General features: G+C 43.5%; 2 long non-coding RNA genes across 4 annotated transcripts; one reads left to right on the forward strand and one right to left on the reverse strand.

Annotated features, from left to right (window-relative positions):
* Nucleotides 1–19174: 19174 nt before the first annotated feature.
* LOC107201377 lies at nt 19175–58050 on the reverse strand. Of its 3 annotated transcripts, none has more exons than XR_004496589.1 (9): nt 57419–58050; nt 54314–54460; nt 41184–41301; nt 40090–40303; nt 34898–35091; nt 33370–33457; nt 32376–32718; nt 23689–23799; nt 19175–20033 (listed from the first exon to the last, which is right to left on the reverse strand). It is a non-coding gene; the product is annotated as an uncharacterized LOC107201377 (long non-coding RNA). The 3 variants fall into 3 exon arrangements; XR_004496590.1 differs by lacking the exon at nt 19175–20033 and adding an exon at nt 20885–21168; XR_004496591.1 differs by lacking the exon at nt 32376–32718.
* LOC117244114 lies at nt 26308–40096 on the forward strand. Its single transcript, XR_004496592.1, has 3 exons — nt 26308–27136; nt 38987–39090; nt 39202–40096. It is a non-coding gene; the product is annotated as an uncharacterized LOC117244114 (long non-coding RNA).
* Nucleotides 58051–72089: the final 14039 nt, after the last annotated feature.

Here is a 72089-nt window from a genome sequence, read left to right on the forward strand (position 1 = left end):
GCACTGCAATGGGAAGTGATGCCAGGAGGTGCTTTGGGAGAGCCTGAGGAGAGTCTTCCATGGCATTTCCAAACCAGAGCAGTTCCTGAGCTTATTAGCACTGAGCCCTCTTAATTCCAAGAGGCTGCTCGATGGCCACTCAGGAGATAAGGGAAGATTAAACAGAAGAGCATAAGTGCTTGAAGATGAATCCTTAATACCTGTGATGAAAAGCAGGCCGGATTAAGTGAGAGTTGCACCTCTGTGAGCCTCATTTCAGAGCAGGGATAGCTGATCTCTCCTCCAGCTACCACTGGAAATCAGCTGGTCCAGGCCAGAGAGAAGTTCAAGCCGTTCTGGCATTAAGCTAAAATCTTTTCTGGATGTTTACACTTTGAAAAAGTAGTTGTGTGAGGGGCTGAGTGGAATATTGATTGAGACTCTCAGGATCTGGTGGCAAAAGGATTATTTGAAGGGTGGTGTGAGTTCTGTAAACACACAAGGGATGAAAACGATGAATCAGAGGAATGCTCTTTTAAAGAATTGCCTTTGTTAAAAGCAGATATTTCTTCCTCTAGAAAGCCTCTTACAGAGAGCTAAAGAGAAGTGGCAAAGTGAGCAATAGTCCTGATTCTTCTGCTGCACTTCAAAAAATAAGGCCAGACCTTGCTGAAATGCACAGGCTCCTACAGTTGGCAGGAAGGGCAACCCTGGACAGGAGGACTGTCTCTCTCTCTGGGCTTCAGGCTTGTCTGTTGGGATTTCACCTCCAGAAGGCCTTGGCAGCATGGCCAATGGCTACTGCAGTGCTGGGAGGGTTTATCAGAAACTCAAGAGGATAGCTGGGGTTTTGTCCTCTCAGGATGTCCTCACAGGAACAAGAAAGTAAGTGCACAAGCAGCTCTTGACTCATGCTGCAGGGTGTATAAACTGATGCTGGGTGCCTTGGCTGTCCTGGAAGGCAGCAGATAATCCTGAGGGAATGAGAGAAGGGCAGAAATGGCTCTTTCAAGAGTTCCCATAAGTAAAACTGAGCACTGAATAAAGAGGTAGCTTTTTCTCTTCCCCCTTTCCAAGAATATTTGCTGTTTACTAAACGGGATCTGACCTTGCCTGTTTTGCACTGCTGCAGCTGATGAACGCTGCAGTCTTTGACCCAAAGCTTTTCTGGCACATCTGCCACTAGAGAGAGTCTGGTGCAGCTTTGCCCATGCCTTGACTGCCATACTTGAGCCTGTCTCAAAGTTAACCCAAGGAAAGATTTACAAGAATGTTTAGGTGTGGCCCTTTCCAGCAAAGACCAAGCACATCCCGCCTGAGGGACATTCAGTCGACTGCAGCACTCTGTGCAGGCTTCCAGACCATGAAGTGCATTAAGATGACATCAGAGGTCTAAACCCACAAGAGCCAGGGGTTTTGGACTTGGGATGAAGCTCGGGTTTCTAAAACTCACATCTGTGCCTCAGTAGCCCTGAGTCCTCCTCACGGAGCTCCTGGGGAAGTTGGTTGGAAGTTGGCACAGCCTGGTGCTGGGGATGGACCCTGTGCTGCACCAAGAGCTGTCTTTGATGCCTCTCACTGGTTGCTATCGTGACTGCTGCTGCTGTCAGGGAGAAATGTGGTGCAGTGAGCTGAAGCCACTGATCTGGTTATGGTGACAGACTGTGAAAAGAAACTTTTCTCTAAAAGCAGAGTTTGGATGGTTGACTTTGTTTTTTTTCCAAGTGCATTCACAAAGCTTGGGATATTATACTTCATTTTCTTACTGTTCAAAGTGAAATGTTGCATGCACTAGAAAGGGATATGTAAAATTAAATGCATTATGGAAACAATAAATAATTTTGATCCAAATGCATACCTTTTAAAAACTTGTTGAGTTTCTGGCTGTTTTGGGTCTGTCTGAGATGGAGGTAATTTTCCCCCCAGTGCTGAGCTTTCTCTTGGTAGCCAAAAGGTGTTGGTCAGAGCCCAGTGCTCTGAGCAGTGCTGGCACAGCATGTGGGCTGTCTCCCCAGCACTGCCCCTCACCAGCAGCCTGGAGGTGGGACAGAGCCAGGAGAACCAACTCCAGCCTAGCTAAGGGATCTCCCATTCCTTATCACATCAGCAGCAAAAGCTGTGAGAGAGTAGGAGAAGGAGAGGCGTTAGTTATGAAATTGTTTGTCTTCTGGAACAATCCCTGTGCCTCCTGAAGTCCCACAGCCTGGAAGGTGCCTGGGAAAGCAGAGAATAAATATTTTGTTTTCCTTTGCTTCTGTAAACTGCCTTTCTCTTGATTCGAGACTTTTCCTATCCAATTTTCTCCCTACCCTGTCCTGCTGGTGGGAGTGATGGGGCAGCCCATGGGGACCCAGCCTCCATCCAGGGTCACCCCACCACATAAAGGGGCTTCTCCCCTGACCCTAGGGTTGGCTTTGCAAAGGCAGCTGAATGACCCAAGCCTGGTTGCTCATGGATTTATACCTCATAACTGATTGGGCTTTGGCAAAGCCTTTCCTACAGGACAGAAATTAGTAGGGCAAGAGCTTTTGAAGAAAGTCAGTTTGCAGTCACTAAAGAAAGGAAAAATTACTAATTATATATGCAGTCAGTTCTGCTGGTAAGACAGTGATGAGCTTCCTACAGAATTGTCTATGGAAATCTCTTTGTCTTTTTTGGAAACAAAAAAAATCTTGGAGAATACATTGGGGAAAAAAAGGTCATGACATTTGAGAGGCAAAAAGGAAAAGCACAGTACAGTGATTTCTTTTTTTTCCCCCCACAAGCCTCAAATCTTCCGTGCCTGGGCTCTGTACTTCTGTCAGCAATTTTCTTTCCCCTCCTATTTTTGCAAGAGAATTTTAATATGAATTTTGTTGCGACTTGTGAGGCACAGGAATTGCCTTGATTTCTCCCAGCCTGTACTGTGCCTATCCTCTGCTCCCTCTCTGTGTTGTCCCTTGAATAACATCCTGAATAATGAACTTTTGTCGGGGATGGAGCATTGGCTGGTGGGAATGGGTTGGGTTTGGTTGGCTCCTGCCAGCAAACACAGCAAAATCCATCAGCTGGGACAGCCATGGAATTCTCTAGTGAGGTGTCAGGTGTAGTAAACTGCCCCCTGATCTAGGAAGATCATCTGTAGAGAGGCTGTCACCCAACAGAAAATAATATTTATTTGTATTCCTATTTAATAATGAACCATCAACTGCATCAAATCAAACTGTTGAACAGTCAGCAGGTCCCAGGGCAGTGTATGCAAGGGGAATCTCTGTACCTGGCTGTTATTATCTGCTTGCTCAAGTTTTTCCCAAGGAAGTGATCTCTGAAATAAAACCCAGCTGTCTGCTGGGATCTGTGCCTGTGAAGGGCAGCAGAGAGGGATGCTGCTTATCCCTGACCTGCTGGATTGTATCACTCCTGTTTCTCAGCAGAAATGTTCTCCCTTTGCAAGTGAAAAGAGGATGTCTCAAAGAAATCTCTGCAGAGCTCTGACCTGCGCTCCCAGTGGAGCTGGGGTTAGCAGCACTGCTGTCTCCAGCTGTGAGGAGTGCAAATGGGCTCTGCCAAACCTTCCATCTCTCTGCCAATTCTGTCTCACAGTTCAGTCAGTTGTTTTTTTTAAGATTTGTTACAGAGCTTTTCTTTTTCAAAGCAAACCAATGCCACGAGTCTTGCATTTAAATAAATGTGTGTGCTCAGGTAAATGCAACCAATACAATAGAAAAATAAGCTTAGAGGTGATTTGGATAATTGTCCAGAGCCAAATGCCTCCACACACAGTCTGGGAGAGTGTCTGAACTGGTCAGTGCTTTGGGGCACTACATAATAGGGGAAAAAAAAGTACATTTTGTACCAGGATTGTATCCCAGTCAGGGTGGTGGGTTTGGGCAAGTGGTGCTGGTTTTTTTAGCTCCTCCTTCTGCTTGAATGCAATACATTTGTAACACCTCTTGCTCTGACAGGTAAAATCTCTGGCACCCTGCTGCTTTTATTTAAAACTTTTTTCCTTGGAGAAATATTGGAAATGTGCTGTATCAATAGTATCCAACTCTGTTACTTTGGGGAACCACCTTGTTAACAACTGAACAGTTAAATCTTTCCCTTCCGTGGTTGAGAGAAAGCTCTTCATTCCTCACTATTCCTAATTACTCCTCAGTGCCTGCCGTGGGGAAACATGTAAATTTGATGGGATAAGGAATCAGCTTGGCTTATATATAGGAAAGCTGCAAATTGTGTGTCTGTATGAAGCTGGATTTAGTGGGAGCATCCTGGGGAGCTGATGCACTGAACTGCACTCTTGCAAGGGTCCCTAATCCTCCCTGGCCGTGTCTAATGCCACGTTTGAGGGACTTGCTGCAGTTCAGGTGCAACCACCTCACTGAGGTCAATTACTCTGCTTGACCAGGAGTGCTTGGAACTGTCCCTGGTAAGGCAAAACCTGAGGGATTGGATTTGCAGTCAGTAAGGGAAATATTAGAGCTTATATTAAGCAGTAGAGAGTTGAGGAATGATATACTTTATCATACTTTAAGCTTGTAACATAAACAGTGATGGGTTGTTCTTATCTGAGCGCTTCCAAACAAGGTTTTGATCCCACCTAGCCCATTGCTGTTCCATCTGAGGGCGTAGGAAATCAAAGATAAAATGTCAAGATGAAATGACCTTCCCCTCCTTTCTCCCTATAGATGATTTACATTTAAGCCCAGATGCAAACTTAGATTTCACGGCTGCTTTTCTTAGTGTAGACTAAACCAAAATCTTGGATCCAAAGCTTGTTAGTGTTCAAAGTAAATGATATCATAGTTTATTCTCCTTTCTGGCAGAGGTGGAGTGAAATTCTCAGGCAGACATCTGTGTATAGTGAAGAAAGCTCCATGGAAATGCTGCTGTTCATTGGAATGTATATTTATTTATTCAGGTCCTGGAACTCTAGATGAAAGACAGGGAAGGCAGAAGAATTGTCCTAATGAAATTTGCAACAGTAATTGTAACTAAACCAAACCTGTTTAGGTTTGAAACAGAATCATTTAGACCTGACCAAAGTTTGGCATTGTTGGTTCTCTTCCTTTCTTACACTGCAGATACATTTCTGCTTAACCATTACGTGTTTAGCATTGACTTCCATTGAAAACACCTTGCAACTGTGGGAAGAGTTCTGTCCCAGCAGTGATTCCCTAAGAAGAGCTATGTGTGACATATCAGGACAAAAGGATTATTTCAGTGTCTGAGTAGTGCCAGCAAGAGTCACACAACCCCTTTGGAAATGGGAAAAACTGGGGATACACGGCTCCTTCATGGCCCTTCCTTACCCACTCTGCTGCTGAGCAAAGGGCTGTGCTGCCGTGAAGATTTTGCTGGGGCTGGGAATGGAGTTTCTTCCTGACCTGGCACGGAATGGCTGATGGCCATTGCATGAGTGGAATGCCAAAATTAGCTCCCACAGCTATGGGAGTGCTGGTGTGGAATATGTCCCTAAACCAGAAATGTGCCTTCTCTGGTGTTAGGAAAAGTGCTGGTTTTGTTGTTTCCCTTCCTTAGAACTTAGGGGAAGTCACAACAGCTGTCCAGACAAAGGCAGAAATAGGGATATTTAGAGTGGAAAAACTTTGGCTTCAAATTTTATTTCCTCCACTGTTGTTGAGGGTACACCATAAATCTTCCCTGGTTATTTTCACTCGAGGTAATGATGCACCAGAGGGATGTGTTAAAGCTTACTCCAGTGCAAAAAAATATCCTCAATTTACTTTTTTACAAGCCTGCTAATTTTCACGGGTTTCTGGAACTCTTTAGGAACTGAGGAACAGCTGTGGGATGGAAAGGGGTAGAAACCCCCCAAAAGCACAGAACCTTCAAAATATCTCCAGTGAATAAGCAGACAGACCAATGCATTTATATCAGAGAACGGAGACCCGTCACAGCTGATCCTTCATCAGCTGCCACTGGTACAGAATCGCTGTCTTGGGCCACATCCAAAAGTTTTGTAGGTGACCAGGGGTGGCACTTTGCGTCCTCTAGTCCAGATTGGAGATTTTTGCTCCAAGCCCTTTGAGCAAAAAGGAGATGAAATATGGTTTCTTTTTGCTCAAAAGGGCTCAAAGGTCTTGGAGGAAAATCAATTTGCTTGACAGACTTGGCAAGGAGAGCTCTCAGCTGGTGGCTGGCCTTTCTCCAAGCTCTCCCTGTCCAGGGACAGGCAGGATAATTTAGCAGATCTTGTTGCAGCAGAGTGGGATAACGTATTCGTGGATGTCCAAGTGACTGAAGAGCTCGGTGCGGAAGCACTCGGGAGAACAAATCTGTTTGGTGCTGGCTCTTCCCTCCTGTGGAGACAAGGAATGTTTGACCTGTCCTGTGGCAGGCACCTGTTCAAAGTCACTTTGAAAGGGGGCAATGGAACGCACTGGGATGGTCCATAAATGTCTAAACATTGATTCCTCTCAAAAGTGCCCAAGATTTCCCTTCAGCCTGTGGATATACCATGACTGATTTATCAACAGCTAGCTGATTTTTCCATTTTTCCTCAGTTTGTTTTCTTACTGCTTAACTTTTTAACCTTCTTATCACCTCTATCTTCGTGTGTTTTGGGTGCTTTTAAATGAAATTTCAACACTACTCTTTTTCAAGAGAAAGCATTGCTGTTACATGCAGCTATTATCGGTGTACCACAACAACGGAATGACTCTCCTTGAACCCTTCTCTCTGTTTGTTTTTACTGTCACTGTGTGTCTTGGGATTTAAGGATTGCTGAAAACCTTCCCTGTGTGCAGTTCCTGGGAGGAGCCAGCGTGTGCTGGCACAGGTTGCCCTGGTCTGGTGGATAGATGAGTTTTTCAGTTCTCTCCAATCCCAGTTAGTAGCTGTAATAGGAAAACCAAAAAAGGGAGGAAAGGGTCTCTTCTCCCTCTCCAACTGCACCATGTCAGCTCTGCCTTCAGCTCCTGAATGTCCAGCCTCATTTCTAACCTGCATTTAGAGGAATCTTCTTGCTGTCCTGCTTGGGAGAGTCAAACTCCTGAAAATTCCTGCTGTGAGGCTCCTGGCTGTGTGGCTCAGCGGCCCCTGGGCTGCGCAGGGCGGGTGGGACAGTTCTTGGGAGAGGTAGTGCAGAGCAGACTCTGGCATTGCACATTTAAAGGCTGTTGTTGGGTTCTTCAGACGACTTCAGACAAAGTCAGGAGTGATTTAGCAGAGCTGATTCTGCCCTGAGGAAGATACAGGAGTAACTGACCTGGGAGGATCTTTTCCCACCCTTTTCTGTGATTCTGTTCCTGTTTTGATCCTCTGGGGCCCAAAACTGTGCAGCATTTTGCATCTCAGAGTCAGCCTCAGAGAAGGTTATTGAATGGAAAACAAGTTTGCCCAAGAATATGGGAGATGAGTTTGCAGAAGGTGCTGGAGTATTACTTGACATCATTAACTTGTGCTTTTAATCATAAGAAATGTACCCGAGAAACCTGAGGCATCCTTCTCTTCCCTGCTAAAAAATGGCATAAGAGCATGTAAGAAAAATGACTTCAGCCCCTTATGCCCCATGTCTGTCACAGGTGCAATGGGGTAACAGATGAACAACTCAATATTTTCTTTAGAGCCTCCCTTCTCTTCCCACGGGCAGCCACGTGTCCCCCTGTCCCTGAATTACACAGAGAGGACAGCCCTTAGCTGCCACCTCTCCGCTTCTGCCAGAGCTGTGCCAATTAAAGAGACTTTTCTGTATTTATTATGGAAGGGTTACTTACACCCAGTGACATTTCTGCTGGCTGCTGTTAAAATCCTCTCTGCTCTAAAGTCAGCAGCTTCATCTCAGAGTGACAAACAAAACTGCTGAAGAAAATGTCTCCTGAAGTGTTGAATGTAGAATTGTTTAATGGTAAATAATACAGCCTGCAAAGTTATGCAGGGAAAATGGACTAAAACAAGAAATCGCATTTAAAGTTCTTTGGGTTTTTGCTCTTTGCAGTTACAGGAATTGATCATGGACAGTTTTTGAGAAGGGAAAGAAAACTCAAGGGAGACAAACACCAACACATCTCAGGAACAAAAAAGACAGAGGTTTGAGAAAAGTGTTCTTTCCTTTACTTTCTAGTTCTGCTTATTATTTGTTGTTGTTTCGGTGTTTGGTTTTTTTATGAAACAATGCATTTCTTTTATCTTCCCCTCTTCCTTTTCATCTTCTTTCTTAAATGTCTCATTAGTTTCTGCTGTGGAGTTGTGCAAGATGAAACGTTGTCAGCCTGTGCTGATGAATACCTCTCTGCAAACCTTACATAATCCATCCCAGCCCCAAATCAGGTTAGTGCAGAAATAGCTTTGCACCTTTGAACTGCCAATTCTGCAGCAAAAAGCAGCCACTGGCATCGAGTGCCAGCCCAGGCTGTGCCAGCACAGTCAGGAAGACTTCGCATTAAGTTTTGGGACACAGAAATGAGGAGTTGCAGCCACTTATCCCATATCCTTTGGAAGTCCTCTACCAATTCATTAACTCGGAATCAGGTGCAGTTTTTCATGGTGACAAAGGTGGAAAATGGCAGTATTTCCAAGACCATACTCAATAACGACACAAATTTTTCTAGTTCTCCGCTTTACTCATTGTTTTTCCTGGCTAGCCCTGGGGCATAGCAGGGAGACTTCTGTGTAATTCCATTATTGCCAAGGGCCACATTGTCAGCTGCATGTTTGAGTCAGGGACAGAACCAGAAGGGACCCACAAGGATGATGGAAATCCAGCTCCTAGGTTGTGTTTGTGGCAGTATAGGCACAGCTTAGGCTGACCCTATTGGAATTATCATCCTTTGTGCTCTGTCCAGGAGCAGCTATGCGAGTCTGTGCATCCAAAGCTGCCCAGGGAATGGACTTCTACAAGAAAGGCTGACAGGGCTGCACTTGGATTTTTCTTGGTTAGTCAAAAAAATGTTTGCTAGCTCCACAGCATCCCTAGGGAATCCCTCAAAAGCAGACAGGGTGCTCATTATTTTTCACTGGCCATAACCACTGTTCTGTGTTAAGGCAATTTATTATTTCCATGTTTGCTGTCAGAGAAGGGTTTGTTTTGTCTTATTTTAAACCTCCTTGAAGTCTGTGCATAAACATTCACCTGTTGCTCTGTGGCAGGTAAATAAGAATTGAGTCTTTTTTATGCTGTGGGAATAAGATGGAAATACTGCACTGAGGATGCAAGCAAACAAAATAGGATTATTGATTGATCTCTTGAAAAATGTATGTGCATTTCTCCTGGACCTACTGTGAAATGAAGAAATCTGAGTAAATGCACATCCCTGAATCTCTCCCCTCTGCTCCTTACCTTATATATTTGGCTCCTCGTATGTTAGGGCAGCAACAGCAAAATGTATTAGAAAACAGAAGTACAAGTAAGGGATGTAAGGAATGAAAATCTCTTGGAGGTGATGTAATCTGCAAAGAAAAACGTGTTGGAGTAAATGGTCCTCTCCCAAAATGGGAGCAAACAAGGAATCAGAGAGGAAATAGGAAAAGTGCTTTTCACAGAAGTAATCCAGGAAAATCATATGTTCCAACTTTCTTGCAGGCCAAGCACAAATTTAATCACAGGAGATAAAATGTGTCCTATTTCTCTACAGGACATGGGAAGATTACTGGGTTTCTTTCAGGTTCAGTGCATGTGCACAGGTCATACTTTATTTTCCAGATGCTTCCTGCAGGCAGAATGCTTGGGCTGGCTGCACGGTAGAGGCCTGAGGATGGTTCAGGAAAATGTCCATGTCCATGGTGGAGCCACAGGAGGCCTTGGGGGCTGCAGTGGTGAAGGCCTAAATTTCCAAATATTTCAGTTTTCCTTGCTCTGTCCCGAGTGCCAGAGCAAAGGGACCTGCTTTTCTCTTCCCCATATCTGTGTTTGCTGCCTCCCACTAGAGAATTATTAAGTAACAAACACACAGACACACACACACAGATTCTCATTAAATGAAGGACTAAGTATTAGTTTATTAGCACATTATTGACTTGAGTGGTTCCCAAATGTACATCCCATAGTGCTTTTGGATCTGGGGGAATCCCAGCTGTGGGTGGGAGCTTTGCCTGCAGCTCTTCTCCAACATGAAGGAGCCTTTCAATCAGAGCTGCCTTCAGTGTGGGGTTATAATGTGATGCTTCTGGCCTGCTCAGGGTGCTTCTACTGGAATAAAAACCACAAGTCCTGTTTTATGATGTACCCATCAGCTCTCTAGTGCAGGAGGTGGAAGGGGGCTGATGGACACCACCGGGAAACTCAGAAGTTAAAGACCAACGATCTGTATTTATGGCTCAGGAGTGAGGGAGGGAGACAGGACCAAAGGGAGAGTCAGTGTGGCAGATTCCTTAGTGCTAACATTCCTCAGAGAGTGTAAATGGGCTAAAGGGAAATTCAGCCACTTGAAAAGGAAGTTTTGAATAGAAGAATTACTGAAGGCTGAGGAAAGAAAGGCAGAGCAAGGCCCTGGTCCTGCTCCAGTGAGGGGATGCTAATCAAAGCTCTCAGCTATTCAAAGCCAAAAAAGCAAGAGATGAGGAGGCTGTGCCCCCTCGGGAGGGATGCTCATGAAGAAGGGAAACATTAAACCAATTTGCAATTGAGTTGAGCAAAAGGCATAAAGGAAGGAAAGTGGAAATGAGAATGCAGTCATAAAGAGCAACAACCAGGTCAATGCTATTTTTAGTTTCCGTAAAGTTATTGTTCTATTCAGGGAAGGAAAATGGGGTAAATTCCTCTTTGCCATCAGGCAAGGATGAAGGAAAACTTGAACCCTTCTCTCTTACTTCTCCCTTGCTGACTAAAATCTGCCAAAAGGGGTTTTTTTCCCATTTCTGTTTGTTCTGTCCAGGTCTAAGAAAAAACTACCTGCTATTTTTGATATGCCAGTGATATTGTTTCTACTGTTCATGTGAAGATGGAGATGGCCCTCCTTGCAGGCAATTCCACCCATCTGGAATTACTGGGGAGCTCATTCTCTCTTTTCCTACTCATTATTGAGAGCATGGGCTGGTTTATTGTAGGTGATGGGAAATGCTGCATTTAAGGTGGGGCAAGTCACAGACTGCCACAAAAACTGTGGTGAGGAGGGCATATAGCAGGAAATGGGAATGTGAGCCTGACACATGCACATGGCATTTAGCAGAGGGGGTGGGAGAAGGAAACTGCAGCACAGCACTGCTGCTGCACTGGGCACACAGCCCTTGGAGCCAGGGGAGCCTTCCCAGGCCTGGAAACAGCTGGGGTGGCTCCAGGGCTCCGTGCCTCTTGCTTGTGTGGATTCCTCTCTTTTAGCACTACACTGATGCATTTGACTTTTCAACACAATAACTCACATTTGGGTGAATTTGGAGACAAGAACATCTCTCCCCAGTACTCAAATGTCCATCTCACAGAGATTGTCAAACTCTAATTATGCATAATTACCCTATCAGATGTCTCATCATTCATTCCTCTAATTGGGTTTGCAGGGCTCAAAGATTTCTGCTGAAAGATGTGTAAAATGATTCAGGTTTTTGATATTTGCCTTTGGAATGTTTGTGGTGATGTTTTGGGTCCAGAACCTCTGCAGTCAATGGCTGTGAGGGACACTGAGCACTTGGAGTGCTGCCAGAATTCCGGAGCCATTTGTGTGCCCTGGGCATTGGCAGCTCACCCAGGGCAAAACTCCTCCAGGTTTGGGCACTGAAGCCACGACAATGTGGGAGCCTTCCTTTGCTCCTTATTCCCATTTTTGCTTGAATTCCTGCTGAGCCCCTGAGTCTTTTTGCTTGAACACATCTGGGTCAGCTCCTGTCCCCATTTGGATGTTGGTTTAGTTCAGGCTTTAAGCAGGTTTTGGCCGCGGGAAGCTGCTGCAAGTAAGAACATTTACAGATCTTGTGGATTGCGTAAGCAGAGGGGGCAAAAAGGACAGCAATCACAAGAACAACTATTTTCCCTGTTTTTTGAAACAAACCTCTTCTTCTAGAACAAAGCCATCAGTTTTTATACACCAAATCAGGTTGTTTTGTTGTTTTAATGGATTTACAAATTGAATTTGTTATTAGCAGTAACTCCACCATTGTGACGTTAAATGGCAGAAAATCTGCTTGCTCCATCGCAGCCACCTCTTATTACCTTTCCCCTTCTCTTCTGGGTTTTGAAAAGCCCTGAACAAGGACATCATAGAGAATCTTAATTCAATTCAGTTTAAAAGCTGAATTAGAGCAATTGATCATTTTGTTCTGATGATCACAGACCCCCAGCAGAAAATCCTGAAACATCTGCAAGAGCCTAGGGGGAATGGCTTTAAACTGACAAAGGTTTAGATTCAATATTAGGATGAAATTGTTTCCTGTGAGGGTGGTGAGGCCCTGGCACAGGTTCCCCAGAGCAGCTGTGGCTGCCCCTGGATCCCTGGCAGTGCCCAAGGCCAGGCTGGATGGGGCTTGGAGCAGCCTGGATGGTGGGAGGTGTCCCTGCCCATGGCAGGGGTGGAATGAGATGAGCTTTGAGGTCCATCCCACCCAAAGTGTTCTGTGGTATTTGTAACTGAAAGACAAATCCAAATCTTTATTTAAGAACACTGGTGGAGGTTTTGAGCCTACTCAAGAGATTCTTGCTTTCATTTTCAGCATTGGACTTGGCACTATAGGCACAGTCCTGTGGCATAACCTGATGTATCTTTATCCTCCACAAATCAGACAACCTGCCAAAATATGCTGGTTTGGTTCCCATTATGATTATTAGTCATTATTTCTCTAAAGAAAACCTTTGTTTTGAATGGATTGATGCTCTGCATAGGTTGAATTTTGAGGACTTTGCTTAGACAAAGTTTCCAGAGTTACCCCAGTACAGGGAAGATTTCCTGAGCTGAGTGCTGTGATTAGTGGCATTGTCAGAGCAGTGGGATCCTGTGAGGGAGACACATCATGGCAAGGACAGCAGGAAGGTCAGCCCAGAGAAATCTGTGAACTGAAAGTTCCCTAGGCAAGGAACACATTGCAGAAAAGTCACTCAATGAAGTATCAGCAGAACAGCTGAAAACAAAACAAAAAAATAGTTATGAAATCTTCCATAACGGATTCATCTGGAATTGTGACTAATGCACCGTTCTGGTACTCAGTGAAAGAAACCTCAATTTATTATATTTTCTTTGGCACATGTGATTTTCATAGGTGCTGGAATGAAAACATGAAGACAGGCCTATAAACCCCTCTATATTTAAAGTAAACGGCACAGAAATCTCAGCATTGCTGGCTTGCCAAGAAAAAGATAAATCACATTCTGCTTCTCTTTACTTTGTGCTGCTTTTGCTTTCTTGAGAAGATTTTGTCTTTAGACCAGTTCCTAATAAATGACTCTTCATGACACCAGAAGTGCACATGATTTCAGCTGACACTGCCAGGCTTTGGCTCCACAGGACATGAAATCAGAAATAAAACTTGGCTCTTATCTGGGCAGGCTTGTGGCCACTGCACTAGGTATGTACAGTGTGATGCTGATTTTGGAGTTAATAATGAGCTTAAACAGTTTGTAGAGTTTTGTGTGTATTCTTTGAAATGTGCTCTAAAAGCTCTTGACTCTAAAATGTTTTCTTGGGGAAAAAATACCAAGTCTTCCTGTTGAAAATAAATGGGTAACATGACCTGAGTGCTTCTGAACGACTGATACCAGAGGACAAAGAAATCATCGTGTCTGTATCGCAGTCACCTGCTCCCTAAACAAAATCATTTTGTCTCTTGAGCTCTTCCACGGGTTTAAAATTTTTAAACTCACTGGGCAAATCCAACCAAAGTTTGCAAGGGAGAAGAGCAGAAGTCTCACAAATGATTAGGCTGTTAAAAATTTCATGAAATGAAGCAGATGGAAGTAAGTAACCTGCTCCAAGTCCAACCCACATACAAGGCTCCAGTAAGGATTTTTTACTAGACACGAAAAATTTTATTTTTGCAAACTTGATCAATGTAGTCTGGGAAAAGACTCACTCCACTGATGTCTGCCAATCTAGCAAAAGATACAAATCAATAGAAACAAGATTTTATGGAGCTGTGAAACAACCGGGTCCTAAAAGGTATCTGCTGCTGTTTTACAAATCTCATGGGGCTGTTTTTTGGTTGTTGTTGTTTTGTTGTTTTGGTTTTTTTAAGTAGGTGATCTAATTATATTTTGGAGAATTGCTAATGTTTAGGTTTGGAGTGTTTCCTGATTAAAATCACAAACCCATTCCAGTCTATCAAGCTTCAGCAAGCTTCTCAGCAAGTATCCCTGCAATTAGGATTAATTTACCAAATGCAACGACCTCTGGAGCAATCAGGGCTTTCCCAGTCATGGGGCATCCCTGTGATGCAGATTTGGAGAGAAATATATTTAGTGAGGAGAAGGGAAGTTCCAGCACTTTGCTGAGTTAAAGGAACTGTGTGTAAATAAAGATACCCTCTGCTCCCACAGCCCAATTATAACATTGATGTGCGTGATCTGAAAATTATACGCTGTGAAAATAATCCCCAATTACAGATCCGCCTCTGACTGGCTCTCCTTGATTTCAGACACACGTAGGATAACTGCACGCTCCAACAGAGATCTTAATTTGAATTCCTCCAGAAGAAAAGCTTATATCACTGCAGGGCACTAAACCAAGCCTGTGAGGGACAGGGAACACGAGATGGGTCTGGATCATATTTTGTGGCACAACTCACAGGTGAAACCCTGTGGCTGAAGGCACGAGTGAGGTTTTTGCCAGGCCTTGTCTGAGAGAGGTTGCAGATCCCAGGCACAGGAGCATCCCTGGGGTGGCTTTGTGGGTTTGAACACCCTCCTGGCCTGGGCACCTGTAGGTGAACATCAGGTGCCATGGGTGAGTTTCCATAAGAAAAACCCATCAACTCTGCTCTGCACTAATTGCCGTTATTAGGTTCCTGTGTTTGGGGCAAGGGAAGGCTTTTCTTTCTGCAAATATGGGCCAAATACCATTACTTGCTTAAAAAATCACTTTATTGGAAAGCAGCAATAATTGCAAACATCCCCAAACAAAATGCTGAGGGGTTTCCTTTAAATGAAAGGATAATAAAACACGATGTGCTCTTGCTGTCAGATATCACAGTAAAGCTGGGAAAGCATCTCCTGTAGGATTATTCAATTTTTGTGGTAATTTTGCAAGCATTTATATAAGTGTATCTGAACTACTCTTTGACTGGCAAGGCTGGGCTGAACTGTGAATTTCCTGCCTGCAGCAGAGAAATCCTTGAGAAAATAAATGCACTGGCCTGATGTTTTCTGAGCGTTGTTGATATTGCCAAATTACACGTTTTGGTGAACAAGCTGAGAGTTCAGCGTGTCCCCTGAGTTCTTCTCCAGCTCTTCTAAAGCAGCACCTCTGTGTTCCCCAGCAGGGACTGGCTGTGAAGTTAATGTAGGACAAATTTGGGATGACTCACGGGCTGTTTGTTCCTGTGCATGCATTGCAGATTCATTACCCTCCCCTACAAGCTGGTTCCCGACCCCGGAGCTCTGAGTCAGGCTGATGTTTTGAAAGGAGGGAGTTTTGTGGGGAAAATGAGCGTGCTGCTGGTTCCATGTACTGACAAAAGGCTGGTTTTTCCCCTGGCTTGGGAAAGGAGCTGCAGCATAATAAATTGCCAGTGATTGAACTCAGGAGACAAGAGCATGGCAAGAATCTAATAAAAATATTCAATTCACTGTTTTTATAGACAGGCCTGGTTCAATGTGGATGCTCAAGCCTTAAAAGTACAGGTTGAGCTACTTGAAGAATTCAATTGTGATTCAAATTAAAAGAATAATTTGAATAAATAACTCCAGACTTGCAACCTGATCAAACACTAAGGCAGGATTTGCAGCAGCCTGTATCTCTGTGTGGGATGTGCCTTCCCATCTCCTCTGGGCATTGTGTTTCCTCTCTGTGTGGAAATCCACTCGATAAAACATCCCTGGGGCAGAGAATGTTGCTTTGCTTTATTTAAAGCAGAGAACAGTGGGACCCTATGGAAGGAGGGGGAAGCTCCTTCCCTTGGAGATTCATGGCACTTACTGGAGACTGGGAGATTGCTGGGAGGTGCAGAGCCGGTTTTGTAAGGAATGGGTGAATTTCCCATTGCTGGGAATTTTGTGTATTTTTGTGTATTTTCCTGGCCATGCAGGAGATTCTGGAGGTGCTGAGAAGCACAAGCTCCCTGCACAGGGAGGGAACTCAAAGCTCTCCTGCACCAGGGTGCAGGACAGACCTGTGCTTTTTAAAGTTTCACCTTATCTTGGGATAGGGCTGATCATTTCCTCCTTTCTGCTTCCCAGGAACACTGCACTGTGATCAAGGTTGGGCTCAGACTCTGGAGCCCTGTTTGAACTCGATCTTCTTTGAACTGTGTGACCTCTAATGAAAGCTGGGGAAGTTTAGAGAGGAAAACAGCTTATCTTTTCCTTCTCCTTGCTGGATGGATGCCCTTATTTTGTTTCAGATCATTCAGCTTTATTTTTGCCAGGGAAAGGTTATTTACTCAGCATTCAAATGTTTGGTCAGCTAATTAATTTTTTATATGCAGGAGCTTTGAATATTTCTTTTTGAAATGCCATAAGGAAGCACCTTTTTTTTTTTTTTTCTTTTCTGGGCAATGTCCTTGGCTCTCCAGTCGTGACCTTCTCTCTAAAGTTGCCTAGAAAAATAACCTAGGAGAGATCTGCAACTCATGGGTGTCAGGTGGGACTGAGAACAGGTGGGACAGTTTATGAAGAAGTTTCTATTGCTGAGAGTGAAAGGTGCATCCCTTTGACAGCTATTCCCAGTATTCCTACACAATATCCAATACACTCCTGGTTGTGTCCTTACAAATCTGCCCCTCATTAGTGCTGCTCCAAACTGGAAATAACACCCTGACACCCCAGATGAACATCAGGGCAGTGATGGTGGTTTTGTGTCCCGCTGTTACCTCTGGGGAGCTGCACCAGGTACAGGAGTGCTGCTCTTTAGGGCAAGTTCTGTGTGATGCTGAAATGAACTAAATGTGGAGGGGTTTTTTGTTTCCTCTATATTCTTCTTCAGGCTTCCTTCCATTTCTTTCCTGTATGAGGGATGTAGAAAAAGCAGTAGTGTGGTCTTGGCTCTCCTTGTTTTCCATGCAGAATGCCCCTTTCTTACAAACCTTTTTGGCTGAATTTACCCTTTCCAACTTCTCTTGCCTTCATTTAATATTAATCCCTAATTAATTTTTCTTTGGTTGTCCTCTGACAGAGTAATTTTATTTCACCCAACACCCTCCATTACACTGCTGTTTTCTGAGTTCAGACCTGCTGGCTGCAGGCTCCAGAGTCAATAAATGAAGGTTCTCTCTCACTCCATGCTCTGAGTTGCCATTCCCTCCCCTCCCCACCGCCTGCTCCCCCAGGCAATTCATTTCACACATCCATCTCCACGGTGGAGGTTGGGAGCTGCTCTGCAGATCAGCTCTTATTTATTGCCTCATGTCCTGGTTTTGATAGACGTGCTCTGGTGTCCTGCACACCCAGCCCAGCTATCTTCTGCTCACAGTTCATTACTCTGAGCAGCGTTTCCCTGGGCTTTTACAGAGTTCTCCTCTTCCTGAGCTGCAGCTGCTGGGCCAGCTGTTCCTTACAGAAGGCAATGGGATATTGGTGGCTGATGTTAAGGCAGCAGAATATCAAGGGCATCTTTGTACAAGAACAAGATGACCAAGACATTTTAAAAAAGTGCCCGTGTGACTTAACCAGCTCTGTTCAAAAGCATTTGGAAGCCAGTCCCCTGACTTTCAGCTCTTTATATCATTAATGTGGTTTTGCTGGTTGTACTTGGTTATTCTTAAAAACGAGACAAGACCTGGGGGTCACAACACACGTTTGGGGGAGCTGAGCACGGCCCCTGCTTTTACCTTTGGGGCTGTTCCTCATCTCCAGCCCAGCAGCTGCTGCAGCACTGAGCAGAGCACAGGGCCTCGCACCTCTGTGGGTGAAGAGTGGGAGCCAGGGATAGCCTGGGGCTTGTTCGGTGTGTCAGGGCAGGCTCCTGAGCTCTGTGCTGTCCCTGTGTTGGTGCAGGGGTGTGCAAACATCACCCCCGGGCGCAGCAACATGGCTTTGTCACCGTGTCACAATCCAGCGCTAATATCTCCAAACTCTGGCAATCTACCAGGGAATTTAATGCCATCCCACCACAACAGAAATTTTGTATGCAGACACACGCTTTGCTAGGATATAATTGGTGCTATTGCTCTACTTTCCAAATACTGCAGTCAAATACATTCTCCTGGAAAAAGAAACTGATGAATCTTCAATAGCAGGAGAGGCTGAGCCCATCAACAGATTTTTAATGAGTATCAGGCTGCATTTCTCCTCTTGCAGGGCTGCTCAAACACGGGCTTGCCCGGGGGGGCACTCAGGATCCAAGACATCCATTTAGAAAAATGAGTTTGTGGTACCAGGGAATGGAGCAAAGCAGGAGAGAAAGAGAAAGCTGGTGCATGAAGCCCCTGTTGTGTGTTCAGAAAGGAGCTTGCAGGGATACAGCACAGGGAAACTGAGGGCTCCAAACGGAGCTTTCTGTGTGCTGGAGCCTCCTTAGCAGGGCTTGTCATAAATCTGTACTTTTAAGAAATGTAAAGCCTGTTTTTCACCCTGCAGCCAAAAATCTCAGGTGCTGTGGCAGTATAAACTAAATTCAGTTTAGTACAGACAACCCTTTTCTAGTCAAATGTTTATCTCATTGGAAAACGGCCTCACAAATCTGGAAATGCATGGTTGATGTAAACTTGGTCCTGTGACTTCAAAGCTTTAATTTTAGTTTTTCTAAGAATCTCAAATACCTCTTACATTATCTTTAATCTCATTTAATCTGTATTGTGGGGCTTTGTGGTGGTGTTCAGCTTCTATCTATGCTGGGAACCAAGGGAAGTGTTGGAAAATGTGTCCAGCACAGGAAAGTTCTGGATGCATTTCAAGGTTCTCTTTCTCTCCTGAGCACTGTGTGCTTTTCACCACCTTTTGGCTTTCCTGCAATTTAAATGTACAATAAATTGTACATTTGCTTACAGCCTAAAAACATACCACAGATCATTTTTTGACTACCCAAGCCTAGAGGTGGCTTGATTGGATACCCCGGATAGAAAAGGTCAATCAGTTCCCAAAAATGTTGTGTGAGCCTATGAAGTGTCCATGAAAAGCTGGTCAGCCAGCCAACATACCTTGGAGCTCAGGAAATTACAGCACCAGTCAAGGAAAAACAGTTCCTGAAACATTCTGTTGCTCTTTTATTAATTCAAGTGTCATTCCTATTTTAATTCACGTATTCCCAGCAAAGGTTTAATTAGGACAGGTATTCTGGGGTTGCTGTTTTTAATTTTCTCCTAGCTGTGCTTCCATTTCTGTAGCAGTTTCAGTGCTGGTTTTACTTTCACAATTGATTGGAGAGGTTTCTTCTCCTTTAACGTTAGTCTTTAAATACTTGCTCACAACAGGGACCCTGAAATGTGTATTATCTTGGACTGTGGGATGAGAAACAGTCCCCAGTGCAGGACTGAGGGTGATCCCCTGCTACACACATCCCCAAACACACACATGTGCTTTCAATATTTTTGCTACTTAAATTAATATTTTTATAATTATTTCTATCATTACAAAAGTGCAGACCTCCCAGGAGCCACACAAAGCAGGCACCAGGAAAGGCCTGACTCTTTGGTAGCTGTAGCAGAGCCCTGGGGCTTTGGCATGGGATGGATATGGAGTAGGAGGTTAATGGGTTCTGAGCTCCAGGCCAGGGGTTCATCCTGGTCTGCAGCGCTTCAGTGAGGGGAAGATCAGTGAAGCCACAAAACGGCAACACTTTGCAGTAAAACTGGAAAGAAACTCCAACATTCACATTTCACAATTTTCAAATCACAAGTTTTCATGATGGCTTTGTCTTTAACAGATCTTGGGGTATGGAAACAAGACATTTGTTAACGCTTGCTGTCTTGACACTTTTTTAGCCTTCACCCTTTAATTGTGGTGTCTTTAATGGCAATTTCTAAGGCAAAATCACAATTTAATATTAAAAACTCGATCAGCCAACAGTTCAAACTCTTCTCTGGGTGACTTTCATAGTGTCATGCTAGGAAAAAAAAAAATCTGGTTAGTCTCAAGAAAGGATAAAAACTCCCAAGGCCTGTTACCTGACTGTTAGACTCATGTGCAACTCCTCCAAGGCCTTCCCTTCTTTAGCAGTGCTTTGGGAAGCTCAGGCTTGGGGGAAAGTGTTTGTTCCTTGCATGGTTGGGTTCCTCCCTCCCTCCCTGGGTGTGAGGCCACCAGGGGGAAGCTCAAAGCAATGTTTCCCCTTTCACCCCCATAATCCTGTGTGGATCCCAGCTTTTCCCACCTTATGGTTGGAGAATTGACAGCTCTGACTGTGCCAAGCTGTGGCAGCCTGAATTCAGCCCTGTCTGAATTCCAGGGTCAATGTGGTTGTGAAGACACGAGACAAAATATTGAGCAAAGTGAACTTTTCCCCCTTGACATAACTTGGAAAGCGCACCTTAGGTGCTTCATTGGGATCAAACAAGGCAGAAATTGTATCAGGAAAAATGTGATTTCTGCACTGACTGCAAACATGGAGCAGCTGTTGTGTTGCCCAGGTTGTGTGTGCCTTGTGTCCATTTGCAAACAGATTTGACAATGTAATTGTGTACTGACAGAAAGCTCATGGAAAGAGACAGATGTGAATAAATCTGCTTCTGTATTTCAACTAAAATTTAAATCTCCCATTTTGCAGAAGTTGATATTTTTTTTCATTCCACAGAGCATACTTGGCCAGCTAGAAGCCTTGGAGCCAGATTTATTCTGTGTCTCCTATAATGTAGACCCTGAGCAAACTGAGTGAGTGGAGGTCAGCTCACCTGTAATTCAGCAATTAACAATATGCTTTGCATAATGAAAAATAATCAGCAAGTGAAGGAAGCATGAAGAAAACAAACACAACTGCATCCACTGGAAGCGACGCCCATTTTCATCCCGACTGCAGTGGATCAGGACTCAGGGCAATCACGAATACATTTGAAAAATTTCCTCTCCTGGTCTGCCCTACTTTTCTGTTCCATCATCATTGAAAAGCCTCGGCATCAGGCTGATTTTGGAGGCACTCAGCAGCCAAGGATTGGTGTTTGATAGGGAAATGTGCTGGGGAGAGGAGAAGCTGAGTTACTCTCTTGAAATTCTGTCCTGAGTTAGGTTAGAATCATGACATGGGTCTGAAATGAAGTGAAAAAAAATGGGTTACAGAGTACATGTGAAGCAGCAGAATCTCTTTAAGCAGAGAGACTATTGGAAATGTGGGGTTTTGTTTGGGGTTTTGTTTCTGTTTCTTTTTGTGTTTCTCACTCATAATAAGTACTGCTCTCATCATGGTAGAGATGTCAAATAAATGACAGGCAGGGGATGAAAAGGAAAAAATAAAGGCAGACTAGGAGTAAGTGTTAATTAAAACAGGATTTGGAATAATCAGGAAGTTCTTTCATATCTGCTGCATATGGAACCTTCCTTTAAAAGCCATTTTGGTTTGACATACATGGCTATTGGCAATTGCTTATAGTGGATATTTCACTGTCATGAGGTGCCTGAAATTTGATCAATCTGTGATGAAACTCTGCACTATCAATACTCTGAACTCACAGACGTGACATGAACATCTGTGTGCTGAAAATTAGGCTTTAGGATTTGGGAATGAGTGGTTTCCAGTTCTTGTGGGTCCCTTCTAACTCAGAATATTCTGTGGTTCTGTGACTCCCTATCTGCTGGCAAACCTGGCAATGGAACAACTGACATCCCAAAAGCCGTGTTTCATTTCCTTGGAATTATTTAGCAGGTTCTAGACGTGGGTGACAGACTTAACTTTTAGGGAAAAGAAACCACATGAATATTTATAGGATTGCTGGGGGAAAAAAATGTCTAATTGGTTGTTGAGTAGAATTTGATCCCAAATTGAAGAGACTTTGAAGTTTGTGTATGTATAAACACACAGAGGTTTGTGTGTATGTAGAGATACACAGAGATGGAGAGAATTTGGAATGGTGTGTCTACAGATCCTATAGGTGTGTGCAGGTGTGCACACATTCCTGCAGGATAAACCCTCTTTATCATCTCAATGTTTAATAGAAAGGCTTGTGCAGTTTCACATCAGCCCAGGAGCCTCCTTTGATCTGGGGGCCGCTGCCGGTTGTTGGGAGTTGTTTTGGAAGCTTTGTGATCTGTGCATATCGAGTGACGATAACTCAGGCTTATTTTTGTATCATCAGAATGTTTAAGCCCTCAAGTTCTGTTAAGCTGCTTTGTTTTGCTTTCCCCAAATGAAATCCCCCTTGAAAAAGGTAATTTAGCAAGTGCAGTGGATCGTTCTACAGAGCGTTGGGGCCATCATTGGTGACAGGGAATGGTAAAGCACCAGTTCAAACAGGGTTCAGTACTGGTTTCCCTTAGGCTTTGGTTTATTTTATTTATTTTATTTATTTTGGTTTATTTTCCAACACCTGCAGAGGCTCCTCTGGCCCCACACAGCTCCCGTGGCAGCAGCAGCGTGGGGAAGGCAGGAATTGCCATCAGCCCCCAGTGACTGTTCAGGGGGAGGCTCTGCCTGGATCCTCCCAGCCAAGTGGTCCTTGGGGAGGATAATCCCCCCCTCTGTTCTGGGCTTCCAGTTGAGATCCAAACCCAAATTACTGAGACTTGAAATCGTGTTTTCTATGGCTCAGCTTCACTCTTACAGCTACTGCTGGGGTTTAACAGCAAGTTGGAAGCTAGAATATAAATACTGGCTTTTCCTTCCTGGAAACACGTGCACTTTGATAGAATAATTTATTTTTATGAGATAAGGGATTGACACACTCTTTTAAAAAGGAGTGAACTGCTTGAATGGTTCCCTCTCTCCCACATGGGAAGGCCTTACAGTACCAATCCTGGGTTGAACAATGTTTTTCAGGGACCAACATCCCACCATGGGCATGTCCAGAGGGAAAAGCTTTTCCTAAATAGGAAAAACCCTAAAACCTTGGTAAAGTTAGGAAAGAAAGAGGGACATCAGTACTCCATTCTAATTTTCCAAGGAGTTTAGCCAGGAGCAGGAAGCAGCCAAACAAGCACAAAATGCTGTAAGAGCACTTAGTAATCAAAGCATCTCAGATTTAAAAGGAAGTATCACAGGATTTCACCAACCTATTTTTTACCCAACAACTCTCCACATTGTTTGTTGGGTGGTGTTTGCAGGATTGTATCCTCTCAGTATTGGGAAGACTGAACTGAAGGCACGGGAGGTTCTTGGCAAGGGAATTCTCGAGGGTATTTACAAACCCATCTCCTTTATGGGCATTTCTGTTTGTGTGGTTTTGGGAAAAGTGTTGGTGATACCCAAAACACTGCATTGGCTCTTTACTCTGCAGAAAATGAGGTGAGCCCAGACAAACAATAATTACAGATTGATTCATCTGGAGTGGGTGAACTGAAGAGTCAATGTAGGAGGGTTTAATAATTATTTGAAACGCTAAACTGCAAAAGCTGCAGCACAAACTGGGTACACCATGCCTGAGTGACAGAAACCAGGGGAATGAATCCAATGGGTTTTCTCTTTTTAAAACAGCCTGCCATTGGTGGTGCTGGTGAATTCATAATTCCCATGCAGAGATCATTAAAAAAATTAAGCCAAGCACATTTAAAATGAGATGTTTGTTACTTTCTGATTGTCTCAGTTTGAAGATGAGACCTTTGTGATTCCAACATACCTGGGATTATCTCAGTCTCATTTGAGCTGGTGAAACCCTGCAAGGCAGTTCTGGCCTTGTTTTTCACCTGCTGTGGGGTCCTGCTTTGGGTTCTGCCGCAGGGGATGTTTACTATCAAAGGAAAAGAAAACCCATTTGTTTAGCACACTGTGACACAGAACAGACTGCCTTTTCTTGATCTCTGAACTACAAATTTGAGCAGGACAAGTGTGTCCCTTCTCATTGCCTTTACCTGGGGATGAGTGACAGTAAGGCAAATGCAAGGAGACTGAAGGCAAATGCAAGTGATCCCAAGGATCAGCTGCCTGTTGTTTCTGCAGCACTTTGGAAATTCATGTGTCTTATATTTATTTATTTTCATAAATTGCAAATTGTGAACTCCACCTCAACCCAACACAGTTCTAAACACAGTCCTGTGGGTTTTTCCTTAGAAAGCTGTGTGTGTGATTTTGAGCTGAGGCTGTTTCCCACTCCCTTGGCCGTGTTCTCCTTCTCAAGGATGGCTGTTGAAGGGCTGAGGGTCCTTGACTGTAACATTTTCCCCTCTCCCTGCCATGGGATTCAGTTGTCACCCCTGGGTCAGCGCGGTCTTCCCCTCTTTGCAGCCCCTTGTTCTGGGGGAAGGATCCAGCATCTCCTCATTTCATTATGGGCTGCTGCACTCAGAGCCTGCTTTGGGAGGGGTGGCTCTGGTTTCTCTGCTGGATCCCCATTTTCATTCTATTGCAAAAGCTTGCAGCCAAATTTGACGGTGTTTCGGTGTGGGCTGAATTGGGTGTGCAAAGTGCAAGCAGAATTACAGTCGTGGAGGAAGCTCTGCACAAATAGTTTTGCTATTTAGGGGCATAATTACCCAGACTGCAATCCCAGAAATAGCTGCTATACACAAATCACTCCAAATGCTCTCTACAAAGCTGCTCCTCGTCCTCCTAACCTGCTTCATTATGGAACCACAACAAAAACCATCCTGAGTGGAATCTATGGCTGCAGCTCTCCTTGCTGAGAAACCATGTGGGAAACCAGTCTTAATTACTTCTTCTTCTAAAAGTACACTAAAACACTCATAAAAAATTAAGACTAAACTTCTACCACAATACCACTTGGAAAGCGCTAGATAATCAAAAATATAATTCAAATACAATTTCTATTATAAGACACTTTAAAATCTAAGTTTACTTAAATGGTTTGAGTGGCTCCTTTTCATAAAGCAGGTCACTCCCAAGAAGGATTATTACGTCCCCTGGACATGTATGGAGTCAGTGCTTCACACAAGGATCTTAATGGCAAAATACTGGAAATTCTTCAAGGCTTTGGCATATTTTAAGTGATTATATGACTGGGTTTGTCCATATTGGTAGCTGGGGGAAGAAGGGCTGGAGATGAAATTGAGAGAAAAATAAAAGAAAGGAGGGAAACATTAAAAGATGCAAAATACAGGAAAAAACCAACACCCCTCTGCTAAAAACAGGAAGGAGAGACCCCCTTCCTGAGATGTTCATCAGCTCATTGCAGGTGTAGTGCCTGCAAGCTGGGAATACACTTTGAATAGTTCTGTTTTTTAATGTTTATTTTCTGGGGGCCCTATTCTGATATGGCAGATGTGAGTTCTGATGTGCTGATGTACAGCACCTGATCCCCACAGCCAGGTTTAAAATCAGAACGGTGCCATCAGGCATGGAAGTGTTAAAGACTTCCCAGAAGGACTAAATGATCCATTATGTTTTGGCAGCTGGAGCCTCATTTCCTACCTGCTGCTCCTTCTGTGGTCACTCTGAAGCAATTATTTCAGATAATGTGGAAACAGGCCATTGATGAGAGTCCATCAAGAAATCATTATCTCACTAGAAGCAATGTACTGGCTGTTAAACAGAATTAGGAGGTGTGGATGCAAAAATGTTTTTCTTATATTTTTTAACACTTTTGATGTGGAGGGGAGAGCAGAAGGGGCTGGAGAGCTGTCACCACATTGTCCCAGGCATGGTAGCTGAGGGTGCAGTGCCACACACTCCACTCTGTGCTGCCCATGGAGCAACAGCAGCTTGGGCTGGTACAGAGAGACAGATTTATTGTCTGTCTGTCTGTCTGTCTAACATATCTGTTATCTCATCTGTCTGTTTATCAACCATGCCCCACTGCCTTACACGTGGCAGAAATTTGCTGTTCCTGCAACATCCTGGGGAAAAAGCCTGAGCTGGCTCTGAAGGGCAGCTCTAGGGAATCTGTCCAGTCTGAATTGCTAAGAAGGTAAAGAAAGCCAGGCAGGATTTGACTGGGACAACTGGATTATCATCTAAATGACAAGGTAATGAAGGAATTAGTCCTGTAATATTTTATTAAATTGTTTGTTGTGGGTTTCTCATGATTTAGTATCAGGCAGAAATAGCTGGGTAAGTGTATGGGCTATAAGGGACAGAATGTGGGCAGCTGCTCCCTAGCCAGATTCCCGTCTTATTTTTAAACATTACTTATTTTACAAACAAGTTATCAACCCAAACACTCCAGATATATTTCCCTTCTATAAATCTATTACTGATTTCTCCCCTCCTCTGAACAGTCCAGTTGATGTCTGTAAGTCACAGAGTCTCCCCAGTTCAGTGGTGGCTGATGGTGTGGATCCCATTCCACCACTAAAACTCGTGGTTGTGTGCTGAGGTGACAGTCCATGAAAAGAAGTGATTGTTATTGTTTCTTCATCTCTTCAAGAGACAAGTAAAGCAGGATAATTTTGGTTCAAAACAAAAGTAGACTGAGAAAAAGAGGTTTACATGAAATATTTCTGGAACTTAAAGCTTCTTCTCCCTCTGTCCCTCTGCCTTTGCCCAGGCTGGCCTGTGGGGGTGGTGCCCTCCTGCTGCCAGAGGAGTGCAGGTAGGGAATAATTACTGACCCTCATCCCCCTGGCACAGGGGTCTCTGCCCTGGTTTGTCTCCTGAAGGGATCCTCACTAACCCACACTAAACCCTGGCCAGAATAAAGGATTTCAGGCCTCCCTTTGCCACTGCCAGAACCATTCCTGATGGTAAAGCAAGACAATGCAGCAACTCAGCCTTTTTTTATTTAAAAAAAAAAAATAAAATTTCCCCCTTCCCTTTTAATATTGTCTTCAATTTGATAAAGTAAATGTGTACTGCCTTTTCTCCAAGAAAACAACTTTCTGTGGCTCTGAGTTACATGTATTTGTAAAAACCTCCTTGTTTAAAGGCCATGATTACAGCTGAAGAAATCCTATGGAATCAAAGCAATGGGTTTGCACAGATTGAAGCACAGCATTTCTCAAAGAAACAGGCTACAGTTCCAAATTAAGCAGACTTTGGTGCCTTTTTTGATCTTTTTTTTTTAGAGTGCCAGCCCCTTGTGTCTGCAGGAGCAGGTGAGGAACCAGAGAGTGACACCCGTGGCACATTGAGCACAAGACCTACAGCAATTCCAAGCTGGGAACACAGTCCAGGTCAGGAACAAACATTTCCCAAAGCTCTTACCAGGTGAAGGCACTGGGACTGGCAGCTGAGCACAGACATCCCAGAAATGAATAATAAAATGGCATTTTCTAGTGTGCAGTCCCTGGCTCATGGATGGGAGCTCCCCCGGTGGGTTTTGTGTCGCTCCCTCAAAGTGCTGAATTCAGCTGCTGGCAGGGCAAGGGGAAGAGCAGAATTCCTGAGGACACCATCACCCAAACAGTGTCTGGGGCCCTGAAGAGCTCAGGCACCATCTGGCACAGCCACCCCAGGCCTGTCCCCGTGTCCAGAGTGTCCTCAGCAGCTGGCCCCTCCCAGCTGGCTGCCCCTGGCCAGGAGAGGCAAACACATGGATGGGCACAGCACAGCTGCAGCCTGAGGCAAGGGCAGGGATGTCCAGCAGTGCTTCAAATCCTCACTCAGGATGAGAAGAAGAGGAAAACCCCTTCATTCTGAGAGCAGCCAGAACCAGGGTAGCTGACCTGCTCCAGCTGTGAGGGAAGTTCCACATCCCCTCCGAGCCACTGCCCAGCTCAGTGCCAGGGATCTTTCTGGGCACAAAAACTGCTCTCAGTGCACTGGGTCTCACCGTGGCACACCAGCGGTGCTCACAGCTCAGCACAGGGCCTTGTTTAGTCAGCAGAATTAAGCAAGTGCTGAATTAGGGCTTTGCTGTCAGGACTTCACCTGCCAGTGTCGTTTTAGTGCAGGAAGAACATCCCTCATACCTCAGTTCTCCCCTAAAGGAAAAATACAGTATTATCTCAATTAAACAAAAGCTTTTTTTCTGCAGCTCTATCACTCCAAATGCAGCAGGGTAACAGATCAATCCAGGTCCTGTAAGTCAGAACAGGTATTCAGAATTGTTCCAGAGAGAGGAAAAACCTTTTCCTCCCACCAGCATCATTTACAATTTATGGCTGGGAAAAAGCAAGAGGGGGTGTTTGTGTGTTTCAGTAAACTACTGCAGATTATCACCCCTGGGCTCTTTTGTTTTCCTTGGATGGACAATATTGGGTATCAGATCCAAACAGAATCCATTCAGAATTGCAGAAGCCGTGCACAAAATGGCGCTGTGTTGATAAACACCTTTTTTTCCCCTTGTTGGCAAAGCAGTGTGGTACAAAGCTGGGAGCAGGGAAGGATAAACACGTGTACAGCGATTCCAGCGAGCAGCTGCAGGATAATTCCCAACACAGCTTGTAAAGGCTGCTGCCATTTGAAGGTGTCAGCACAGTAATGGGAGATGGATGGCAGCAATACTTGCCGGGGCTCTTGCCAAAAGCACACACTGCCTGAATCCACAGTGTTGATGCTGCTCTCCTCACCTGAGCTGCATTACAGAGGAATGTGGAGGTGGGGAGTCACACAGGATATTCACTGGGAACCCAGCAAAGCCATGCACTGCAGCACAGCACTTGTGAAAAGGCACTTCAGCTGCCCTCAGGTGCCACCATCAGCATGGCAGCAGAGGGACAAGGACAGATGGACACACAGAAGGCCCCAAATGGAGCATGAATGGGGATCTGCTGCTCCTGGCCAGGAAAAGGTGAGTTTTATCCACTATAAATATATGGATTTGATATATAATGGATATGTAAAGGTAAGAATGGATGCAAGAGAGGACAGACTTAGGGATGGAGGGACAAAAGGAAAAAGAAAGGCAGGAAGAATGAAAAGAAGGTAAGAATGGCTGCAAAGTGGGACACTAAAGGGCAGAGGTAAGGAGAGATGGATGGAAATAAACTGGAAGAACAGAGGGAAGAAGAGATGGATGGAAAAGAAGGAAGTGGCGGAAGGAAGGATTGGAGTGCAGAATGAAGAACAGAAGGATGGAAAGAGGATGGAAGGGTAGAGGGAAGAACATGCATAGACAAAGAAGGCAAAATAGATGCAAAGTCAGATGAAACAACAGAAGGAAGAAGGACAAATGGAAGCAGTGGCAGAAGGAAGGACAGAGAGAAGGGAATGAAGGATAAAAACTGATTTAAATGAGGTGGAAGACGGGAGAAGAACAGAAAGAAGGATGGAAGGGCAGAACCAGAAGGAAGGAAAACTGGAAACAGTGAAGTGAAGTGAAAGAAGGGAAGAGGATCACCCCCTTGTGCCTTGTAGGTCCTGCCCTGCTCTGCCATGACCTGGGAGGGGGTTGTGCTACAGGAGGCAGCAGCAAAATCGTTTGAACTTGATTTGCAAATGTTGTCCCAAGTTAACAAAGGCTCAGTGGTAACAGGAAGGCTGTTTCAATGTGTTTCAGCACTGGCTCTGTCATGAGAGAGGTGGCCCATGAGAGAGACTCCCCTGGCCCAGAGCCACACCGAATGGTTTCAGGAGAGAAGAAGCCTTTGCTGTCTTTGCCCCAAGTGTTGCTTTTCCCCAGCAAACACAGAGCCCTGGCACTCGTTACAACACGACACAGCCACCCCGAGAGCCGGGGGCAGCGCAATGAGGGCAAAATCTGCAGAGGATAATTTGGATCCTGGATTCCAAAACTGGCAGTGCTTTATAAATGTGCACTGCAATTTGTCCCATGGATGGTCTGGTGAGAGCAAGAGTGACCTATTTGCTTCAGCTCTGAGCCTGGCTCTGGAGAGCTGAGTTTAGCTCACAGCTCAGCCACAGGCTAAAATATTGGACATGACGTGTGCCCTCTTTTCCCTTCTCTAACCAGAGATTATTACTTCAGTGCCTCACACTGGTGAGAAAAGACAGAATTCATTAACCTCCCTGTGTTCTCAGACTCTCTGCTCACAAAGGTCACATATAAATTACAGTAAAAAAGTGGCTGTTTTAGAGGATTAAGCTGAGTTAACACACCAGGAAGTTTTCATATTAAAATGAGCAGCTGGCATTCGATCTGGCACCAGCACCTTGGAGAAACTAAAAAGATACCTCACAAACTCCTTCATTTAACATCTGTTGTTGGGTGTATCAAGGATGCACTGGAGCTGTAAATCCTGATCACAGTTCTCTAGAATCACAATAAATTGTCCTTTTCAGCACACCCAGCTTATGTAGAGGCTTTGCTGCTGTCAACAACCACCACAGAAAAGTGATTTTGAGCCCATGTGCCAAGTTTGCCCTTCTGGCCTGAGCTGGCATTGGGTTCCAGAGGGCATTTTGTCCCTGGGAAGTACACTGGGATACTCATCCAAAAAAAAAACCTCCAGCAACAGCTGGAGTGGCACTTTCCTGTGGTCAAATCAAAATGTGTGTCCAAACATGAAACACAATTAGCTCCATTTTTATTGCAGGTACCACAGACAGGGAAGGCAAGGGAAGTGAGGGTATTAAAGAATATCTTTAAACTTTTTATCCCAGTAATAATATTTTGTACAGGAGAGCTAAAAAGCTTTACAGTGGGCAATAGTATTTACATACACATATAAATAGAAATATATATATATATAATTCTATCTATGTGGAGATGTATAAAGTAAATTATTCCATTTTTCCTCTTTTGGGTTAAACACCCCTTTATTCCTTTCCTGATCCCCTATAACCATTACCCCTCTCCTCAGGAACTTCCTTTGACCTGTAGCATTGTTCAGCTACATTTGAGGTTTTTTTCCAGTAGATGGTTTTTCAATTAAAGCAAATTACATCTGTAACCCAACTTCATTGTCATTCCTTGTGATTTTTAGGGTCTTGCAATTTTACTTTCTCCCTGAAAGGACCTCTCATGGGATTTCAGAGCAATCCCATTTTTATTAAAAAGAAAATCTTTGAAGATGTAATACAAAGATTGAAATGATGGATGGGAAAAGCTAAACAACCCAACACTTCGTCTTTTTTTAAAGCTTTGTGAGCTCTTTGAGGCTTTGGTTGTGATGATTTAATGCTTGGGAGCAGAGGGACTGATGAAGACAAGCCCAGAGCCCAGAGCTGCAGGGATTCTGTATCTGAAATACTGAAGCAAAATCCTTTTCTACTGCTTTTTCAACTGGTTTTGCTCTATCTCTAACCAAAGCCTACTCTGCTGTAACTGTTTATGTTACACAATTTAGTGACCAGTCAGTTTTTCAATTAAAAAAAAGGGACTTCAATAAACGTTTCCACTGCTCTTCCTGGTGCCATATCCACCTCTAAAGAACCACCACCAGTTCAATGGGAAGTAAAAACAATGACACAGGGTTTGATGGGAAGAACAAAACCACAGTAAAACAGGTTTGAACCAAAGTTTCCCACTGCTCTCCCTCAAAAGCATTCCCATCTCCAGTATCCACCTGCTGCCCACTTGCTTCCAAGTGAAATTCTCAGGGATACTCAGGCTGCACAGTGGAAGTTGTCAAGGAAACTAAAATAATCATCATGTGAAATGTGAACATGTGAAATCATAAGTGAATCCTTTTTTTTCCCCACCCACATACACCTTAAAATTAGTATTGTCCTTCATGGTCTAATTGCCACACTGGCATTGCCATACAGGACAGGAAATTGGATTTACTACCTGAATCCAAGCTCCAACCACTGTCTTTCTCAAAGCAAGATATTAAAAACACCTTCAAAATTATTTTTTCAGTAGCTGACTTCAAACTGCCTCTTTTCCACACTGAGAACCAAAATATCCAATGGCACATCCAGCTGAAGAGCACAAATGCAACATTCCCTGACTGTGCTGGTGCTGTAAAACTGAAAATAGGCAAGGAAAAAACCCTGATCTCCCTTTGTTGGCTATTTTTAAAAATTTCTGAGTGTCACCATATTGGTGACACGATCCCAATGCCTCCAGATTCAGTGGGAGTTAATGCTGAGCTCAGTAAAGCTGGGATGCCCAGTGCATTTCCAGGTCACCAGCTCATGGACTGGCCACATCTTCAGGCTACACAAATTACAACCACAGTTTGTATATGGACAGCTAGGGACTCTTAGGGTTTGGAGAGGATTTTTTTATTTTGATCACAGTATAGAATTTTTCCCCCTACTTTGGTCATAGCCCTGTGCATTGTTTGCAGAGATACTCAAAGCCATGACCTTCAAACAAGAGCCAAATGAGTGAGCACAGCTGAGGGTGATCATTTTGCCATCACCAGCCCTTTCAGAACAGTGTTGCTGATCTCTGGGTGTGTTTCCATTTCTCCCTTGCTTTTCCAAATGAGATGAGAGATGCACCACATGGCAGAATGAGAGAGGAAATTAACAAACAGAAAATTAAAATCATGAGTTCCTTTGCCCTGGTGAGGAGACCTCCTTGCATCTGGTTTTTCTACACCTCTGAGAGAATCTTACCTGGCTGAGCCTCACAGCAGGTTCCTCCCAAGCTGTGGGATGCAGCTGGGTCAGGACGGATCGTGGCCTCTGTACGGACTATCTCGTGCCTGGGGCTGCTCTTAATAAAGAGCAATTAAACAGAACCTGGCAGAGCACCAAGGATGACACACTCTTCCTCCAGAGAAATGGGAGTGTCTGTAATCAGCTCCACAATTCAATGGAAGCTCAGGATTATTCCCAGGTGCTCCCACCTTTCCCTCAGAGCCCATGGTAAGGAATAATGGCAGGTGTGTGCATGTCATTTGGCTGCTGTAACAGATCTGGCAGCTGGACAGCTCCACAAGGACTGGCAAAGGGAATTCTGGAACAATAAGGCACAGTTTATTCAAGGGATAGTTTTGTGGAATGGATTATTTATTTTATCGGATTTTAAGTGGTTTAAAAATTGGGTATTAGCAGGAGATCATCACACAGTTATCAGTTCCATTAGCCATCTGCAGAGCTGACAGGTTTGGTACTGATATTCCATATTTCTCCTACTTCTACTTAAATCCAGCTAAAACCATTGGAGCTGACCAGTTTCACTAGCATGAGTAGCTTTTTTAAACTGGTTTCTGTTAAGAAAACAACCAAAACCAAAACTACTTACATCAAATTTCTAACTTCCATACACACTGATAACCCTCAACTCATTAGCATGGGAAGAGAAATAAAAGGGACACGGTTCATAGAGTGCATCCAAACACAGCTTTTCCAGAGGGCTCCTGAAAGAGCAGGGGTGAGAGGTGGAGAGAGGTGTGAGGAGCTGTGGCAGAGCCCCAGGGATGTCCCTCTGAGCAGGACAGGGACACCACGATGCAGTGACATGAGACTCCCAAGTATTATGGCTTTGATCTGGCCCCTGTCCCTTTCACAGCGGGAGAAAGTACAAATGGAATTAAAGCGGAACAACGGCGCTGTGATTGATACTCTGAGGTGTTTTCAAAATTAAATCTTTATTTTGGATACTCACCTCCTGAAGTTCCCTGGTTCTCCTTAGGAATTTGGTGACTTTCATCATCCCAAGCAAAGAGCCAACTCCAAAACTATTATTTCATCTCCTGGAAAATTAATCAGTGTCTTCTATCAGCTCCTACAAGCTCCATCTGTCACGTCTCCAGCAGCCCTCCAGAAAACATTGGAAAACACATCTACACATTTCCTTCAAAAGTCAAAGCTAACGGTTGATTAAAAAAAGGGAAAAAAGGAGAGTTTGCAGACAAAGAACATCTTTGTTTGTTGACAGCAATAAAATGTAACTTGTCACCAGAGCTGATATGTTATATTAATGCTTCTTCTGTGAAAACATTGGGCTGGGTGTTATAAATATTGATGGGAGCACAATGGGTTGGGAAGTGTGTGACAGATGGAAACTTTTTCAGGTGAACATAAAATTGTCTTCAGCGTTTCTCCTACTTGAAACTCAAACACCCCCTTTTAATTGTAAGCCATTATTAGGTTTATCACCAGAAATGACGTTTGCTGCTGATGCAGGAGATAGAGAAGGGGAAAATCTCACCTGCCACTGCTGCCAGCATCCCTAAGGAGCCAAACTGAGGGCAAGATCTCCAAACGGGCTGCAGCAGTAATGTCTGTTTTGAGTTTGGGCTTTTTTATTTTTGGTATGTAAATGTCTTGATGCTCCCAGTGACAGCCTGGTTGCCATGGTTACTTGGGAACCAGCCTCTCCCTCAACCTGAGGAGCCAGACTATGTTTTCTCTTCCACACTGGATGTGTCCACATGGACATTCCCAGAAAGAATTGGTGCCTCAGGAGCTGTGGGACCAAATGAGCATCCAACACTCAGAGTGGGCTTTCAGGGAAAAGGATGCAGAACATTCCTGATACACTATAGAAACAAAATAACTGTCTGTCCCCACCCTCACCAGCCTTTCCAAGTTGCTCAAAATCTCCTACACAATAAATATGAAATTAATTATTTCGAGGGAGCTGAGGTTCCATAGACTGTCTGTGGTGCAAACACTGAAGCCTCCCCTCAAGGGCTCTCAAGTGTCGTGTGTCACTTCCCGTGTGCAGCCAAAGGCAGCTGGAATTGGCCCATTCCAGAACCTGTTCTGGTGGGACTGGGAAATGGGCTTTGCTGAGCCACATGCATGTGCCAAAAATAGGAGCCAGCTAAACCCAGGAGAGAGGGCACTAAAAAAGTGATGAATATCCACAAACACACCAGCTGCTGCCTCCAAGGGGCTCAATTAAAAGATAAATAGAATTAGTTTTAGTTAGTCTATAAAGCACGGGGGGATTTTCAGCACCCCATTGTGCAAGGACTACACAAAGCCCTGTGTGAGCATGAGCCTCCTTGGGAAACTCCCACAAGCAAAAAACAACCCAAAAGAAAAAAAAAACCCAAAAATCAAACAAAATACACCACCCCCCCAAAATCTCCAAAATAAAAACAACAACAACAAAACAACCTGAAAAACCCTAAACATTTTTACTGCTGTCAAGGAATAGAGGGAAGGAACAACTTCCTACTCACTTTTTCAGGTGGGAATCACGGCACAGGGAGCTGGTGAGGACTCACCTCTCCCTGAGAGCACCAAATCCTGCTCAGCACAGCTGGGAATGCTCTGGATGGAGCAGGAACACTGAGGGACAGCCCCACTGCAGCGTGGGGGTAGAAGCAGCAGTGCTGGTCCAGAACACTCCAACATGACTGAAGGTCTGTCATTCCTGAAAAACAAAGAAAAGTCAGTTAACCCAGAGAAATGAATGTAAAGCTTCAATTTACAGGTCATTGTAGCAAAGCAATGAACAGCTTTGCCCTGCCCCACCCCACTGAACATAGTGGTCATAAGCAATTTCAGACCATGATTACTGTTTTTAATAAGCTTTAGCTTGTAATTCAGCAAAGGTTACACACACTGCTTTAAAAAGGTAAAAAGCACCATAAGAGAAGAGTCAGGTGCCTTTTCACAGCTTACAAACAACACTGACAAATCCAGTGATTTGGCCAAGTTTGTAGAGGAATTTGTAAGAGAGACTGAGACTGCAGCACCCAGCTGATCTGCTGATATTTGAGCTGCAGGAGCAAAAGAAGTGACTTGGAAAACACAAACAGCAGAACTGCACTGGAACAAGTACACAGGGAACAGAAATGGCAAAATGGCTTTTAAAAGTATTTACAACTCACAGAGAAGAACAACACATTTCAGGTGTTGATGGGCATCAGATTTATAGAGAAGAATTTCTGAACAATCTGTACTGTGGAGCGCAGGTGGCAGAAATAGGAGGTCAGGCTGACCAGGGCTGCTGTGTAGGGATTCAGAGTACAAACAAAAGGGAAAATGCAGAACCTGAGCCAGAAGTACTTGAAAGATTTGTGTATAAAAGGTTTTCTGTGTTAGGACAGAGGAATGTGAGGAAGTTAAATACTGGCTGCTCCTTCTCAGGCTTTAGCTACAGCAACTCACATAATTCACACCTCACACCAGTCGAATGCTATACATTATATAGAATTTATGTGGCATGGAGAGACATGGACAAACGCTCTGACATCACACAGGAATTCAGAGACTGGGACCAACACTGGGAACCATGGAGACCATTCCAAGTTAGCAACAAAACCCACTAGAAACTGGTGCCAAGGAGGTTTTAAAGAGTTGGTGTCATAATTTCACTGAACTCTAGAATAGCATCTCCCTCTGGGGAAAATATATTTTGAATACTGGGAGGCAAAAATCCAAACCCAAGATAGAAAGGGAAAATCCAGTTATTTAATCTTCTCTGTGGGTATTACAAAATGTTTGTTGGCTAAACTGGGTGAATTTGTCTAAGAATTTGCTATTAGACATCACTAAAAAACCTCAGCATTTACAGAACAGCTGCTGCAAAGAACAAGGCACTCCAGGTCCAGAAAAACATGAGTTTTCTGAAGTTCATCTTCAAGCAACACTACTGTAACACAAATTCAGGTCTTAACACCCCAAACCTGTTCTCCAAGTGCTGGTGCAGTATAAGAACAAAAGCCCTGAATTTTTAATTGACAAGTACTTTAGAGAAGAATTTGACTGCAAAAATGTGACAGAGATGCAGAGGGGAAAATGCCAGAAAACAAACTCCTTGACCTAATTCCATAACAGAAAACATAGATCCAGCACAGTATTTAAAAATCACAGAATATTCCAACAAGGACTTACTCCTACCTGCAACTGTCCTCAATCCACTGAGCTGCTCTAAGGCCCCAGAAAACTCCCATGATGAGGCTTTTAAAAGGACTTACAATGGTTCCTGTACTCTAAGTTAGACACATGGGGGAAATACTGACAAGATATCCTCAAGAGGTCAAAACAACACTAAAAACTTGCCTGGCAACTTGAGAAAATCAGAGAACTGTGGCAAAAGGTTGAGCACAACATTCAATCAACATAAAACACTTCTGAAAGCATTAACTTAACAAACTAAGCCCATTTTAAGTTACCCAAAAATTCCAAGAAGAGGGAATTAGGAGAGAAAGACAGAAGGGAGATAGGAAATCACACACACAGCTACCAAGCCCTGGGTTCCAGCAGTGTTCAGCTGACAGGAACTGCAGGAGGTGACAGGTACAACACCCTCATTGCCCCCTGGCCCTCACAGGCTCTCCCCCCAGGTGGGACCCCGGGGCACGTGGCCCCTCAGGAGCTGGACTGGGGCTCCAGGGACAGGCGTGGACATCACCTCAGCTGTGCCAGGGATTAGTGGACACTGCCAGGCTGGGATACAGCTCTGGGAATGGGGTGTGGAGCAGGATGAGGCCCAGCCTGTCCCTGCCCCCCACAATGACTCAGGAGATCCATCTTTCCAGTTCCTCCCAGCTGGGTGCCTCAATCCTGGCACTGCTGGATTGGCTATTTCTCCAGGGCTCACATGAGGAATTCGGCACATTTTATTCAGCCAAAGCCACGCCACACACCTACAGGACTGCTGCAGGCTTGAGAACTGGCCCTGAGGTGAATAAATTCCACAGCCTGTGACATTCCTTGTGCATGAACCCACCAACACTTTTAGCAAGCAGCACTAAGGACCAGAAGCAAATCTTTATCCTATGGATTTCCTCAGCCTTGCAGGTTGAAAGAGCACCTGGGAGCTCAAGTGACCTTTACAGGATAATCCCTACTGCCCCAGGATTTTATCACTTGGTTTGTCAGACACGGAATTCAGATTCAAGAGGCAAGGACCCACTGCATTGAGGGACAAATCAAACAGCAGATTCAGAGTTGGAACCATCAACTGACCTCACCGAAGTATTTACAGCCCAAATCTTTGCTTTCCCAAGGTTTTACAGTCTGGGGCTTAGACAATTCCTGGAAATGTTCTTTAGGAGACAGGAGGCTCAGTCCAGCAAGGCCCGCTGCCTTGCCCTGCCTGAAACTCCCTCACAATTCTTTCAGCCATCATTTCCCTTGCTCTTCCTGCCCTCTTCCACCCCTACTTCCCAGCACTTTTCTGTGCACACGAGGTCAAACCAAAGGGGCTAAAGAGGAAGACAAATCCTGCTGTCCTGGTGTGAGTGGTGGCTCCAACCATTGCTCACTGGACAAAGCTGGGCCTCCACCAACCTCCTCCCATTTTACGGTTAAAGAATTATCCCTGAAACAATCCTACAAGTGTTTAAAATGTGAGACAGAGTCCTGTGATCCTGAGGAAGCAGCAGAACCTGCAGACCCTGTGTGAAGGAGAGCTCGGATCATTCCTGGTTCAGCCTCCTCAGCTTTAACATTTATGGCTCCGGGCTCATCCCCTCGTGACCATCTTCCTGCTCAGCTCTGATTTATGGGCTGAGTAAATCCAAGCAAAATGCAGCAGTAAAATAAATTTGTGGGCTAATTTACTGCTTCTGTTTAGGTTCTGGTTTTTAACAGTTATTTGCCTTTATATTTTAGATAAAGATTTGTGAGGATCCAATTACCCAAGGCAGCACAAGTAGCTGTGACAGCTGAATTCAGTGCACGAGCTACGCTTAGAAAGCACTGCCTGATTTTCTGATAGAAAATACTACAGTTAAATAGAGAGGCCAGAGCCTGTAGCTTAAAATGGGGGGAAAATGATGAAGATAGTTCGCATGGAACGTGGCTTTTGAGGATAAAAGCTTCCTGACAGAAGAGAGGGAGATTGTTACTGTGTATTTATATAAAGGCAGGGGCAGTTTTTTGTGGGCTCCATTGAAGCTGTGCCAATTTACACCACCTCTAAAGAGTTCATTAAACCTCTGTCTCACCAGCACATTGCTCCAGGATTTGAACATTTGTTCACCTGAAACATTCATTATCCTCCTAATCCAGCTCGGTATCTTTTTTCAGACTGGGTGTGAAATGGTGGTGGTTCCTGCACCTTCTCCCTGCATTAAACACCCACTGCATTCCCTGCAGAGTCTGGGAAGTTACAAGTGTCTGTTTAGCTGGGATGGGAAAGGACCTGAGACCCAGACTGGAGCTTTTTAAATCAGCTGTGCTTTGGATTCAGGGCTCTGCTGCTCCTCAGAGCAAAGGGCCTTTTATTGCTGCCACCTTGGGCTGTTTGTGCTAAAGTCAGTCAAGTCAGATGAATAATTTGCACTGAGTTTTGATTGATTTTGTGTCTTTTTCAGTTTGCCAGGGAGCAAGGAACCAATTGCAATTCCTCATTAAAAATCACTTCTGCTTAATTCCTGCAACTCCAGTTGTGGACACTGAGTATCAACCCTAAGCCTTGGTAAGCATAACTCTGCATTTTCCTTGTGCTGTTGCTTCAGTAGTTATGAACTTCTTCAGTAGGAAGAGATTGTCTAAATAATCTGTAACACTCAAACATTGTTCCTTTCAGGCCACCGGTGAAAAAGGGTTGCAATATAAGAACCTTCCCAGAGTAACTGGAAAAGGGACAAGAGCCCTAAAGAGAGATGATTTTGTCATTTTTAGTGATCAGCTTTCTCCAGCTCCTCACTGAGCAGTGCCCAGCGTTCTCCTGGTGCTGCCACAGTGGATCCTGTCAGCCTGCAGGAAATAAAGGCTGTAAAATTGCTTCTGCTGAAAGCAACAGGCCCTTTCCATAGTGGCATATGTTAGCACTCAGCATCCAGGATTTGTGGCTGTGGCACAGAAACTCCCAGAAGGGACACAGAAATCAGCCCCAATTATTTTGCACATTCTCGTGTAACAATAGCCGTGTGCTGAGCTGGCACTCACGGATTCTTGGGAACAGTCTGGCACCTCCATCCACACCTCCCGCTCCGAGATCCGCATCACAGGCGCTCCACTGGAGGAGTTTCAGTATCGCAGTCGGAGAGCAGGCTGTTGTTACAGGTCCACACCCACACTCTGGATTTTCATCCATACTCTAAAGGAATTTCACTACCTTTGATTTTGCATAGGGGCCAAATCCAGAAATAACAGCATGCCAAAGTTTGGGAGATTTGGGACAGGGCAAGGCACTTAAAACATTAAGCCTACATTTACAAAGCACAAGTAACAGAAAAGTACCACAGTAATCCTCTCCAGGCTTAAACTCTGCCATTCCTTCCAAGAGATTAAAAACATATGCCAGATCAGAGGAATCAGAGGGTGAGCATTCCCCGTCCTACTTTCCCCTGCACTTCCAGCGGAGGCCATCCCACCCCAGTCACAAGAGCCATTTCTCACTCCTGTCCCTCCCTGATCTCAGGGAGTGCTGCAGCAGCCCCACACCTCTGCACTTTTGGAAACAGGGACTTACATTTTGTGGCTTTGGGAGGAAACCTCCTCCCACACACTTGGAATTCACTGGTCCAGATGAGGCATTTTTGTCGCTGTTAGTGAACAGTGGATCCCTTGCCAGGCGCTTTCAAGGATTTGTAACAAACGATATCTCAACGCTGCCCAGTCTCAAGAATTTGTGCTGCTGTAAAGTAAAAAGCTGTTGAATCCCACCTGGGTAAAGTTCTGCTGTGCTGAAGTAAAGAGAAGAAAAAGAAAAAGAAAATAAATCCTGTTTTTCAAACAACAAAGATTTTGATAAATATCCACCAGAAAGCTTTTACTCTTCCATATGTATTATGTCTATGATTTCTGCTTGGCTTTTCTCTCATTATGTCCAATGTATTTTTTAGAAAAAGGTTGTTCATTTTGAAAAGTGAAATGCAATACTGAATAGTTAAAAAATTCTCATGGTGCCATCCCCATTAGCTCAGGATTTGAGTAGGGAGCCATTTGCCATAAATAATGCACAACTTAATCCCTCTGCATTTTTTTAAGAAAACCCCAACATGCTACAAAGTAACAAGAAGGAAGAGAAACACATTTCCACAAATACATCCAACTCCTATAAACTTCCTAATCAATAACTTTTGTGATACACTGAGCTGAACAAACGATGGTTAATGAATAATTTAATGACTTTGGGCAGTTTCTATTCCAGAACAGTTTAGATTTTTTCCAGCACATTTTCTACAACAAATTTTCTCCTAAATAATTTGTATGAACAGTTACTGCTCTTCAGAGCATTTGTGAGCACTTCCCTGTGCCTGTGATTGAATTTGAGCTCTTTCAGACAATTTTAATTGGGTGCATCAATCAAACAGCATAATTTCCTTTTCTTGACATAACCCTATCAGCTGTGTCTCTTTTTCTCCATGTTGTAATCCATTGCCTAATCCAGAGTGATGGTCCCTAATCTCTATGGTTTTGGAGAGCATTTAGGGACATGCCACTTTTTAAATTGGTTAATTGCTTTCCAGAATAGAGGTAGGGATGATATCAACTGTAATGAGTCTCTGAATTAGGATTTTTAGGTCATTAAGAAGTGTAAATTTAGAAAGTTGCTGTCCCCACCTGGCACTGGGAATGTCTGTACGTGGGGGTGACATCCCTGGCTCTGTCATCCCTCGGAGCACCCACAGGAACCACCTTGCCAAGATCCCTCCAGTTCAGAATGTGACACTTTGGGGGCCTGAAAGGTAACACACAACCCAGCTTTTAGCAACACAAATAATTCAAGATGTGAAAATGGAAATTCAGTTGGGAAAGACAGTCAAGAAGACCCTTCAGAAAAAAACCCCAGATTTTACCTCACATATAAAACCTGAAATTCTCTCAAGATCAATCTTCAGAAAATGTGGCATTGAACATCTGAAGGTAAGAATGGATTTGTAATAGTATCTTTTTAGAGGAGGATGAATATTTGATTATATTGCCAATGCATATTTCTAAAAAATGTGCTGAGTGATTGTTGAGGCTTCTAGAACCAAGACAGTGATGCATTTGAGCTGTGGTTATTTCAGTTTTTGTACAATCTCTGCTCTCCCTTCCTGCAGAGTTGCTGCTAATTAATTACAACTATTTGGAGTGCACAGAACTATGGTGATAGCTGAAAAGGGGAAGGATACAAAATTTTGGTTTGACTTTAGATATGTTGTGCTCTTTAATTCAGTAACTTTGTAACTCAACACTGAACACGTGAAATTGAGACGAGAGCTAAACATTAACAGGACACTGAGTTTCCTCCTTTTATATAGGAATTCTGTTAAGGTCAGCTATGATTGAAAACTCTTCAAAGTGTTGCTTAAGTGTGGTGGGCAAAGAGAAATGAGGCCCTTCCTGCTCCCATTTCCATCCATCCAACGGTTCTTACCTGCCATGTGTTTGTTACTGTTCCCAAAGCCACCTAAAATTGGAGACCAGCTGGAATTTGCTTCAGGAAACTTGTATCAGTGGAGGAGCAAATTATTGACAGTGTGATTTTGTAATTGTAACTCACTTTTCTTTCCTGCCATAGGGCTGTCATTTCAATTTTCCTTCAGGGTTACGTTATACCATTTATGGCTTTTCTTCAGTAATTTGTTGACTCAAGTTGCCTTTGGACCCTGTTCACTATTTCTGCCTGAAACTTTTTTTTGAAGATTTAATGTTTTCAAAGTTAATATTTTTCACTGAAAAATGCCCCTGTCTTTAAATATAAACTTTCCCCAGATTTATGCATTTTTTGGATGAACTCCCGCAGGAGTCAAACCTTACACTCAAGTGTTTTGTTTAGGAAAAAAAAGTTCTGTTTCGGTCCTAAGGAATGAAAACTGAATGGTTCTATTACTCATTTCAAAACAGCTCTTCCCTCTAAAGCTCAGAAACTACATTTCAGTGGAGGAGAGGAAAAGAATGGGATATATTTATTGAACTAAGGCAACTGGAAGAAATTAGAATCACAGGGAGGGGTTTTGTTTGTTTGTTTTGTGCCCATTTCAGAGCAGACACCATTTTTCAACAAGCTTTGCTGTTCTCACACCAGATGGCTTTATTTTTCCAATACTTTATTTTCCTCACATACATTTTCACTGCAAGTATCTTGCACATGGAAAGAGGATGGGAAGGCTTTTTATTAATCTGCCAGATATTTAACTATGCACTAACTCATCCTGGTGTCTGAGCCAAACTTGGGGCACCAGATGATTCAATGTGTATATTCCCAGTATACCATGGAATAGCAGGAAGGGCTGGATTATCCCTATTCAGTAATTATCAGAGCTACAAACAGAGCTATTTGCCAAAGAAATGCTTTCAAGGGTTGAGTTAATAAATTAAAAATGAGTATCAGCATTTTGTTGGACTCCTGGAGCAGCTCCCCATTTAACAAGCAGTTGATTTTCATCCTTGCAGGAATTTGGTGAGCTTGGGGGTTAGAGCAGTAGGGCTGAATTCAGCACTGCACAGGAACTGCTCAGCTTCTGCAAGGGAGACAGAAATGTGCAATTAAAAAACACAACATCCACCATCCATGCTTTTGTGGTGCTGTTTTCACCTTTGTTCCCAGCCTTGAAGTGGAAAAACCATTTGGAAACAGCTGCAGCAAAGCACATGCTTGTAGGGCATTGCAGGTATTCTTAGTATTTGTAATAAATAAAGGTATGAGAAATCACCACATGTACATACAGCTCTCCATTTACAGTTTGTCTGAAATCTCTTAAATCTCAGTTTGGCTGAGAGAGGAATGCAGTGAAACTCATGGCACTCACCTAGGAAAAATATTCCAAAAGGTATCCTGTCAGACTTAAACCCACTTTTCAGCCTTTATTTTGGTCATCTCAGTAAATGAAATGCCTGATTACCACTGGGACTACTTTTCTCTCTGGAGCCAGTGCTCATTAAAGTCTCCTGAATTCAGTAATCACTGAAAGCATTCTGAAGCTGGGATGCCTCAGTACCCAATGCCCCAGCTCAGCTCTTCTCTTTTTTTAATACCCTGAAGGGGCTAAAACAGTTTTCCCAGAATCCAAAAGGGGCTTTGCTTCACCATCAGAGTCACAAGTTCATTTTGCAATACAACCTGATTCGAAGAGGAGTTTCTCTCCCAGCTTTTTAGCAAGAGAAAGGTTCCCTCCTCTGACTCCTCCTGTTCCCTCCTTCCCTCCCTGCTGCCCCTGTGAGCTGAGACCCCTGTGTGTGCACACTCCCCCTCAGGACACGGGATCTTTTCATTTCAATCATATTTCTAAAGGCCGTTATGTTCAAGGAAATCTATCCCTTGAACCGCTGGGGTGGGGAACCAAGGGAATATCTCTGCCTTTTTTTCCAAACTCTGTTTATTACATCTGGCCAACTGTTTTACAAGTCATTTAATATTAACCTCTTAAATCAAAATATTACCTGCTCTCTACTTCAAACTCTTTTTCCATCCTCCTTGCAGGATACATTTCAGGATACATTGTTACAGGGAAAATAACCACTAGCACAGTGTATTGGAGGACTTGGTTATGTTCACAGCCACAGAAGTACTGTTCTTCTGAAGGTTTTCTACCAGATTGTTTGGAAGCTGCAGTTCTGTTAATTTCCCATTCTGATTTCCTCTAAATATTTCAGTCAAAGAAACAAAACCAAACAAACAACTAAACCCATTTTGGTGGGTTCAGCAGAATCAGTTAATCTTAATTTTCCAGACCCCTTTAACACATCTTTGGTGAGCCAAGCCTTCACAGCTTAGAGTGGACCTTACACTGGGAGATTGTTTCTGGCTTCTTATTAAAAAAAAATAAAAATTCTTAGTTTTTTATAACATGCTTCCAATATTTTAATTTCTTTAGCATTTTGACCTTTCAAAAATAATCCTATTTAATGAAAAAAACCCCAAACAAAGTCTTGTGTAAATGAGATCAGTGAGAGCAACCTATTGATGAGTGATTTTCAAAAAAGCTTCAGAGCAGCAACACAATTCCAAGAAAAAACTCCCCAACTGCAGAAATCAAGACTGATTTTCCAGAAGCTCCACTAGTAGAGGCAACACTTGCTGTGCCTCAGCTCTCCTTGCCTGCAGGGAAAATCTTCAACCTCCCCAAGCATTCTGAGGTGCAGGTTTCTCTGGACACAGGTCTTGGAGAGGTTCTTGGGGTGTCTGTGCAGGGCCAAGAGGTGCCCTCAGAGGTCCTGCTGGGATCCTGTGACTCCCTGTCCAGCTGACTGCTCGCTCCCAGGCCAAACCAGCCTGACCTTGGACAGACCTTTGGCCACTATTTCAGCTCAAACTCAATCAAGACATTACTGGACATGGGCTTGGCTTTCTCAGCACTGCCACATCATTTCAGGGTGGATCTAGAGAACAGGGTGGTTTTGAAGGAGACTCAGATCCGCCTGCCTCAGCATTCCTAGCCCTATTTGCCATAAACAAGGAAGAAACCGACTTTAATGAGATCACTTAATGCCAATATTTTTGCAAGTGCTAATGTTTAACTATCTGATTACATTATTAAGAATTTATTCTATTTTGGAGCCACTGCTTGACATTCTCAAGATACATCAACCTCATTAAGAGGCTGAGAAAGGCAGAAACCGAGCTTGCAAGTGAAATTTACTTTGTCACTGAGATAGACACAAACACTTACACTGTTCCATCTGCCTGCTTGCTCCAGCATGCCAGGAGGATGCTCAGGAGCTGTGTTTTCCTTTAGCCTCGCCTTGGCCCATGGCACAGGACTCTGTTGCTGCAGTAGCCAATGTATATTGGCAGAAAACAGCATTTCTATAGAATGGTGGAAGGAAAGCTTATAAAAATGGATTATAAAAAATGAAACACAAAAGTAGCACTGACCTTGCAAGTAGCACTGCTGGTACATCAGCAGGGGAATTTGTGTTCTGAGCATTAAATGCACCAAATGAACAGAGTATGTCTCTGTCTCCCAAGGGGTAAAGAGGGGACCACATTTGCTCTCATTTTTAAGGTCTCTGGTTTCTTGTTTCTTGCTTGAACAGATATCACATAAGGCAAAAATCTGCCTCAAATCTCATTTTAGTTTCTTGGTCACTCTTTCCCCCGGTTTCATCTGTTCCCCATCTGACAGAGCTCATTTCCCAGCCTGGTGCCGGCAATTGCCGGCCTGGAATGAGGCTCAGCCTTCAAAATGTCAAACACAGCAAAGGCAAAACAAGCCCTGCACCCAAAGTGGCCATGGGGACCCGAGGGCTCCTGGCCCAGCCCCAGCCAGGCCGAGCTCTGCAGCAGCAGGGAGGGCTCTGCCCCCAGCACCCCTGTGGGACAGCTCGGACACGTGGGAAGGGACGTGTCCCCAAGTCACTGTCACAGCACCAGCAGCACCAGCTTGGCACACTCGGCACTGGGAAAAGGAAGAGCCCGGACTCTGCCAGTCCTGCTGCACAACGAGTGTTCCTGGCTTGAGCAGTGTACACCAGCTCTGTAAACAAAGGGAAGAAAACTAGAGTTGGTGGAAATTCTGAAAATTTTCTTCCTTTCCCTTCCCCTCTCTCCACACAGAGTCTCATCAGGAGAAACACCCCTGGTGCTTTCCTATTTAGGATTCCCCCTCCTGGGGCAGAGCAGCCCCCAGTTCTGCCCAGAGCTGAGCTGGGGATGGGAAGGCAGGAGACACCGGGTGTTCCATGTACCCCTGGCCCAGCCTCAGAGCCCAGGGGAGGAGTCCATCAGGATATTTAGGACAGAGAACTAATGGGTAATAATAATAATTTTAAAAAAATGAAAAAATAAAATGGTGAGAGACACAAAGAACTCACCCATCACTGGTGGCCATACATTGGCTGATCACAGAACCTCCCACTTTCTCAGTTCTATGGGACATGAACAAAACTGGGAATGGAAATGAAGTGGCTCCTTAATGAACCTGCTTTTTATTTTTGGAGCAGAATACTGAAGATTCCTCAGCAGCACCATCAGTGTTAAATCCCCCCAAACACTCTGTGACCTCCAGCACAGCAGGTCCTTGGCTGAGTGCTGTGGTATTTAGTACACAAGGATCTCTTTGCTAAGATGTGAGGGGAATAAAGCCCCTCTGGGAGAGTTGGCACATGAGCGTGGAAGTGGCTCAGGAGGATGAGAACACAGTGTACACAACAAAACAGCCTGGTGGAAGAGAATCCCAGTAATTAATAGGATGTGATGTAAACTTGATTGATTTCAGTGCATATTTACTGCACTGTTCACCAGTGATTTATCTTAATTTTATATTAATCATTAATATATTCAGCTTGACCAGAGAAGTATTATTTTCATTACTCACCATAAAGGAGAAATTTTTCCAAAGGAAAGCTAATTTTACATGTAATCCATCATTTGAAATTAGCCCAGCATTCCTGCCTTTTACAGACACAATTAGTGGTAAACTCCTGGGAAAGCCTGTTCTCTGCACCCTGTGCCATCAGCTACAAATGCTCAGCCCACAGCAGAGGATGAAATTGGATTATTAGGGAAAATTTCTGCACTGGGATAACCACTGAGCATCCAACAGGCTGCCCTGGGCTGTGGGGGAGTCACCAGCCCTGGAAATATTTAAAATGGCAGTGCTGGGGGAATGGCTGAACTGGATCTTGGAGGGCTGTTCCAACCTAAACCATTGCATGATTCTGTGGAAAGTTCCCTTAGAAGGCAGGATTTATTAGCAATGTGTAAAATCCCCCTTTCCCCTGTGCTCAGTTCCTGATCTGGATCAATGGCTCAGAAGCAGCTGAGCTGTGCTAACATTTCCCTCCCTGTAATTAAAAGAAAAGGAAGTTGTGTGGCTGAGCAGGGCCAGCACAGCTACTCTGGGGAGAGCAGGGATCCTCCTGATGGCTGATTTCAATCAGAGGGAGCAAGAGAAGGATTCCTGACTTCAGCAGGGCCGGGGGTTCAGAGGAACTTTCCCCTTACAGAATAAATATACTCAAAGCTCCCTCGCTACCTGGGCACTCTGCTATTTCAAACATCACTTCTGGAGCCACTCAGAGCTGAGGAAATTGGGAGGACAATAAAACCACACCCACTCCTGCCAGCTGAAGGGCTCAGCCCATAAACAGCACCAAGCCAGACTGCTGCCTGCAGTGACTTAGAGTCTGTGGATCTAGTAAAAAAAATTAAGAATAAAGTGGTGGGGTTTTTTCCACCCCAATAATTAAAATGATGGACAGGATATTTTTGTGCCATTGCTTGCATTCCTGGAATAAGCAAATAGTGTTTGATCCTCCACTAAGGAGCAAAACAAGAGAGTAAAAAGCTTTTCACACTGCAGCACAAAGAGTTTCAAGCAGGATTTTAATATTAAAAATGATTCAGTTTAATATGCAAGGTGTCCCCCCAGTAATTAAGCCCAGAGAGACCAGCTTCTAACACATGTAAGTATTAGCAAGTGCACAAAACTGAATGATAGAAGGCGATTTTGCCCTTTCTGAGGAACACTGGGGTTCATTAATAATGTCAAAAAAATGGCCAAGTCTGGGCAATGTCACAGTTAAACATCTTGGCTTTATGGAGCTGGAAGCCTTCCTTTAAAATAATGTGCCCCCAGAATATTGATCATGTTTTTCCTGTAAAAAGGTAACAGTTGGCACAATTTTCAGTTATCTTCACCACTGCCCTGCAGTGACTTTAGACATGAGCAAGTCCAAGTCTTTCCTAAAGGAGGTGTTAATGGATTGAGTTCAGGATGGTTTCGCCTGAATGCAGCTCAAAGGCTTGAATTTCATTTAGCAGAGGGTGTTAATAGATGGCAGTATTCAGAAGCAAACCATTTTTTACTTCTGGATGGAAAAAAAAAATCTTGAAAATGAAGAAAAAACATTAAGCAGGAAAATACTATTCCTGATTCAAAATAGTTATTTCCAGATAGGACAAAGGCAAATAGATCATGTCTGTGTGCAAATTCTAAAAGGCTCTCAGGGAAGAACGATGTTCATGTTAAAAACAGGTGAAAAGCTTGAAGGCTTCTGTTTTCTGAAAGATATTTATTTTTTTAAAATTATGAATCACCAGACCATAGCCTGTCAAACTGGCCTTCAATCATAAAGAGATCAGCTTTAATATTTATAAATTTCTGCTGTACCAAGAATCTCTCCTGATTCTCATTGGTTAAAGAATCCCACAACTCCTGCTGGTGATCACGGTCGTGCAATGGTAGGAATTACATGGGTAACTTTTCATCCTGAGATATTAATGTTTTAACTTTAAAAATAATTTGTATATCCTAACCATCACACAGGTCTGTACAGTACAACATCAGGAAAAGGAATGGAAAAAAAAGGAAGTGAAAAATGGCTGGAAAAGGGCTTTTCAGGGCTTGAATTTTATTTTTAAACCCTGAGCCAACCTAGCAGTAACTCATGCTCAATAAAAGTGCCTCAAAGGACTTCACTGCCCCTGCACATGACAAAATACATTTTACCATACCTCAGGACCCAACCTAGTTTCTTTCACATCGCAATCACCATGAAGGAAACAGAAATGTGGAGTTATTTTATATGTGACACCCATACCAACACTGGCAATTCCACTGGCAACAGTGAAATTCCAGCTGGGAGAGACTGCAGAATTCCTCTATCTGCCTCAAATACAAATGGTTAAATGAAACATTCAGCTTCCTGAGAGTGTTCTCAACCAGGCACAGTGTTCCCATGGGAAAGCTGGGTCCTACAGCCTGCACAACAGGACCTGGGAATAGCTTTGGGAATTCAGCTTCCAGGCAGCCCTTGGGTTGTCAGACAAAGGAACATTCTAGTAGGAATTACCCCAGCTCCAGAGGGAGCCTCCACAGCTGTCTCAAGCCAATCCTTGATAGAACACCTCAACCTTGCTTAAACTGATTGTTAGAGATTTTCTACCTCAGCAAAGTCCTCATCACTGGGTTTTAGTTTGCAATTTTCTACCTTTTTTTTTTTAATGAAAATTCCTTCCTTACCACTGCATTTATAGCAAATTGCTGCAGAGTCTGTTGGCATCACAAAATCAACAGCAACAAAAAGAATATCAAGTAAGATCTGTTCTGACTTGTGTTGTGAAAGCTCTCTGGAATAAAAGCACCAAACATTCTAGGCTCATCTGTAGCAGGTGGGAAGTGTCTCTCTGGCAATGGAACAGATGTTTGATTATGTAGAAAGGAGCATGAGAAATAGGGAAGATATTATTATCACTTTCGTGATTGCACAAATGCATTGAGTGTTACATTTTGAGAGATGCAAGGGGTTTCTGAATAAAATAAAATAAAGTTCCCTTTTTCTGTCCTCTGCAATGCATCTTGGTTACTGCTCACTCAAAGAGAATGGTCTCCCCAAGGAAGTTTATTCCATATTCAATTCTAATGTTTGTCCTACGCACTGCACACAAACAGCCACTACCAAGGATGGTTTGATGGAAGGTTTTTGGAAGAGAATTAATAAAGCTGTGAGTGACACTAAACTGGGAGCTGGGTGGGTCCCTTTCTGTGGTTTCAGGATCAACCAAGACCACACAAACAAAGCACAGTGGGTGTGTCACACACCTCGGGCAGGGCAGAGGGACACGGGGTTGGAGCACTGGGATGTCACAGCAGGTGACATTCCATGGAACCTTCACTGAAGATGCAATTCTGCCTTAAGTTTTGGAAACCTGAGGCAATGAAGAGTGGAAGAGCTACACTTGGAAAAGCTCAGGGAAGAACAAACCTCTCTCCAAACTCAGCCCTGCGTGTAAACATCCGTAGTTTAGGCTAAACATTTCAAAACCTGATTTCATCTACTTTTCAAATTCCTTTCCTCTCTGGGTTTGATTAAATCCTAAATGCCCTGCAAAAGCTGTGCTTGGCACCTTTTGGGTATTTGTGTGATCTTGACCAGGAGCAGCATTACCCAGGAATAGCTCCCTGCTGCCAGTCAAACACTGAGCACAAAGTAGGTTGACCAGAAAAGCTGGTCAGCATTTCTTAATGACAAATTCTATTCTGCTATGGTCTCTTTTTTTATTTATTATTTTATTTTTTGAACAGCAGCAGCAATTCTGGCAGCAGCACAGGTATTTTGAGGATTTTCAGTGCACAGAACTTCTGTAAATTGTCCAGCATAACACAGTGTTCTGCTCTGGTGTTCCAGCATTTGCAGGAAGAGAGGAGGGTTTAGCCTCTTTAAGACTGAGGGAGGGAAGAATTATTCAGACAGGAAAAGGAAGAAGCTGCTCAGAAAATCTTAATAACTTCATATCTGTCCTTCTTTCTCTCCACTGTACCTGCATTTGGAGTAATAAGAGTTATAAATTTCCTGACCTGCTCAGAAAAGTTGATAAAGAAGAAACACTTTCCCAGAGAGTGGGAGTGTGAGCTTAACAAAACAGAAGAAATGCGTTGGGGGATTGAACTCCTGAGCAAAGCCTGTAAAATATTAATTAATCTCTGCTGTCAATATAAAACCCAAACATAATTCAAGACACCGTGGAAGGAAAAACTTCTTGTATCCAGCAACTGTAATATTCAAAATGTTCCTCACTTCCCAGGTGGGGAGCAAGCTCTGCCTGGGAAAGTGCCTGTCACAGGGAGTTGCTCTTAACAGCACAAAATTCCTGTCCTCTCCATACATTTTTTCCATTCCAGCCTCAGTCAGGAATGCCTGGGTGATTTGGAGAGGCGATTAGGTTGCATTCCTGTTATTACAAGTAAGGGAATCAATACTAATTCACTTAGCTTTATTTTATAAGTGGCTAAAGAGATGTAACATCAGCCTCCAACGAGGGAGAACACTTCCTCCTGCATGTGTTGGAATACTAATAAGAATTGGCTCAAGGTAACCACCCAGCAAGAGCTGTTTGCTAAAGCCAATTAGTTATTAATCAGGAGCTTGCTCATTTTTAAATGTCTGGCAGTTTTAAAATAAAGGAAAAATACAGCCTGGAGAGCGATAGCAAACCCAGACACGGCTGAAGTCAGGTGAGAAAATCAAAGTATGTAGCATAGAATTTGTGATCTGAAACAGATAGTGAAGAGAATTTCATTAAAAATAGAATATTTCAAAACTCTGAAGAAGTTTAAATCCACCTCTGCAAATGACTCTTCTCTATTCAACACTTGAACTAGAACAGAGGGCTTGGATATGCTGCTATAGAATTGGCATGTTACAGGTCACACATTTCAGATCAAAGGGCCAGGGCTGGATGGAAAAATACTCTGCAAAAATATGCTCTTCACTTCCTTGGCTTCTTCCCTGGAGGTCTCCAAGGGCTGAACACTTAATGCTGAATAACTTTACCTGGAAACTCTTTGTAGTGGATGTAAGCCACAACATGAACCACAGGAGAAAGGAATGTCCCTCAGCCCCAGCCTCTGAGTTAGGAACAACCTTATTTCTAAATCCATCCCTAATCCATCCCAGTTTAACTGCAAAGTCCTTTACTGTGAGTATTCTCTATCAGCCCCTGAGCCCTGCACTGGTCCCAGACCATCACCTGCCCAAAGCAATCCAGGGTTTTCTGGCTATTTTTCCTGGCATTCACACCCTGCTTGCAGTAATGGCCATTCCCCTCTCCAGCTGCTCTACCATATTCTCCCTTCAAACCCATCACTTCCAGTTTTGTTAAGGACCTACAAGAGGTTTCAGTTGGCTTAAACAATCAAGTTTCCCAGGATAAGAAATCAATAGCCATTTAATATTTAAGCAGCTTACAAGCCACAGCTGAACTCTGCATGTGGCAGCAACTCAAGGGAATTTCTGCAAACCCCGATGCCCGGAGCAGTGAGGTATTTCCGTGGCTCCTGCTTCTCTCTGCTTGAGAGCCCAGCACCTCACCTAGAGAACAAACACTGCCCCTGATGCTGCCTCTTTCTCCCACTCAGTGCCTCCCACTCCAGTCTGGGGGCAGCATTGATCATGAGGCCTTCATGGAGAGACAACTGTGAGTCAGGCAAAGCCCCAGCGGGAAGGGCTTCGATTCCCTGTGCCCGGAAAGCAGGAACCGGGATCAATTATGCCCCAGCAGGTGATCCGTGGCTGCTCTGCTCTCCCAGGATATGTTCTGCTGTGGGTCAGCTCCTGAGAATATCTTCCATGACTCTGCAGAAACAAAGCACTTAAAAGAGAATTTCTGTGCCAAGTGGATAAATGCAGCCAGATGTTACGGACTGGTTGGGAGTTCAGCACTAGGAAACAACAAAACAATACAGGAACTGCACACAATGAACCTTCACTCAGGTATTTCCTTTGGATTCAGAGGTATCACTGCCAGGAAAGTGCTCAAAGGGCAGGTGAGGCAGGAAAAAGAGCTCAAGGGAACAGCTCCACTGATCCCAATTTAAGAGCCTTCCCCTACATCTACATATTTGCATTGACCCAAAGAGGTAGGAACTGGAAAGCTTCCAAATATGTTTTCATCTCCAGTAAGTAGGTAAGAAGGAACAGCTCAAATAAGTATAAATATATACAATATTTGTCTACAATTTTATAATTTGTAGACAAATTTGGTAGAATAGATCTCCTTTCACATTGTAGGAAGACTTAAAAGCAAAATAATCCCTTCTCTGTTCTAAGCTGTGTGAATACTTTAACAGCGAACACATTAAGTTTTAAAGGAAATCAATGTTATTTATTCCAAGCCTTTAAGAAGAGGTAAGAAACCTGAAACAAGGATTTTCTGCAGATAAAGACTGTTGGGTCCTTGTAATCCTCAGTTTGCTTTTTTATCCTGAGAAAATGTACTCCTTTGTTGCAGATAGTTGCCTTCTCCTGAACATCCCTAATCCGTGAGGGGCTGATCAGCAATGGCTGAGTTTGCAAGCAATGAGAGCCCTCGTTAGGAATGGTTTTTGTCATCTCCCAGCACAATGAAGAGATTGCTGCCACACAATGCACTCATCAATCGACATTGTCCTTTCCCAGGTGATAATTCTGTTTATTATCCTACATCTCCTCGTGGCAGGAAATAATTGAATTGAGAAGAGAGAAAACAGAGAGCTAGGATTCCCTGTGGATTTCTGTGTGTCTTCCCAGTCTTTTTTTCTGTAATTTCTCACTCCTGAGTTACTTGGGGGTGAGCTACGCAGGGCATGTTCTCCGAGCTGCACTCTGCCTATGAAAAACCCCTTCATTTTTTACAAACTCTTGCTTTTTCAAATTACTCAATGACTTTCAGCTTCGAGGAGCTCCAGAACCATCTGTGAGCTGCAGGGGATTGGGCATTCCCTACTAACTGTGCCACAGGCTGTTAAAAGCCACCCCAGTGACTCCTGTGGGGCTCTGAGGACACGCTGTGGTTTCCCAAGGCAGAGGAAATGGCAGCTTTAGTTAGCATCTACAGAGGGCAGCTACCAGCAGTTGTTTACAGGAGCAAATACCCAGTGACAAACAGTTCCTGGAAGTATCCAGCCTCTCACACACGTTTTTCAGGGAAGCCAAGCCTGACAGGTTGTCTTTAACCTATCTATCAATCGATGGAACAGCAGCAGCTAATCACACCCATCACTGCAGAACACTGGGGAACAGCATTTGGAGAGGCACCTGGAGCCAGGACCTGGGAACTGGCAGAACTCTGCTCACAGACACTGTGAATCCAACACCACCCCCAGGATGGGAATAACAAACCAGCGGCAGTGTCCCAGAAGGAAAGCTCTTGGAGTAACACACTCCACATTCCACCTATCCCACAGGTAGAAAACAGAGATCCAGACCTATTTTATGTTTCTGGCAGCACAGCCTGAGTCACAGTAGAACATATGAGCTGAGAAGTAGCAATGAAACCTCCTTACCTTGCTGGTGTTGCCTGTTCTCACTGAGGATTTGAGGGGTGTTGCTGCAGGGAGCGAGCAGTAACAGGGACCTGCAGCTTCCAATTACTCATGGGTGCATTATGCTAAGGACAGCTGAGTCCCTGGGATGGCACACTGGAGACACACCTGGCACGGGAATTTAGGTCAGAGCTCTTAACCACAGGGACTTGCTAGCAGAGTTTTACAGGAGAAAATATGTCACTACCACATTTACTCGTCAATTACTGCTAATAGAAACAAATAACTTGCTTACTTAAAGTAATTACAAACCTCGTGCTAAGAAACAAAAATTAAGTTAAGTGAGCACAACTCATTTCTTCACCATTTCCCCACTGGCAAAATAATTAAATTACATTTTGCAATTTTTAGGAATGCTTAGTATAAATCATTGATCTTATTCTAATAACATAACTGAATAGTCTACAGTTTTGTCAGGAGCTGCAAACGCTTTCACAACTCCAGATTGTTGTGAAACAACCACATTAAAAAAAAGCAAATGGACATATTGAAATGGTTTTACTTGAAACTTCCTTTGTGTCCCCACCAGCTATGGGAGCATGGTACAGATGTTTTCTCTTACACAGGTATTTGCCAGGAACCAAATGACAGAGAGGAATGCACACCTGCCTCATCAGCATGGTGGACAATTTTCTTGTCCTCTGACCATGACAGCCTTTCCAGGGGAACATAAAACAGAAGATTTTTAACAGAGGGCTTTTTTTTTTTTTGCAAGTTACTCTTTTCTTATTCCCATTAAAGGAACCTGATGACCAGACCTGTGCCTTCTGAAATTCTATCCTTGTATCCTTTCATTTGATTTCTTTCAGATTTCTTCCTAAACTTTTCTCTTTGATGCCCACCTGGAACTTAAAATGCTTTTTTATGCTGTAATGATCCTCTTCAGAAGTTCTTGGCTCCTTAGGGAAGCACAAAGCTGTGCACACACAGGTTACAGAGACTGCCCTCACCTCAGCTGCCTGTTCTCTAACAGGATTGAGCTGATTCAGTGCTCAAAGAGTCATAGAGCTGCCTACATTTCACATCTTCATCTTCTTCCTCCTCCTCCAATAATTTAACTCCTGGGGCATTTAATGACCAACTTCAGCTATGTTCTTAAACTTTAAATCAGCCTGTGACCACTTGCACTTGGGCTGGATTTACTGCTGTTAGGATCTGCATTGTTGTGTTTAGCTTCTCCACGTTAACAGTGTTGCTTTATGCTCTTGACATAACACAGACACCGAGATGTCTTTTTTCATCATCTCACAAGTATCTCAGCTAATCAGTGTTTCTGTTTCATGGTTACAGTCTCCTGGCAACAAAACTTTATCTCAAACTGCCCCTTATTGTTTTGGAGGCCCTGTGCCCAAAGCATGGTACATCTTTTCTTTTTCCAAACACACTTAGTGCTTTTCCTTGTTCTCCTTGTGATTACCCATTGCTGGCCTGAAATAAGGCACCAGGAATATGCTCACATTTACACACAGAGCGCTCCTGTTTCTGGTTGTTCCCTTACACGTGATCCACAGTTCTGTCACTGAGCAAACCCTTCCTTTACACAAGAGAAAAAGAAAACGAAAACCCCCAAACCACCAAAAAAGGCTTTGGAGGCTCAACTGTACTTTTCCAAGAGAGCATTCACACATCGCAGCTGTTCCAGCCTTACAGGCCTGTGGAAGAGGCTTACAGACTTCAAGAAAGAGATGGGGAGGCTCTTTATGATATCTATACATTCAAACTTTCTAATGCTGACAGCTTCAGAGAGGACACCTGCACCTCCCAGTAAGTCAGAGCAGCCCGTTTCCCCTGGTCATTTGGAGCCCTGATTGCCAGCACTCCAACTTTGTCAGTTCAGACAAAAGCAGACTCACCTTGCACCTGGCTCTCTCCCTGGCCAAGGCACTTAATACAATTTAACACAGCCCTTTGTGATTTGACTGGGGGGATGAGCCTCAGCTTCACCTGCATGTCACGCCCCACACACATATTGATGCTTACACATGTTTCTTGAGCCCTGTTTCTTCAGACTCTCATGCAAAAATAAATGTGGGTTTTTTTTGTATAAAAGCTAGACAGATAAAGTGAAAGACTTGTATGGCACCAGCAAAGTGGCTTAGGTAGTCATGACAACCACGTCAGTGCTTATAAAACTTCCCTTCTTCTTAATCTTTTTTGCAGTTTAGATAGCACACATGCGAGCTGTAAAAACCAGTATCTGATCTGCAGCAATAAAATGAAAAGTAAAATGTTCACAGCAGCCACCACAGCGAGGCTGAGACACTGACAGTTGTTGAGTGTCATTCACAGCAGTTCTGTCCAGTTCCCAGAGGGACTCCAGGCCTAAGAGAGACCAAGAGCCTTATCCCAGATTTTGGGGGTGAGCAGGGAAGGACAGAAGGGAGAGGGTTAACACTGCTTTTAAGGGCAAAAGATCAGACACTAAACACACACAAAGCACATTATAAATGTATTCAAATCCCCATATACTTAAAATTTCCTTCATCATCTGCTGCCAGAAGGGCTCTGCTGCTCAGCCCCAACTCAAGGGACTGTGGCTTCCCACAAACCATTCTTCCTTGAGCAAGAATCAACTTCCATCCTTTGCTTTCATTCTTCTCTGCTCATTAATTTCTCACCTGATTTTCAATGTGGAAGTTTAAAAATCCCTCCCAGCCTTATCATTCACAGGTGGGAACCAAAGCACACCACAAATAAACAGCCCTTTTCATCCCAGACAGAAGTAAATGGATTTGCTTCCAGCAAAAAGGGAGCGACTGTGGTCAGTAAGACAAATCACCCCCTCTCTAATCAAGTGATAAAATCGAGAAAATTGCAATGCTTTATATACCTAAATCATGTGTAGTTTCAAAGGGAAAAAAAGGTTGGCATCTGGATTCTAACAACTGAACCCACTTTCATGTACTATTATTGTTAAGAAGTATAATTTACTGAGGTAAAAAAATTACTTTTATAATAAAATAACTATGGTCAGCATGCTCATTTCTTTCTTCTGTCTCTCAGCTGTGAGGAATAATTCTCTAGCATCTGCAAGAATTCCCCAAGTTCATGTGATACTGAACTTACAAGGTCTCCATCAGCAGTCTCGGGGAAATAGCTCCATCTTCTGGGAGGCAGCCCTTCAGTGGCCGCGGAGGGAGCGGCTCATCCGTCCCTTCCCGGGGCTTATCAGTGCCGTTAGCAGTGCAGGATCGTTCGGCTCAGGATTCATTCTCTGGGCTGCTTTGCAGTGGCAGAACTGGTCAAGTTAAGCAGAGGGGCTGAGTAAATTGCGACTAAGCAGCCAATCCATGGCAATAAAAGCATCCCACAAAAGCAGCGGGCACAGCAAAGGCACTCCCGAGTATCCCAAATCCACGATGACACGGATATAACACACAAACATCCTTACAATAATCCCTGGCACCAACAAGTTTCATAGCTCCCCACACAGAAACTAGTGATTATCACAGACAAAACATGTGCTGAGATAGCACAGCAAAAGCCTGACAGGAATCTTCTCCAGCAGGTAAAGACTGGATGTTAGCTACCTGTTCTACAAAATGGGAAAAACTGCTCTCAGGATTTGGGACACTGCATTGAACAGTGCACAAATGGCAGTTTGGGATGGAAACTTTGCGTTTCTTCCCAACTCAAAAGCCTCATGTGGTGAATTCTCTCGCCCCGTTGATCACAAGTACTGTGTTCCACAAAGGCTGGCAATGAGTTCCCCAGTGAAGCTCCTTCGGCAGGAATCAGTGACTTAAAATTGTGCTGTTTCATCAGCTGGGATTCTGCTTTAAGCATATAAAGTCTGACTGAAGCCAAATAACCAAATACCTGCATCACCTTCCTAGGAACATTAATACCAATTGTTGAGAACTTCCTGTTAACTATACACAAAATCATTATTTGAGTCTTAGACTTCCAGTCACTTTTATGCAGCTTTTGACAGCACTGGCATAGCCACCTTCATCTTTAGCTTCCTGTCTACTTTGCTCATTAACTGCAGAGAGAAGGACTTAAATTACCTCCAAGGGTAACTGATCTTATTACATGTCTCCAACTTTTCTCCCCCCCTGGAAAATAATGAGCCAGAAACTAATCCAATCAAAGTTCCCTGGCTGATCCCAGGGAGCTGTGCATGGTGTTCCTGGATTGAGCTGGAGGGAACGGGCTCTTACCAAGCAATGAATCAGGGCAAATAATCATTCTTAGAAGATGTTCACGATAAAATCCTGTCTGCACCATCACCTTTAGAGGCGAGAGTTCTCCAAGGACACCAATAAAAGTGTATTTACCATTCCTTCTGGGGTGGTTCTTTTTTGGTTAATTGATTATTTTTGATTTTTTTTTTTTTTTTTTTGTGTAGAGTATTCTTGGTGCGGAGATACGTTTTGGGGTTTTTTGGTGTTGATTTTTTTCCTAATACTGACTTAAACTTTGGTATGTAGTTTCAGTTTAAATACATTGAAAATACATTGACTGGTAAAAAAGAAATCACCCCACATTTCTTATACAGCAAAGAACCCATCTGAAGATGTTCTCTTATTTTTCTGATCGTGGAATGTCTGGGACCAGGACAGAATGGTACCAGATTGGTTTGATCACAGGTGAGGTCTCATGATTTTTGTTTCTCTAGGTGAATTAACATATTCTAAATGACACAGAACATTGTCTCTCAGTTGGGCCCAGAAGACAAGTATCGAGTCCCTTCTCAAAGCAAGGGGACAAGAGACCAGTCTTCACTCCACAAAGGATTTCCAGTTTCTATAAAATGCTTTCACCCCTTTTTTTTTGTTCCTCTCCTTGTCTGTCCCTCCAGCACATAGATTCAGAGATTTATTTTAGATGTTTTCTCTCTCATAACTCCTTGAAACTTCACTTTCAACTTCTACTGAATTTAGTATAATGCATCTAAAACTTTTCTGGCAGCTCTTACACCTGCAGATTTCAGAAGGATTCTGCCTTTCTCCAAGAACTCTGCAACTCTTTTACCACAGCAAGCCCCCTGTCCAGGAAATCTAACAGAGCCTCATTCATTGAATCACAAGGTTTTTGCCCAAGGAGCTCCCTGCAGCCCTGCCTGAGCCCCTGCCTCCCTGAAAGGGGTGCTGGGAGCCCATTCCTGCAGGAAACACCAAGCCACATCTGTCTGGGCTTCACAAGGAGCTGCCTGGTGCTTGTCACAGCTGTGCTTCACCCAGTGTCCTGCCTGGCCACCACCCTCCTCTGCCATTCGGTACCAGCCCGAGTGCTGGGGAACACAGAAGCCCTGAGCGTCTCTAAACTCTCTCCGCAAAGTCAGGGAGAGGTCGGAACTGCCATCCAAAAATAACTTTGTGCTGAGCTTTAATCAATGAACTTCACAAGACTTGCTGATCCAGACCATAAAATACAATTTTAGCTCCTTGTCCATGGTGCAGCTTCCTGTGACACGGATCAACAGGGAAACCCCCGCTGCAGCTCCAACATAAGGTCCATAAATAGCCAAGCCCACTAACACGTATTTTATTAGTGCTCCATAGCAACACAGAGGTGGTTTTGCTGCTCCTACAAGTCACAGTGCTGCATGAAGAGGCAACAGTTTGCTTTCTCTGTCTGCCATCCATGAGGGCAAAGAAGACAAGGGAGCCAAAAGAAGAGAATCCCCATCACTACTGGAGCAGCTGCTTTCCTGCCCTGCGGCTCCACTGCAGAGTTTCTGGTACCTTTTTACCACACAGCCTCTTGGACAAAGCACTCCAGGATGCTGCAGTCATTTTAACAGCCTGTGTAATGCTTGGGAAGGTGTGGATAAACAGTGACCAGAGACAGGCTTTAAAATGACAAATCTCTCTATTCCTAGGGAAGGAAGGCACAACTCTTTCTCTCCAAGGCAAAGACTTCAATCAGCTTTTTGTCCCTCCTGGTTCACGGAGGTCAGGGACAGCATCACCACCAGCCATCATTCAACAGGCTGTTCCAGGCCTGACTGCAAGTTTTCCCTTTTCCAGGGATGTCCCAAGGGAAATTCCCACCTGCCCTGTGCCTGCTGGACAGAGAATTGCTCAGGAGCCTCTCAGCAAGCTTTGCTCCCTGTTTTCTGGGCAGTGTAAATGACTTGGAGCACACCAAAGCCCTCAGCAGCCAGGGCACTGATGCCAGCAGGGAGGAAATGCCCACACGTTCAGCACCAACACTTCAGGAGGAAATAGTTGAGGAGAGCTGAGCCAACACCCTGCTGAAGAGTTCCACACCCCTCAGCTCCTGCATCTCCTGTACTCAGCAGATGTTAAGGTCAGGTGATAAATTATGAAAAATAAAAATTCAAATATTTACATTATAATTCTAAGTGCTGTGAGGGCCTCAGCACCTAACTGTAAAATAAAAATGAATCCTAAACCAAGAAAGGCAGCCCAGTGCTGTTCCTGCCATGTCAGACCCACCAAGTGCCGGGGCTTTGCCATGGGAAGCATGAATACCTCAGCAAAAATATCCCACTGACACAAACAAAGGCAGCACCCCACTGGCTCCAAGGCAGAGCTGACATATGGTAGATTTTGCCTCATCTGTGACTCATTTTACTGCCTGTTTGTGCCTAGCTGTTCTTTTTTATTTTTTTTAATTTTTTTTTCAGCAGGACTTCAGAAGAGGGATAATTAATTTTAAAATAACCATGGATCCTTCTCAAGTTTTCCAGACTAAAAATGAAGTTTGCTGGAGTCAACTGTAATTAGGCAAATCTTACCACCTTGTTTTAACCAGCCTCTAAAAAGGGTTTTCCTCAGAGGATGAAAAATTTAATCAACTGAAAGGTCCCATGTAGGTTTTAATTCCTTTTATTCTCCTCTCAGGAAGATCTGCCTTACCAAAACCTGAAGTGCACAAAATGCAAGGATCTGAAATAGAAGCCTGAAAGCTGCAGCAGCAAATCCCAGCATATCCACAGCTGTACATGTTCCAAACCATGACTATTTTATTGACACCTTTACATCAGCAGCCAGGGCAGAGTGGGGACCAACAGTAATGTCCTTTTCCCTTTTTTCTCTACCCCATCTCTCCATCAAGACAGATGAGTACAAAATGAGGACTTTAAACTTCAAAACACAGGATCTTTATCCTCAGACACAGAACGACCACTCAAAAATGAGAAGCTATCACTTCAAGTTATCACAAGGCTATTTATAATCACTTGAGGTTATTAGCAGGTTGGCATGACTGACTCCTGCACGCATTTAAATGAGTGTGGAGTGTGACTTTCAAATTCATTTAAATGATCTCATTTTTGACAGAATTTCAACCAACTCTGCCCCAAACAGAGCTTTTCCACAGCAATTTTTAAATTCTGAAACACCTGGACATAACAGAGAAACTTCTAGCTGTCTGTCAGGAGAGCTCTTCTAGAGATGGAACAGCAGAGTCTTCCTTGCTATGTCTCTGAGATAAACCACTGAGTAAGGATTCCAACAAGATACAAAGTGCAGGGCATTAGAAAGAGGCAGAGCAAAGGGTTCACAGCAAGCGACAGCTTTGGGGTTATTGAAGTTATTAAGGTTAAATACCCACTGATTTTTGCAGCTAAGAAAGTAGCTAAGCCCACTTAGAGCCACCAGGCAAAATGCTCTCAAGTGGCTCTAAGTGATGCACTGGAAGTAAAAATTAATCATGCACAGTTGAATAATTTCTTTAAAGGAGAGGGATGGCCATGGTCTGACCCTCACATAGCCCAACTCCTTTGTGCTCCTCTAAGGGAATGAGGAGCAGAAATGCTGGTGGCTCCTGAGGGCAGTGGAAAGATAAAATCATTCCCAGTCTGGAAGCAGCTCCCAGGAGAACCTACCTGGCACAGATTCCCTTGTTATCTTTAGCATTTTCTGTCCTGCCTTTCCAGTTTTGAACCTACAAAATGTTTAAGTAAAGCCTGGGGCAGTTTGCTGCCAAGCTCCAGGTGTTTATCTGCAAATACATTTCAGGCACTTCCCATTAAGTGTTGCTGGAGACTGACCAATAATAGATACAAAGCCCTTCCTAAAAGGCAGTGGCCAAAGGACCTGGGATCGCTGGCCCCACAATAATGATGGGAAAAAGGAAGAACACTGCAGTACGGTCAAGTTCCCTTACTTAGTATTCCTACCCTGGTCTGGTTTACAATAAGGGACTTGCAAATATGGGTTGTTCCACTGCCACTTTGATTCTGTGAGAAGTAAATAGCCTGTAAAAGGTATTTTCTCCACCCCCATTCTGGCTGGATGCACACAAACCACAGAGACGCGTTCTGAGCCTTCTGGAAGGGACATTGTTGACATCCTATTTAACATTATAGAGGAGAACAGACTTTTTAAAGACAACACAATTTGAGGGCCATTCACCTCCCTCTGTAACCTTTATCTGTACATACATTTCTCCATGGAAATACAAATAAAAATCTCTGTGTCAAACTGCTCAGTGTCAAAAGACCAATGAGTCATGTACCATCAGCTATAGAGACTCCCAGGAGCTTTGTGCAACTGGAGCAGCAGCATGCAAACAACAAAGCAGAAAAAATACCCAGAATGTGCTTTTCCTCCTCAACCAGTTGATTTTTATTATTAAATGGCCACAGTGCAGCTCTCACCTCCGTTTTGTGCTCCTTCCTTGTGAGTGTCCTGACACTGGAGTCAGGCTGCCAGGCCTCGTGTTTTGAGACTCCTGGATTACCAGAAGTTTTGACAGATATAAGAACCACAGCAAATAGAGAAATAAATGAATGTGGATCACAATGGAAACAGGCAGTTAAGATTTATTTCTACTTTTCAAAAGCAATTTCATTTTTTCTTTAAAAAAACAACAAAAAAGGGCAGAAAGTGTGCTGGATTTCCACACGCCCCGGTTTGTCATGTACCAAAGTGCTGGGGGCAGTTCCTTGTGTCACAAACACAAGGAACTTGGGAAACTTGGAGACTTTTGTTTTTTGACAAAAATGACTGTATTATGTGATCAATAATACAGATCCTGTGGGTACAAACCCAGAAACTCAGCAACAACTGACTGGCTGGATTTGAAGGAAAAAGGAACCTGTCGTGTGTACTTTTAATAAATAACAAAACCAGATTCACATGAAGTTGCTTAGTGCCATGATTTAGGTTAAATCTTATGAAATAGGAAGATAAAAGCTCTCCAGTGTGCTCACATTGTTGACCTAAAAACCACAAAGTGCCAAGCATGAGCTCCACGATAATACACCAGGAATACAGGTGACTTATCCAAAATTCAAAGTCAAATGCTAATATGTCTCTAAGTAAATCATGATTACATATTATTAAGCCAATTTGCAAACCAAGTTTAAAGGTGCATAATTAACAGGATGTTTGTTTTATATTGGTGGGGAAGAAGGTATTTTTAGCTCTCCTGTGTATCACCTACACCACATCAGAGGTGCACTCTTAACCATCGCCTCTGCAGTTATCCTGCACCTTCCTGAAGTGGGAATTTGGTGTCCATCCTGTCCCAGTGGTACTAAACACACACAACTCCTCTGTGCTAACCACAGACCTCGTATCTGTATTTGGAGGCCCACACCCAGCACCCTTTTAGCTTTCCCTTTTTAGGAAAAGCTGCTTTGGGTGTCCCTCTGATGTTGCCCTGATGGAAAGGCCATTCACTGATAAAGGAACAGCAGCAGTCACCTAGTCCTACACCCTCCTCTCAAAAAAATACTCCCAACCCCTTTATAGGCAGGGCCTGTGTTTGAAAAAGAGAGGAACCTTAAAAATGGGATGTAGCAGTTCCTGCTCTGCAAACTCTCGGGGTAAATCCAGATTAATTTAATTGACTTCAGCAAAATCCTTGCAAAACACTACAGACACGAGTGAAAAGCCTGAGGATGGATGGGACAGGAATACACTGCAATACTGGATGGAAAAAGTAATCCAGCAATGAGTGGTTTTGTGGGTTTTTAAAAACCCTGATATGGAAAAGTACTTCAGAGAATGAACTCTCTAAAAGCTTCAAGTATGTGATTATGCCTCATGAAAACCAGTGCAACTAAGGCTATACCTTATGAGAGCTGTGCTTTAAAGCACAAGAGTAAAGTTTTTCCCCTAGAATTGGCTTTAATCCTTCTTACTTTTTTTCCCTATTACAATTTCCCAGCTGTTGTTATTTATCCCCTCCCTTCCAGGGCTTGCCTTACACATTCTCAGGAGCACTTCTTTATACCAGCACACAGGACATTTATTTTTCCAGAAATTCTTATGTCTAAAAGTTTTTTACTGTGAGGAAAGCCAGAAATACCCTGAAAGCTCCTATATATGCTCCAGAGGTGACTTTTTAATCTCCTTCTTCCACACCAATGCCTACCTAGTACATGTGTGGGCTGCAAGTGCTCAGCCAGCCTCACCAGGAGGGTGAGAAGAGCTGAAGGTGATGAAGAAAGCTTTGTGTGACTGCAAAGACCACAGGACTGCACTTGCCAAGGCCATGCTGGATTTGCCAAGGATAAACCCGTGCTCTGAAAAGGCTTCTGAAAACAGGAATGATTTGTTATTTACACAAGTCCATTGATACAACCCTCAGTTATAGATGTATCCTCTGCATTTTTTTACTGGGAATTACAATTCCCCACAGACACACAGGTTTGATTTCAACAACAGATTTTTGTCATCTCAGCCCAGTTATGCAACCTCCTCTCTGTGCAAACACAGTCCCACGTGTGAGTTTCCTCCAATTCTGTACAGCCTTAAAAGCAAACTTTGTGACTAATAATTAAAAGCATGGTTCCCAAGGCTAATGTCTGCCCTCCTCACAAACTTAACACTATAGCCCCTCTCCTTTTTCATTCCTGTGAGGTCCATTAACAAGTTTCCCTATGTTCCATTCTCTTTAGGATAAACAAGAGGTGAAAACACAGGGAAACCACATTTACCAAATATATATATATAAAATATAAATGTATAGAAATATATAGATATATACACACACACTTTCCAAGAAGTTTTCACTACTACTGCTGTTTTAAGTCCAAAATATAGAATACCACCAAGAATCAAAATCATGAATTCTTCCCATTTAAATCCAGTAAACTGTCATAGATCAAAGGAGCCAAATCAAAACAGACCAGCTGAGCTAAGACACCAAGCCACTGAGCCATGTGGAACTGAAGAAAACAAGGAGCATGTTCTCCTGCTATCCAAAACCCCAATGGTCCTCTGTGCTCCCATCCAGACCTCCTGGAAAGAGCAGCTCTGCCCTGGAGAAGGATGCTGCAGGCCTGGTGGGAAGATCACACCAATACAGTTCTAACTTTATGGCTGGTCAAAAAAGTGTCAGCCAGTGTGACTTTGCACCTTCCAGACCATTTTCCCATCTCCCAAAAGGAATACACCAGGAGTATCACCTGAACAAGTCCAGATTATTTCCTGTAGCTGTCCTTCCGGAGCTGCTGAGGCTCTGCTGGCTCCCGTGGCCACAGGCTGGCACAGAGCAGAGTCACCCTGGCATCTGGGAAAGTGTCACGACTGTTATTATTCCAGAGATTGGACTGTGGTTGATGCTACACAAGTCCCCTTCACCTGCTGGTAACTTGCTCCCCTGACACACCCACATGATTTTCACCTTCTTCAGTTTATTCCTTACCATCTGCTAGTCAGATGTTCCAACTAAATCAAATTTTACTGCTCCAATTCTCTTTGAAGTTCGCTCCTTTGCCCTTTTGTAGCTCCTCCAATCAGTTTTAGAGCATTTACTTTGCGTGCAAACACCCAGCCTGTAACTCTGAGCGTTTGCTCTGATTTAAGCAAACGCCACAGCCAAGGCAGAGCCTCTCTGAGGAGCAGGGGAAGCCCAGGCAGTGCTCACACAGGCCACCCATCAAGTGTCACTCACAGACTTCCAAACTGCTGATAAACAACTGGCATCTCCTCTCACTTGGTACTGAGCAAAGAAACACTCGTGTGCACCGTCCTTTCTCCTTCAGACTGACTTCAGCAGCACCAGGATAAACCAAGTTTCCCTTTGGGAGAGACCTCTCAACTGCTGCAGGCTCTGGACACGGGTTCAGCCTTGTCAGACACGTCCCTTGCTGGTGGGTGTGACCCTGGTTCCTTTAGCTGATGTTTTTTTGCTCTGGTAAATCTCACTTTTGCCACAAGTACATCCCAAAGAGCAGAACTGGCTCTTGCCTATAAGGACAACCTCTGAAGTACTTTGTGGTTCACTTTCCAGATGCAAAGCGCCAGGTTTTGGGGCTGACTGCAAATAAGCAACATGACATTGTTTTCTCAAAACAGGGCTCAAATCCTGCTTCCACATAGCCTGCTGCCACCTTTGTGCCATGAGGAGGTTCCTGAATCAGACCACCTCACATAAAGGTCAGATTTAATAGAGCAGCCCTTGAAAACCATCCACTGAGGATCTTAACATTCTACATTTTTGCACTTCAGATGCAGCATGAACTGAAAGCAACTGAAGCATCAGCAACTGTCACAACTCCTCTGCCAAATCTGTAGGTTCCTCATGCAATTCATTCTCATGTACTCATTCCCAAGCCATCAGCAAAGTGAACCTCCAGCCCCTCCAGGAATATTTACGTTTTGCATCTTTGCTTGTTACATTCTCTTCAGGCGATTCAAAACAGCACTTTGCAAAGTGCCAGTTCCTGCTATCACCCAAAGCCATTCTGCAAACCAATGAGGGCCACCAAGTGCCCAACAAGGCTTTGCCTGAATGACACCAGCTCTCAGTGCTCCCCTCTCAAACCCAGCCATCAGCTGCTGGCTCAGCAAAGGCAGGACAGCCCAGCCCCAGCCTTGGAGAGCTTTGGGAATAAACCAGGAAACCAAACTGAACCAAGGCTGTCAGCCCCACTGGAAACAGGCCCACAGACATTTCTGAAGCAAGAACATCTTGCTGTTTCCTGAAGAGCCCTTGATGTATTTTCCCCAAAAGTCTCTTTTATCACCAGTTGCTGCTTCATTTCCTGCTTGCTGTCCTGAACAGCCTTTTATTACTGTAATTCAATAGTAAGAGACTAAAACCAAGCAGGTAAATCAAAGGCTTATGACATTCATTATAGTGATCTTTCCCTCATACCCTCACGTATAATAAAAACCTCTGCAAAGTTTGAAAAAAAAAAAATAAATCCACTCTGCAGTTGTTTAATTTCCTTTTCTTTAATACTTGTGATATGTCTCAGAAAAAAGCCACTTTTAAATACCAAAGTATCCTCAGGGTTTCATGCAAATGGCTGGCTTATGGGGAACTTGGATTTTGGGCTTCAGATCAGTGTACTGGATGCAGGCAGGAACAGCAGAATGGTGCCAGAGACAGAGCAGGATGCCAGACTTGGCTGAACTGGATACAGCAACTCAGAGATGCAGCCCGTACAATTTTCAGCTGCTTCTTTGATCAAAGAGTTCTTGCAGCACAGCTTTTAATCCCATCAAATCTACATAAAGGTGAGAGTTGGTACCTCAGAAAGCAGCTTGTTACATGCTGGCACCCAGCCTGGCCTTTGGTATTTTTGAGAGACTGGAGACTGTATATTAAAAAGGTTCAAATTTCAGTAAAACTGATTGAAAGGAACACTGCTCACCAATATTTTTCAGGCTCTGAAAGCCTGGTATCAGGCTGGTGTAGCACAGACTTATTCCTATAGAGAGTGACCTTTGCCAGGGCTGTAAATCTGCTGTTTTTACAGAAGTTAAGCAGTTTCTAGTGCACGTGGCAAAAGCAGACAGGTCTTCAGTGCCGAACTAATTACAACCAACCTCCTTTATGACATCCAGTTATTGTGACATCTCCATGTAATGACAATTGGGTTAAACCCATTCACCTGAAATTTCCCATGCGTGCCTCTATTTGACTGAAAATAGTTAAATCATATTTGATATTTGGAAAATTAATTGTTTAACAGCACTTGGAAACATGTTGAGTTTTCAATTTTAGTGCTATTATAAAAGCTCATTGCAACACCTTATATGAGCCTCTCTAAGAGCACTTCATGTGGTAAAGATGAATTTATGTAATTAAGATTAAGCACCTTTGGACAGTTGGATTTGTTGCCATGAAAACCTGAATTTGACTCAACCAGTGCTTATTAACTAATGCTAATAATACTAACAACATTAACTAATGTTCCTAATGTAAGGGTTGCAATGAGGGTGGCAACATCCACCCTTCTTGTAACTCCACAAATGCAAAGTCAATGTCCATGGAAATAATTGTGTGAATACAGGGAAAAAGAGGAGATGCTTTTGGAATGGAAATGTGGCTGAACCACAGGAATTAGAGGAAACAATTCAATAATTCAATATTCAATAGCATTCCCAGATCTCTCTCCTGCAGTTGTCCAGTCTGGAACCTGGTCCTTCTGCAAGGGTATAATTATCTATTCTTCCCTCCTTTGTGTTAATCTGACCAGCTGGTTATGGATTTCCTGAGCCATGGAGCTGATTCCCTGTGGATGGGGATTGTGAAAAGCTTTGGGAATGCACAACCCCAACTGCTTTTACTTTTATTCTCTATTCAGATTATTATTATTATTTTATTAAGAGGCATTCAACTTCTCATTTACAAACTGCTGACCTATGAGCAGAAATTTACAGCACCACTCATTGGTTTACATGAGCCAAGGTGGATCTCGAGAGGAAAGGGCCATGAGAAATTCTGAGGGACATCTGGAAAAGCGATGATGCCTCATGGAATTTTGGTCTGTCAGCAAGGCAGCTCTGGGTGACAGGTACCAGCAGCTCTGCTGAAACATTTAATTAGTGGCTGCAATGCAGCCAATTACTCACTATTAATTTAAAGGCTGTTTGAGACTCTGGTATTAACTCGATGGCCTTGACTGATTTCCAGGAGTGTTTGCTGGATACGTGTGCAACGTGAAAATGATGCAAGCAAACCCAACCTCCTGAATCCAGAGAGGCCCAGGGGTTTCTCTGAGTATCCCTCCAGGTTTGTATCCAATTCCAGGGGTAAAACAGATTCTATGGGAATTTCAGGCTGTGCTGACTTGAGCGGTTCCCTGATTGGGTGGAAGGGAGGGAAAATGGTCTGAAGGTTTAACAAGAATTTCAGGTGAAGTTCAGTCAATTTATTTAATCTTAAATTACTCAAACTCAAAGATCCATAAAATTCACTCTTAAAACTTAATCTAATATTTGCACTGCTGTACAGGGAGTAATTACCAGAACACATTCATTTGAAGTTAATTGATCATCTAGACCATATCCTACTGCATGTTAATTACCTTGCCTATCTTGAATATGGTAAAAAAAATTAAAAATTAGAAAGGATTTGTTTCTTCATGTTAATGCCACACATCCTGCTCTGCCAGGGAATGGGCACTCATTACAGAATATTGAGGGTGCCATTTATCTGCTTGAGCATGATGCAGGTGGGATGCACAACAAATCTGCTGCATTAATGAAGCTTTAGGTCTTAATGTTGGCACGAAGACATTAAATTGTCATTATGGCAAAATGTTTTACACAGACCCCTTGAAAACAGACTTGTCACGTGTCAGGAAACATCTCTGCCCATAAAAAGACTGAATAAAAAAAAAATCTGATTTTCAAAAATAACTGCTTTCCAAGGTCAGTTGAGGATCCGACTCCTATTTTTGGTATTTGTTGTTTAAGACTTCATAAATACTCAAGGATACAAAGGGAACTTTCCCATCCCAGGAAAGACAACTTCTCACCCACAAAGTCCCCTCGCATTTAGCACACTCAATGTTCATTGAAAGCCTGCTCTAAAATCCTCCAAAATTAATAACCACTTATGATAATGGCAGATCTGAAATTAGACTGGGCTGTGTGATCCAAACATGTTATTTGTAACCAGCTCAGGAATAACTCTGCAGTGCCAGCATCCTCAAGGACCTTCTTTCTTGAAGGGAATTTTTAAATGCTTCTGTTTTTCAACAAGTTTGGTTTTTTTGCCATACAAAATGAAGTTAATGACCTTTAATATGAACAGATGAAGTTTTGGAAGAGAAAGCCTTTGCCATTTTGTTGTTGTTTTTTCTCCCCCTACCCTGCACAATGGAAACATTTTCCCCTTGCCTTTTTTGTCTCCTTTCCCTTTAAATAGACAATAAACCCTTCCCATTTAAAAGAACCTACATTTTCTGTTGCAGAAAACTTCACAAAAACCCTGTATTAGAGACGGTCTCAGCAACTCAGAACAGCCTCCACAAGCCAAAAGTTATGTCTATTTATACCAATGCAGAACCCAGGAGGAAATTTTATTTTCTCCTCTGTTATTAAATCAGATAATCCAAAAGGACTTTGCTCAAGACTTTTGCACTCCATTGGCTGCATGGAACATCTGGAAATTAAACTGGAAGTTATCTCCCACAACATCTGAGCTGTGCAGAAGTCAAGACAGGAGGATATGGGTTTGCTGTTATTTTACCTAAAGCTGATTCACAGATAAATCAGAACCTCAGCTGTGGGCTAACATGCCAAATGCAAATTTCAGATCCTCCTATGACCCACTTTGCTTTGCTGAAATCTTTCTTCCAATGTTAATTTTATTTGGCCAATGTGCAGGAAGAATCAAAGCCTCAGCAAACATATCATAATCTATATATTGTTTAAGTAGCAGCAAATACCAGAAGTTTCTTCTGTGCCTAACTTTACTCGCTCCTAAATCTTTCTGACAAGAAATTAAATTTGGAAATTATTTGCAGGAAAAAAAAACCTAGAAGTAAAACTGGGTTTTGTTAAACATGACAACTTACAGTTTTCCCAATACACTCAGCAGTAAAAGTTTCTGATGTCTTCTCAGCAGCACTTGAGTTTGGGGGATTTGACTCTGGGGACCTTGTCTGAGCTGCAATTGGACCCATGGAATTTTGGATTTCAACCTGCAAGCTCTTTTAGTGGGATGAATTCTGCCTCAGATGGGATTCCATGAGGAGCTCAAGCAAAGCTGGAATATAAGGAGCAAAGACAAAGCCAAAACATGAATTGCCTCCAAGCCTGTGAGACTAAATCTCAAAGTATTACTGGATTAAATGCAGTCACAAAATTCAGGGTTATAGCAAAGGTTTTAAAATAATGTTATCATTCCTCAATCAATTTTGAAAGGTGGCTTTTCATAGATGATTAATATAGTTCAGGAACTTGGGGGTTTTGCCCCTGTTCTGCTGCTCTCTTCCACTTCAGAGTAGAAAATAAGAAATAGAAAGTAGAAAACATTCATAGAATGCAGTTTTCAAAATAAAACATTAACACCTACTCTCAGATTTATCTGCTTCATCTATTTTTGTGGCTCTGAGTTAATGTAAGAGTGTTCTTTTCTGAGCAGCTCTCGACATGCTTTCATTACCAATTCCTGTAAGCTCCTGATTTTCCTCATGCAAACCCAAAGTTAACGAATGATGAGGAAAAGCAGAATGGGGTAGAACTCAGAAGCACAAGGTACAAAAATCAGGCTCAGGAAGTAGCAGTTTTCTGATGTAAATGTGTGGAATAGAAAACTCACTGAACAACCACCAAGGTGATCAGAGACTGACTTAAAGCTGCCTTGCAGCAACAAAAAGAAAGAATTGAATCTCTGAGAATTATGATTATTATTTATTATTATTTATTATTTTGAGCTTTCAAGCTGCTGGAGAAAGGTTTAATGACCTCATTTGAAATGCTGAGCAAAAGCTACCAGAGCTGTAAAAAAGTAAAACAGGTCTGAAAATAACTACTATGGAAATTGTGAACTGAGACACCTTGGCTTGATTAGCTGAAGTAAAAATGAATGTAATTGCCACTCCTAGAGTGACTGAGGGAAGGTC

Source organism: Parus major, chromosome 3 (assembly GCF_001522545.3).
Source record: "Parus major isolate Abel chromosome 3, Parus_major1.1, whole genome shotgun sequence".
NCBI classification, from domain to species: domain Eukaryota; kingdom Metazoa; phylum Chordata; class Aves; order Passeriformes; family Paridae; genus Parus; species Parus major.